Below are 72,089 nucleotides of genomic sequence, written 5' to 3'. Positions count from 1 at the left end.
TTATTTTCATAAAGTTATTTTAAAGATAATTTTCTTCTGTTTTATCTTTGTTGAACTATTCGGGTCTTCCTGTTGTAGAACCACTAGTTTCTGGTAGTGTTGTATTGCTCTTTATGTTGTTGAGTCTATTCTTACACTGTTGTCAACCCATCTCTTCCTCCAATCCGTGCAGCTGGGGCCTGTGGCTGTGGTAATCGCTCCTCTAGGTGCAGGTAGGCCATGACTCTGGTGTGGGATGGACTCTGCTTTTCTAAGTCACTTTGATTGAGTCTCCTTTTCTTGCAGAAGTGTGAGTTTGTCCTCTTGAGAGTCTATTGTTGTTCTGAGAGCTCCTTTTTTTCCAAGATGCCGTATTATTATTACGTAAGTAATGGTGGTGAGCCCCCCATCAATGGCTTTCATGGTATCATATGACTGTGAGGGATACCTGTAGGATTGTGATGAAATCCTCCTGGACCTCAGACTCTGGTTTCTGTGAACATTCTGTGGAAGGTAAGCTGAACCGTATCAGTAACTCTTCCACTGCTATTTTTGTCACTAGTTCAAAGAGACGTCTGAGGTTGTGCAGAAAGCTATGTGGTTGGACATCATCAAGAAAAAGCTGAGGGAGAGAGGTTACTCCCACGTGGAAGAGTTTGTGCAAGACATGAGGCTCATCTTCCACAATCACAGGACCACGTTCAAGGTCAGCATCCTTCTCTGGCTGCATTGCATCTTCTTTTCACTGGGTTACTCTTTCCCTCAATTTCTGCTACCTGGAATGTCTGGTTTCCCACAACTTCCTGTAAAAATGTAGTATAAGCAGTAAGTCTGAGAGTGCCAGACACAGTGGGGCATGCCCTGATTACAGCCTTCAAAGACTGAATTAAGAGGATTGTCTTGTACTGAAAGCCTGCCTTGTCTACACTATCTGACCTATCTTAAACAAACAAACAAACAAACAAACAAACAAACCCAAAAAAGCAAAAATCTGGAAGTGAGTAGTATTTTTGTTTTGTTTTTCAGTGTAAGATCTTGCAGGTGTCTAGACATCATAAAGGTGTCCAGCATCAGAGAGTTCAAAGCCTGTCTACAGAGGAAAGTTAGGCTATCCTTCTATATACACATACATGAGAATCTATTTCTATTAAATAGTTTAAAAAATATGTCTGTGTGTTTAATCTGGGCATGATAGTACAGTATTTAAATCCTAGCATATGGAAGGCAGAGACGGGCAGATTCCTGAGCCTGAGGCTATCCTCAGAGCAGGTTCCAGGACAACCAGTGCTACACAGAAAAATCCTATCTAGAAGAAAATGTCTCTGTGTGCGTGTGCACGCGTGCGTGCGTGCGCGCACACGCGCGTGAAGGCACAGTGTATGTACTTGTGACTTTAGGTGCCTATGGACTAGGGGCATTAGATGCCCCAAACTGATATCACTGTTCCATGCCATAAGTGCTGGGAATTGAACTTGGGTCTTCTGCAAAATCAGTATTTATTCTTAACTACTGAGCCATTTCTTCAGTTCCTAGCTTAAATCTTTGTGTGTGCATATAGATATGTGTGTTGTATATTTGTGCATGAGTCTGTTTATGTTCATGTGGAATTGCAGCTGCTTGTGTCATAGTACACATGAGGACCAAGTTAGAGGGAAACCGTGGGTTTTCTTCACATTTCACCTTGTTTGATACATGGCAACTTATCAATCACCTCTGTGGAGGCTGGGATTACGGATGTGTGCTACCACATACAGGTTTCTGTGGGTTTGGGGATCTGAACTTAGGTCCTCACACTTGTGTGGCAAATATTAACCCACTGAGTCATCTCCCCAGTCAGAGGATTTTCTGCTTCTAATGTTCTCCTAGGTCCAGTTCTTAGAAATATCAAAGTCTAAGTTTCCTAACATGTGGCTGGACCACGAAGTTCACAGATTTCGCCAGAGGGTAGAAACGCCAAGAAGGAGATGTCTCACTACTAACAAGCACCATCATTCTTGCCTGTGTTGTTTTCTAGGACCTCAACTTTGGCGAAATGGGACTTAGACTGGAGTCTGAGTTTGAGAAGAATTTCAAGGAAGTATTTGCTATTCAGGACACAAATGAAAACAGTTGACTGATGTCACAGATGCTGCTGGTGTCCTGGCCCCATGTCCTTTTCTACCAGGTCTTCCCACCACAGCAGTGAACGTTCTTTACTGATGCCATCATCTCCAGGGGATTCTCTGGGTCACATGCAGACAGCTGTAACTGGGAGTCACACCTCCAGGTCTTGTGGTCCATCCCCCTGCCTCCAAATGGAATAAAGGGTGCGCTAGATTGCTGCTCTCTGCTCATTAAATCCAACTGGCTTAGCTCTCCCCCTGTGCATAAGTTGCTTACCTTGTCCCTACTCCTGAGAGTACTTTACAATAAACTACAAGCTTCCAAGACTTCAACTTATGTGGTGACACATTCCTGTAGCCCTAGCCCTTGGAATGCTGAGGCAGGAGGATAGCTGTAAGTGTGATGCCAGCCTGGGCTACATAGTGAGTTTCAACTACTCTGGGTTATAAAGATCCTTATTCAAGAGCAAACAACTCACCAAATAAGACAAAAAAAAAAAAAAAAAAAGGCCTCAACTCTGAATCTTTTTCTAGAAGTCTCATCCTAAGATGATTGGTCTTAGAAGCATAGCCTCAGGGTGGGATTCTAGAGTTGGGTCACTGTCCAACTAAAAGGTGATTGTAACATGTCAATAGGCCCTTGTGTGTTAAGTCAGCTCAGGAAACAAATATTAGCTGGTAGAAAGGCACTAATGACTGTGAGTTATAGACAAAGCGGTATATTTGCTAGTGCATGGAGAAAAAGTAACTCTAAGGATGATGGGATTAGGCAGCTGTTAGTACTTTTTACTAATAGATTGACAGGAACCACGCATTGGTGATGCATGCTTTTAATCTCAGCTCTCAGAAGGTAGGGGTAGGCAGATCTTTATGAGTTTGTGTTGTTCCAGGATAGCCACGGTGGTTACACAGGGAAACTGTGTCTTGAGAAACAAACAAAGAAAGAATAAGAATGAGAATGAGAAGGAGAAGGAGAAGGAGAAGAAGAAGAAAAGAAGAAGAAGGAGGAGGAGGAGGAGGAGGGAGGAGGAGGAGGAAGAAGAAGGGGAGGAGGAGGAGGAGGAGGAGGAGGAAGAAGAAGAAGAAGAAGAAGAAGAAGAAGAAGAAGAAGAAGAAGAAGAAGAAGAAGAAGAAGAAGAAGAAGAAGGAAAAGAAAAAAAGAAAATTGACACACTTAGACACAGAATCCCAAGTATTAAGGAAGAGACACCCAGTCCTGCAGCCGTATTTTCAGATAGCAGCAAAGGTATGTCCCAGGCCCTTACATTCAGAAAGACAGAACTCCAAGCAAAGACTGGATTCTAAGTTCATAAAGTCCCTTGTGCCAAAGTCAGGATGAGGTCGTGAAATCGTTATTCGGGAGAACTGTGAACTTGTTTCCTCTGAACCTACTTGTCAATGAAAGAATTGCTCTACTCTTTCTCTGAAGAAAGAGCTACCTCTGTCCCCTGTCTCGCTTGAATTAAGACTACGTGTAGCCTTCAAGGATAACCCAAGTAGACAAGCCCTTCCTTGATGGGGCTTCAAGGTGTGAGAGAGGAGCCACACACAAAAGAAATAGCAAGATTCGCAGACAGGAGGGGCAAGGAGGTTGTGTTTGTGGGTGGACACTGGATAAAAAAAGCTGAAATACTAAACTGGCTAACAGTATTAGCAATATTGATGTGTTCTTTTTTTTTAATCTTTTAAATTTTTTATTCATTATACACACTAACCCCAGTTCCCCCTCTATCCCCTCCTTCTGCTCTCCCTACCTCCCCTCAACCCATCCCCCATCCACTCAACCTGGCACATTAAGTTGAAGCAGGACTGTTTGGATGGAAGCTCACCCCAGCCCCTGGCATCCATATAGCTAAAGAGTCTGGCTTGTTTGGATGAGAGATACAGTTATTCAAAGAGTATGGAATGTTCAGATGGGGGCTTCAGCCCAAGCACCCTCCCCTGGAGCTACCTCAGTCCAGATTCTGCCTTCCCCCCACCCAAGAAAACCTGCCAAATGGTGACTCCTCCCTAGAGATACTCAAGACATGGTCACAGGGTATTTAAACTGTCTCCCAGAGAACAAATACAGGGTTTTCCAGTCTTCCTTTCCCGTCTCCTCTCTGGGGGGTTGAAAAGCCATCAGGAGCATTTGTACCTATTACACCTAGGCTTTGTCTAATTTGGTTTGATTTGGTCTTAATTGTTGCATCGGTGGAGAGTCTTATGGGGGTGCAGAAACTTTTCAAGGACCAAGCCCCCCGCCCCTGCATCTATTCACATTGCTTCCCACCAGTGAAAGGAACATATGGCTATTTCAGGGGCTTTTGTACACAACATCTGATCTAATGCTGATATTTGGAAACCCAAGTCTCCATCACTGTCTCCTGAGAGAGGTAATGTCCCTGCTACAGTGAGTCCACTGGATCTCCAGAAACACCCAGCAACCATTTCCCCAGTTTCTAGAAAGTGCCAGAGCCATTTGTGCGGCCAGCACTAACCAGGAAGCCGGTTCTTAAAGAAACTGCATCTCTGCTCAATACCAGCAAACAAAGCCTATCTGAAAAATACAGCTACCAAGAACCTCCAATTGACTCCTGTTTTTGTGGTCCTAGAAGCTTCCCCTTTTTTGCTTTCTTTGTCTTTATGTAGAAGTACATTGCTGATGTTGGGTGCCATTATGTAACTGGAGATTGTGCATTCATTTCCCGGCCACTCAGACCCGAATAATCATACAAAAACTATATTAATTAAAGCACTAATGTCTCAGGCGTATCCATAGCTATCTCTTATGCATTTAACTAACCCATTTCTATTAATCTATGTATCATCATGAGATTGTGGCTTGCTGGTAAGGTTCTGGCATCTTTCTCCTTCAGCAGCTACATGGTGTCTGTCTGACTCCACCTTCTTTCTCCCTGCATTCAGTTTGGTTTTCCTGTCTACCTATATTTGGCCCTGCCATAGGCCAAAGCAGCTTCTTTATTAATCAATGGTAATAAAAATATTCATAGCATACAGAGGGAAATTCCACACCAAAAATGGCTATGGTTGACAATCTGATGAAAACCATTCAAAGTTGCGTGAATCTTGAGTGAGAGTGGGAGTAGAAAGTATGCTATCTTGCTGTGGAATAATCCTTCTTTACACTGTGAGTGTGTATTATTCTCATGGGTTAATAAAGAACTAACTGACTTAGAGTTGGGCTGGAAGAGATTGGGTGGGAGAGCCAGACTAGGAGGATGCTAGGAAGCAGAAGAGGAGAGTGAGGAATCGCCAGCCAGAATCAGAGGAAGTAGGACATGTACAAAATAGGTAGCAAGTCATGAAACACATGGCAGCAAGTAAAGGAAAGGAAATGGGTTAATTTAAATGTAAGAGTTAGCTAGTGAGCCTGAGCTATTGACTTGAGCATTAACAACTAATATTAAGTTTCTGAATGGTTATTCAAGAACAGTTGCCAGCACAGGAAAACTCAGTCTACAAATGTCATTCCAATATGGGGCTGGAATTTCCTCATAAAACCTGACAAAGTCACTTGCTCAACTATATTCATAGCAGCATTATTTGTAACAGCCAGGAACACAGAAACGACCTAGAAGCCCCTTAACCGAAGAATGGATAAAGAAAATGTGGTACATTTACACAATGGAGTATTACTCCGAGGTAAAAAAGTAACATTCTGAAATTTGTAGGCAAATGGATGGAACAAGTAAAAGTCATCCTGAGTGAGGTAACCCAGACCCGGAAAGACAAACACGGAATGTACTCACTCATAGGTGATTATTAGATACATAGCAAAGGATAAGCAGGCTATAATCCACAACTCCAGAGAGGGCCTCAGGAAGGGGAAATATTTAAGATCTCTTGGGTAAACAGGGAGAGGGTAGAAGGAGTGGATGCAGGGAGATGGGGGAAGCAGTAAAAGAGAGGGAGGGGAAACTGAGGCTGGTCTGTAAAGTGAAAAAAATTAAATAAAAAAGACCTGACGAAAATTATAAAAGGATTCTTAACACACAAAAATGGAGTCAAGCATAGCTTCTTGGTAACCAACTTTTTCGTGTAGACTGTTTGGTGGTAGGAAGCAGAAGCATGGTTCCTTTAAGACATGGCTTCCTTGCTTGTGCTGATGGTATGGACACAGCTCTTTTTGGAGGTGCTGCTACCAAACATTTAAGGAGTTTATGAGCAGTGGTTAGCATGCGACTTGGTGGTAGAGTGGACCCAACAACTTGCCAGATTTTGAATGGTAAATATGTCTCTTCTTAGTACTTCAACCCTGAAGCTCAGCTCTCAGGGAACCAAGTGTGACAGAGCCAGCCACCACAGCAGAGGTGGATATCCTAGTCCACTACTTAACAGTTTAAAAGCTCATGTGGTCAGAAAAAGATTACAAATATGCAATATAGACAGATTCAAATGGAAAAAAACCTCTAAATAGGGTATGGTGTGTTTGGAATGTACATAGGCTTCGGAGAGAAAATAGAAGGTACAGACAGTCATGAAAAAATACATAGTTTTAAAATAAAGTCCTTAAAAAGAGACTAAAGAATATACAGAGAGTCTGGAAACTGTATGTTATTGTGTTGTCTTTAGATTTTCTGATTTCTAATGAAGAAACAACAGCTACTAAGACACATTTGATTATGAAAGCTGCTAGGATAAGCCAACATATATTTTGAAAATGTCTTAACTTCAAAGTTTAAGTCAAAAGGTATGCTACTTTGTGGAAGAGGCTATGCTTTTATTTCCACAGGATATGAGAAACTATGAATTTATTTCAGGTTAAAGAAAATCAAGTTTTATTGATTATACTTCATGAAACCCTGGCTGTGGACCTTAAAAAAATAACGTAGAAGAACTACAAGACACATAAGGTATATTTTACCTGCTAAAATATAAAACAAAAATCATCTTTAACTGACTTGTGCTCATCACATATTCCATACTTGTAATGTATGTTATCTTTAAAAGTTTATGTATTTTCAGAACAAGGGGATTAGACATCAACAAAACAAAACAAAACAAACAAACAAAAAACCCCAAACAGATGGCCTAGGTGATGCAGCATCTAGAACAGCTTCAAGGCTACTAAGAGGATCCAATTTCACAAAATATTCCAGCCAAAACCTTACAATTATTCCCATTTTTTAAAGGTTCCCCCAAAGATTATCAGTGCCCCCATACAATAGGAAGTAGTCTAGAAAATGATGTTCACATTTCCAAAAGTCAGGTTATTGATATTTATTAGCATTTAAGGGGGATTGGTTATAAGTTGTTATCAGTTATAGTCAGAAAAAAGCTAAACAAAAGAGTTAAATTTAAAGATCTTTCTCGGGGCTGGAGAGATGGCTCAGTGGTTAAGAGCACTGTCTGCTTTTCCAGAGGTCCTGAGTTCAATTCCCAGCAACCACATGGTGGCTCCAAACCATCTATAAGGAGATCTGGCGCCCTCCTCTGGCGTGTGGGTATAAATGGAGGCAGAAAGTTGTATACATAATAAATAAATCTTTAAAGAAAAATAAATAAAGATCTTTCTCTAAAGGAAAAAAGGGGATATGATATAGAAATTATAGGATAAAAGGGTAGATTATTGAATCTACTTTTTGTATTTTGATTTTTTTGTTATTTACTTATTTATTTATTTATTTTTGAATCTATTTTTAAACTAAAAAACAACTACAAGTCTTAAAGATTTTACATTGGTATGGATTTTTATATATTGATACAAATTTAAGGTTATTTTTGTTAGAACATACTCTACATGTGTTTCTACTCTTGTTTAAGGTATTGTATCTATGCAGCTCATTTAACATTTAAATATAATGTACATTTCTAGTCCTCGGAAGTTATCTTTGCAAGTTATTTAGCATAATTAAGAAATATAGGTTAATAGTCACTTATAATTATCATGTTAGTTATGTTTTCAAGATCAAACAGATATATTTAGATAGATAGACAGATGGTCTTTAGACACTTTAAAGACCTACAGAATATAGAATTTAATATGTTTAATAACTTAAAGTTTTTCATGGCAGTGAGACTTGCCTGCTCCTGGCAGCACTAATCTATTTCAGAGAAGATGATGGGCACTGAAGAAACTCTTCAGGGAGTTTGTTTTCTTTTTGGCAAAAACTAGCCATTTGGATAAAGAAATTGTTTTTGATGCAATTACTGACAGTATATTGTCAAAACTGGGCCAGCAGGATACAAAAGAAAGTGACTGCAAGATTTTGCCAAGAGAAGGTAGGACAGTCCTTCACAATTCCCTGCTTCACAGAAAAGTATGTCAAATGTTCTAGGCCTATAGGCCAAAGGTGGATACCACAACATTGCAGAGGAACCTAGTGTGACTGTCCAGGCAGTCAGGTGTCCCTATAATTAGGTAATATTTCACTCTTCTGGGGTCTTTGACAAAGTTGAAGACTAGTAAAGTTTTCCCTAGTTATGATAAAAGCTAAATTATGTATAAAAGTTTAGAGTCATAAAGATAAATAATATTTTCTCTGAGTTTGTCAAATACAAATGGACTGAATATTGTAACTGCAATTCTTACTTAACAGCTGTTTTGCTATATATGGTTTTACTATGTTAAGGTTAAAACTTTCCTTTTTAATTAATAAGAAAGGAGAAAGTGCTATGGAATAATCCTTCTATACACTGTGAATTTGTATTACTATCATGCATTAATAAATAACTCACTTGCCTATAGCTGGGTGGGAAGAGATTGGGCAGGAGAACCAGACTAGAAGGAGTCTGGGAAGAAGAAGGGCAGAGTGAGGAGTCTCCAGTCAGACACAGAAGAAGCAGAGTATGTACAAAATGAGGTAACAAGTCATGAGTCATGTGCCAGCAAGTAAAGGAATGAAAGTGCGTTCATTTAAATATAAGAGTTAGTTAGTAATAATCCTGAGTATTGGTCTAGCATTTATAATTAATATTAAGCCTCTGTGTGTTTATTTGGGAGCTGCTGGAGAGACAAAAACTCTGCCGACACTATTTTAATAAAATGTGCTAATCAATGTTTTTGACCTAATAATTGACATAGGCTATTATCACCAGTAAACAGAGCAACATTTGCATGTCAGGGCTTTTGCCTTTTATCATCTTTTTTTCATTGGCACTTTTTATTTTTGTTTGTGTGAGCAAGAGTTGCTTATGTTGACAGGCAAAGCCAAGTAAAGACTCTGAAGTCAGCTCATGTAGATAGAAATGCAGGTTCTCCTGGACTGGCTGTGTGTCTTTGGGTAAGTTGCTTGTTCTTGCCCTTGTCTTATCTGTAACATGAAGATGTTAGACATATATGTAGCTCATGGGATTGCTGGCTTCATATTAATCATGATTTATAAAGTTCTTGGCATTGTATGTATTTCACAAAAATAATAAACACAAACTTGCAAAATTGACACAAGTATCCTTGAACAAGTCAAGATTCATCACGACCCAGAGAGACTTTGTTTATACATATTAGAGAAAAGGGGAAACCACTGACGAAATTCATAGTAGTGCAGAAAGGGGAAGGAAGCCTGGGATGCTGAGCTGGCAAACAGTCCAGGAACCAGCAGTGTTTGGACATTGATAGCAGAAACACCTGAAAATTCTTGTTAAAGGGTCTGATGATCAGCTACAAGCTGTTAAAAGACAAAACAAACCTCCTTCTAACTCCTCACTCTAGTAGCCAGCAACTCCCCCGAACACATATGAAACAGTAGAAATAGCTGGGATTGCTCAAATGTGTCAGCCAATGACCCCTCTACACATATACCAAAGGATAGGTGGTTCACACAAAGGTACTAATAGGAAATAGGGACTTGGGAAGCTGGATAATTGAGGAAAACATGGTCAAGGGATGGAACCAATATGAGTAACATCTAGGGTGGGCCACTGTTGCCCAGTGGAGTGATGGGGTAACTTCAAGCCAGTGTGAACGGTGAAGAGCCAGCAGCTAAGCTCTTTGAGTCTACTGGAACAGAATCACTGTTTCCATTGCCCAGTGCTGTGCAGGCAAAGCAGAGTTGGACATTGTTCTAGAAGGGAAGATGTCTACTCCACCCTACTGGACAGTCAACAGCAATGATGGAGACTAAAGTTGTCTGTCATCCTTCCTAACTTCAGGGCTGCAGGTGTTTACTGCAAGGTTGTCAAATACCAACTTTGACATAACTCATACGTTCCAAGGTAGGTGCTTGAGGATTAGAATTATTAAGAAAAAGGAACAGAGATATCAGAAAAACAAGAGACAGAAACACAGATTAGCATTGGGAGGGATGTTCAGTGAATACTGAATCTGCTTCATTTATTTTTCACATGTTTATATGTGAATGAAACAGACTTCATTAACATGATATAGGGAATATACTTGAATTCTCTGATCTTTGCTCCATGTGGAGCAGATCCACCTCTATATCCAAAATACTAATTAACCACACCCTAGGTCAGAATCTTTTGTTTGTAGCCACACCTGTTAACAACTTTGAGAGAGCAACAATAAGCTCAAACTTTCTGCCTTCCAGTCAAGATGGAATAGGCTCACACCTGTGTGTCCCCACATATTCCTCCCTTTTTATTTTATTTTATTTTATTTTATAAAGCCCGTGCTTCCACTACAAGACAGATGATTGTGTCTGTCTTGGGAGTCATTTTCCCATGTTCTAAAACTTACCTGTCATCAGTACATACATTCCATCATGTATGTCTTGTTTTGGATTGCCTTGGTGGGTGCAGGGAAGATCTTACCCATATCTCTCTATCAGCCTCTGTGAATAAAGGGTTAAGGGAGAAAGCATCTCTAGGTGCTGTTCACCTTTAAGCCAATTTTCTGTTGAGAGAGTAAAACATATGCAAGCAGATGCTGCTTTGTGATATATATATATCCCTATGGCTACACTATTTCCTAGTAATGGGATGGAGAGTGACTAGAGGCGAGAGGTGAGATTGCCTTCTAAGGGCTTATCATGCCAATTTTTTTTCTCAGACAAGCTCTAATCTTTTTCTAATAATGAACTACTTTTTCTTCATAATGAACTACAAACATTAACAGGTTGATACAATAATTCTAGCATAAACACTCAATTTATCAAATCACAATTCTTTTAAATCCAATCTAATCAAAAGACAAGAAAAGGTTTCTGTGATGGTGAACTTTGAGTCTTTTTTCTCTCCTACAGTCCATCTTCATTGCTGCTTCTAAGTTTCAAAGACAAGTCTAAACCATCCCAGTCTCTGAGCAGCAGTAAAAGCCTTTATGCCCCCCCCCCCCGCCCCCATCTCTCACAAGGGGATCAGTCACTCTTTGCCTCCATAATAGTGATCCATTCCTCTTTCCCTCAGGGGAAAAATTTCTCAGGTCCTTTATTTCAACAGAAGGTTGACATAAAACATACTGACAAAAATAAGTTCTGTATCCCAAGATATAGTGTGGATAAACCGTTAAGCATTCAGTCAGTATTCTTGGACTGACTCCAAAATAAACAGAACACACTGAGCTATAGAAATTTATGCAGTAAGTCCACCAAGAATCTAGGAGTCACCACAATCTTCCTTTTCTTCTCATACTGCAGCATGATGTTGTAAGAAAGTCAGGAACACAGATTCAGGAACCTCACTCTGACTCCAGTGTCCCCACAGAAGAGTCAGACTTCTGCTGTACACATCAGATCAGACTTTCTGGAAGCCATTGTACTTCAACGTCTTTCTGTGAACAAATACAGATATTTCCTCAAGCCCATATTAGTACAGGCTTGGGTCCTTTTCATAATCCAGTGCAAGGGTCTTTCCACCTTACTTTGCCAAAGGTCACCTTGGTGCCATCATGCCAAAATCTGTCTACAGCAGATTGCTCATGGGCATCCACATTCAAGAAATTTAGAGTAAAAAAAAAAAAGGCATTATTTGAGGCATTATGTGGTGACTGAGAGTACAATTCCCCTATTTTTATCTTTTGAGGTTGTGATTTCAAGGAGCCATGGGCATGCTCCACAGTTCCTTGTCCTTGAGGATTACATGAAATGCCAGTTTTGTGTTTGATATTCCATTGGGAACAAAACTGCTGAAATGTTTTACTAATATATCTGGAGCCATTGTCTGTCGTTATAATTTTAGGGATTCCCATATAGGAAGAACACTTTAAGCAATGAGTTATCACAAGCTTAGTGGCTTCTCCAGTCTGTGCAGAGGCTATTAAGAAACATGTATATGTATCAGTTGTCACATATACATGATATGAATAGCATCCATGTGTCATAATTAATTAGAAGGCAGGCCTCCATGATTTATTCCCAGAATATGTACAGGTAAGTATTGTGGATATATATCACACTGCTTGACAATCTGATGAGTGTCGCACCCACCTCGGCCAGCAAGGAAGAAGCAACACCGGAGCTCTTCTTGCAAGCAGTTTATTCAGGACCTTATTTACAGCTTCTCTCTCTTTCCCTTTCTTTCTCTGTCTCTCTTTCTCCTCGGGCAAACCTCTCCCAGCCCTTAAATAGGCACGGGCCACCAACCCCGGATTGCCACGTGAGCACTGTCCATAGGTCCACACATATGCAAGCAGCTGACGATCATTGCGTGATAATAGCATAAGTCAGGCCTTAGCCATAAGGAGTTGATTATTATAGAGAGCACTCGCTTTCGGGATCGCGGAGGGCGGAAGCCAGCACCATCAGGTGCGGCTCCACGCAGCTCTCTACACATCGCCATCAGGTGCGGCTCCACACAGCTCTCTACAGATGAGCAATATCTTTGTTAATCCAAATTGTTTCCTTAAACTCTTACTATTTTGATGATGTAAAGCAGGTGATCATTGATCAAGCTCAACTTGAGATAAAGCAATCAACTTTGTAAACTTGTATTAGAGTGTTACCTTCAGCCAATGGACTAGGAAGATTTGAATGTGCTCTGATATGACCCACAAAGCATGGCAATTTCCTTCGATAAATGGCATCTTGAATTTGCTGGAACAACATTTTAACTTGCTTATTGCCAGTGCCAATGCATGGAACAGTTTCCAATATCTGAAGGGTTTTAAAAATGTAATGGCAGCCAGTAGATAAATTAAATGCATTATTTGCAAAAAATCTGGAATACTACACAACAGCTCAACTGTTTCAACTGAGGCCAGTTCGGTTCACACTAAATGTCCTTTACCACCAACAACACAGGCTGCTCTTCCACTGGGAGAATCATCTGTAAAAATTGACAAAGCAACTTTTGGGGGAAATAAAAGAATATAGTTGTATGAATTGTAGCATCCAATCATCTGGTAAAAGATTATTAATCTGGTCTTGAAATTGAGCAAGCACAATTGCCCAACAATCACTATTTTGAAATAATTAATCAATCTGTTGCTTACTATAAGGAGCGTGGATCACATTAGGTTCCCTGCCAAAATATCGCCTAGATTCCATACTGCTCTTCTGCACTAAAAAAGCTAATGCTTCAAAAATAAGGGTTTAATACCTTGACTGGTAAAACAGGAAGTTGTATCCACATAAGTGGACTGTTTTGTCATAAAACCACTGTGGGAGTAAGTTTTGTAGGTAATATACATGCTTGCCAAGGTTTATCATAATTAATATAATGTACCTGCTGTTTCTGTATTGCATACTCTACATGTCCCAGTACATGTTGGGCAGCTTCTGTAAGCTGTCAGATGGAATTCAGGTCCTTGCTTCCTTTAAGCATCCAAGCTGTAAGTCCCCCAATCTGACAGGTTTCCAATGACACCTGGCTGGAGGTGCATTTGCATTTCAATAGACACTTGACTGCTTGTGGGCTATTTCTCAGCAGCTCAGCTGTCTGGCTGGGAACCAGGATCTAGGCTCTCAGCTGAAGCCGGGAGCCAGGAGGGGTGCAAATCATACTCCTGGACGCTGCTTGGCCCTGTGCTGCCTCTGGGTACTTGGAACCCAGAGGCGTCAGTCCGTCCATGCTTGCTGTGCCTGGGCTGTGTGTTTAGTGGTCCCAACATAGACTGGGACCAGCTGGCAAATTTAGCTCAGGTTTCCAGGTGCCTGCCATTGCAGCTGCTCTGAAACCACTCCCTCCCCCACCCACCAGTGAGGCAGGCTGATCTTCCTTCTGCTTCCAGTCTGAGCTTCTTTCTTTCCAGCTCTCTCCCAAAGAAGCAGCTTCTGTCTTGTTCCCTTCTTCCCACTTCTCCCCTCCTCCCTCTGTTTCTCTTTCTCTCTGCCTCTCTGCTTTCCCCCCTTCTCCCCTTTCCCTTTCCTTCCATAACTCACTAAATAAATACCAACTCTCACTCTGCCTACCCATCTTGGTCTCTCACCCACCAGGCAGCTCCCTGCCTAGGCTCCATACCTAGGATCCTCTGGTCTGGGCTTGCTGCCCTTGTGGTCCACCGTTGTCTTGTGCCTGCTGCCCACTGCCACCCCTCGGGGACCTGCAGTGTTTCTGCCACTGCACCCCTCGGGGATCCACAGCATTTTACTTTTATCATAACACAAGCTCTGTAGTCTCTTTGATAAACTGCCGCTTCTTACGTAGTTATATAGGGATAGATAGTAGGAGGCAGAAGGAAGGCAGTGGTCTGAATTCCCTGGAAAGATAAGACTACTTGGTGTCTTAAATAAAGACCAGCTCTGATACTCTCACCCACTCTCTTTCAGAAGAGAGAGAGAGAGAGAGAGAGAGAGAGAGAGAGAGAGAGAGAGAGAGAGAGAGAGAGATTTTCAGGCTTCACAGAACATCTACCCCAATTCTTTCAGAATTGCCTGTACTAACTTCAGTTGAAAGTCTAGAACCATCCTTGCCTTTTCCACAGGTGTGTTACTTACTTTACTGAAACTGGCTCGTCCTGTGAGCATGTAAACACAAGGGTGTGTGGGTCTGAGTGTGTCTCTCCTCTTAAAGGCATGCTTCATGTCTGCTGCTGCTGGGCAGGGCACACCTGTTGACTGTTGACTTAGTGGGTAAGGAAGTTTAGAGGGCTTTTTCTGGGTCCTCTCGTGACTCCAGAACCAGGCTGGATGTGGGGATAACCAGAGTTCCTATGCTGCTATTCGGTAAGGAATAAGGAAGCATGGTTTATTCCTCCTGAAAAAACATTTGAGACTGGTCTGTTACTTGGGGAGTGATTTTGGACGCTACGTGAAAACCCAAACAGCCTGAGGCCTCTGCAGACGGAAGAACTCAGACTGAATTTAGAAGAGAATTATGAACTTGTGAGGCATTTGGCCCAGAATCAACTCCCTGTTTCCAATTGCCTGACCTTGAGAGCAGCCACAGCCCTATTCAGGGCAGACTAAACTTTGGTAGGAGGTTTTCTGGTAGGTAGAGTAATGAAAACACAAAAAGCATAAAACAAACAAAACCCTAACAACCAGAATTTCTGGACAGTGAAGAGGAAATTTCAGAAAAGAGAACCTGGCTGATAACGAGGTAAACAGAACTCTTTCTGAACTGAGAATTAAGCCTTGTCCTTCATGCTGTTTGCCATCTGAGCCAGTATAATCACATACACCCTCTGCTGTTACAAAAGCCTTCTACTTCTGGCTTAAGCAGGAACAGGTAGGTACCTGCCAGCCCAATTGGTCTTGACCTAGAATGGGCCCCCAGGCCCCCAGAACCCATATATCCACCAGAAATTGGATGCTCAGAACACCCAACAGAAAATGCCTATGGAAGCCAGGCCATCAGCAACAGTTCCCAGTTAGTTGTGTTTCCTCTCCATGGCTAAGCTCCCAGGGCTGAATGTCTGGCTTCTCCTTTCCGTTTTACATCACAAGATAAACAGTTTCAATATAAATGTTAGAAATGGTTTGCCTTCTAGCTGTTTCCAAGGACAGTGTGTTCATTCCTGGCCTGTTTTACTGGTTTATCTGCCCAGTCACTGGGTTAGAGGGGCCAGGTCATTCTTAGAAAAGATACTTTGGAGGATATTTGGAGACAAACCTGTGTGGGTTTACAATGAGGGAAGGGTACATTCTGCTTTCAGAGTCACCTTCTCAGTGGGCTTCCTCAGCACCTGACAGCTCAACATTGTGATATACATTGCAAAGTTTTATTTAGGAAGATAATTGAACAGGAAGGATAATACAGAAAGTCAGGAGTAGAAGGTTGGCAGGGCATTTACACAGAAGGGCAGAGGGGAGGGTGGGATCTCTGAGCTCTGAGCAGTTGATGGCTGGAGGGATGGGTGGTGGACAGAATACAAAGAATTATGAGGACAAAACTGTGTACTTGTACTGTTGAGATTGTTGGTTTGTATCATTGTTGAAAAATTTCTTTTCAAAGTCTTCGCAGATTGGATTCCTACTGTGACTCCAAGATTGCTGAGCTTGCTGTTCTGAAAGGGAAGTAGAAAATCAGTGATGCTGTCACTTGGTAAGCTTGGCTAGTCCAGTGGGGAGGTTTAACACAGCTAAGAGAAGCTTTGGGTGGGTGGGGGACTTAAAGATTGCTTAGTAGGTAAAGGCACCTGCTGCTAATCAAACTGAGTTCAGTCCCTGGGATCCACGTGGTGGAAAGAGCATTGACTCCAGCAAGCTGTCCTCTGACCCCCGCACGCACCGCACCCTACATACACTGATGCACTGTCTCCCCACAAAGTCAATGAATAGAAGTGTAACCATTTTCTTTTTTTTTTTAAAGAAAGAAGTTATATTCCTTGAGGGTTTGGTTATATCTCTTTCTTGGGAAGACGTAAATAAAACTAGTATTGCAGGCTTAATTTCCCTTGCTCCAGATGCCTGAGATCAGCGGTGGTTTGGGTTTTAGATACTGGGATATTTGCCTATACATGATGAGATACCACAGGAGTGGGATCAAAGTCAAAATCCAAAACTCATCTTGTTTATATAAATATTTCACATATAGTCCAGAAGCAATTTTATACAATATTTTTCAAATGTTTTGCAAGAAACAAAGTTTTCACGGTATAGATTTTCCACTCTACCATGTTGGTCTAGGTGAGATACAACAGCAGAAATGAGCAGGGTCTTCCTTTCCCTACACTTTTAATCCCTTGGAAATTTATTAAGATAGATAAGGAGTTATGGAATTTGAAGAAGAGGCAGAATCTTAATACAACTGAAATGCTAGCGGGGCAGTGGTGGCACACCCTTCTGTCTCATCCTAGGGAAGTGGAGGCGGGTGGAGCTCTGTGAGTTCAAGACTGCTCGGGTCTACGTAGCAAAACCCTTCTAAATGCATCCTTTCAGCAAGCCACTTGTCACACTTAGTTAAAAATAAGCTAAAAGACGGTATTAGGGTCTCAAACTAGCCACAAAAGGTAACCTGGCAGAATGTTACTTCTTCATTTTAGGCCCAACACTTCAGTTAGCTATATCTTATCTCACATACCCACCCTGAATTTGGGACACAAAGAGCTGTCTTTGACTGATATTGAACTAAGATAGAAGGTAATGGAGTGACATTAACGGCTCTTTCTAGGTTGATCAGAGACAGCAGAACATAGTTCCTACACCCCAAACTCATGTCACTCTGGACAAGATGAAGTTTTCACACCCACTTCATGCCTCATGGACAAAGACTCAATGTGACAACTTCGTTGAACCTCCTTCCCCACCTCTCAGTTGTCTACTTTGACCTCTGTCTGGTGTTCTAGACTCTGGCTGTACTTTCTTTTCACTAAAACTGGCTTAGATTTCCTTCTGGTCTCCCCTCAGATCTTTGAGAAAGTGTTTTAAAGACATGCCCCCAACCTTAGGTCACCCCATTCAATGACAAGTGGGATTTTCTAATTCTGTGGCAATTTTTTTTAAAGATTTATTGCTATTCATTACAATTATTATTAAAGTATTATTAATATTGGTATCTGTCAGAAGGAAAGGCAGAGCATCACTCAGCACTGCTCAGAGAAGCTGCTTCTTGCAGTAGATGGGAATTAACAGACCCACAACTGGACAAGGTCCAGAGACTGACTATGGACTATTCAGTTCTAAATGGAATGTCTTTTTTGGAGGGGGGTTGAGACAGGAGTTCTCCATAGCTTTGGACCCTGTCCTAGAATTAGTTCTTGTAGACCAGGCTGGAATTGAACTCACAGAGATCCGCCTGCCTCTGTCTCTCGGGGACTGGGATTAAAGGCAGGCCAACAACAGCCTGCTAAATGGAATGTCTTTATCAAAGCCCTCTCCTCAAGGCTCGGGGATTTAAGCCTGACCTTGAAGTGGTGATGAGTCCAAGAAACAGCATCTTCCAGACACTGGAGAGCTCATGCACCACAAGCCTCCTGGTTTATTGGCAAGGTTTTAGCCTGTCTGTCACCTGCAGTGGCTACATGGTATCTCCGTGATCCAGCCTATTCTCTCCTCTATCTGCTTGGAGTTCCTGCCTTGCCCTATTCTGTGCTGCAATAGGCCCAAAGCAGCTTCTTTATTAACTAATGACACTCACAGCATATAGAGGGAAATCCCACATCACATACACATAGAGACTCTGATGGGATGCTGAAGGAAGACCTGCAGAGGTTCAAACCAGACAAAATCTCATCCCTGAGAAGTAAACACCAAGTCATACCTCTAATCAGAAAGCTATTCACAATACCTGCTGGGACCGTGAAAGTTAGTTTTCTCCAACAGAGTGTCACTGGGTATATCAGCCTTTCAGGACAGGCGCCATGCCCAGGAGTAGCTGATCCACATAAAACAGACTCTGGGTTTTTGTTCTTTGTTCATGTGTGTGTCTGTGGGGGTGGGGGGTACACACACTTTTTGTGTTATTTTGCTATCTTTTGTCTGGTTTATCTGTTTCTTTTAGTTTGTTTTGTTTACCATTTTTTTTTTTTTGAGAGGGAGAAAATCTGCAGTTGAGTGAATAGGGAGGTGAGGAGGACCTGGGAAGACTTGGGGGAAGGGAAAGAATATTACGAAAATGTGTGACAAAATTTTAAAGTAGAAAATTAATTAATTGAAACATATTTATTATTGTTGCTGTTATTAATGTTTTCTTGTTTAAGACGGTCTCATTGTGTAGCCCTGACAGGCCAGAATTTGCTCTGTAGACCAGGCTGGCCTTGAGTTCACAGAGATCTGCCTGCCTCTACCTTTGTCATTTTTATTACTTTTAAGTTTATATGTGTTTATGATGTGTATATGTGACTGTGGGTGCCTGAGGAGCTAAGAAGAGGGTGTTGCATTCCCTGGAGTTGGAGTGCATGTGAGCCCCTGATGTGGCTTCTGGTAACCATATTCTGTTCTTTCCAAGAGAATTATCTTTTCTTAACAGCTGAGCCATCTCTCCAGCTCTGTGACAAGAACTTTTTGCTACAGCATTAGGACATTTAGATACTAAGAAATTTGAGGTTTGGCAATGCAAGAAGACCAATTTTCTCTCCTTATAGATGAGAAATGCTGTCTATCTGTAAAATACTCTTGTTCCCTGCAACAGTGAGCATCTCTGTAACCTGTTGCTCTCCATGGGTGAAAATCGACTATCCCAAAGTGAGCTTCCAGAGGTCCAATGTGAATCACTGCTACTTTCCCCACTTGCATCATGAGACTTTTTGAATCCTTTCTCAAATTTGACTTGTGTGGGCTTGCCCCATGATGAGGGAAATTATAGCATCTACCTGACATTAGGAAAAGTGACTCACCTCAAAGAGAAAAGAAAGCAAAGCAGAGATTCTTACTTTATGAGAATGCTGTGGTTCTGAAACATGAGGTGAATGTTCTCCACAAAGCATTGTACCGAATGGTATGCCTTCTAGTTCAGCCTGTTCTTGATTTTGTTTATCCGCATGTGCTCCAGGAGGTCTGGAAAGTCCTCTTTCCTCTGTTGTGTGAAGAACTGAAGGGGTGCTGCCAGCGTAGCCCTGAGTTGGTCTTTCATGTACTCTGTTGTCATTTCCACACATCCCGGGTCTCCTGGCCTTCAGCATTGAGGCAAAATGCTTATTCAGCCTAGGAGCTAGCATTTCTGGGGCCCCACAGCTGTGCATGTGCCCTCAGCATTCAGTCATGCCAGGGCCTTATGACCTATTTCATCCGTGTGCATGTGCAGCATGGCCATGTAATCTATATGTATGCATGACATGCACTGAACTACCTTAAAAATGTGAACATGCCCACCCCATGTTCTTTTTTGCCACATTTCTTTGAGACAGGCCTGTGCACCAACCTCTTTCCTTTCTCTTTATGAATAAAATCTCTTAAAGTGGGTTTCATTCTCCATTCTCATGCATGGTAATATTATTGGTGCCAAGGCACAACAGTTCTGGGTACAACACTGCCCAGGACTGGGTTCACCTACAACTGCCCATATTCTATCTGCCAGGCTGCTGGGTCACTGTGCACAACACTGGCTGCTTCAATGGAGAGTTTGTTCCCTTCTGGTTGGTGTATATACTTCCCTGAATTCATGGGAGTAACTGTTGGGTGTCCAACATCCTTCTGGTGTTCTAGAAAACAGGGGTATACTTACCCACTGCCTTCAAGGCTATGGATGGCCCCTTTTGCTGACAGTCACCTCTGGCAATTTCCCATGGCTGAGGACTGCATGTACGCACACACACACACACACACACACACACACACACGATTCTATCTAATGACCTACTTCCTGAGGAGCACAGGCAAGTTTGGGAACAGGCCAGAATATGTGCAGACAATATAATGGTCTGTCCTGTCCCTTTAAGAGACAAGCCCTGCCCACTCCCCCACCTTGTCCACTGAGGAAAGCAGATCTTCTTTCTGCTTCCAGCCTGAGTTCCTTCCTTTCCTTCTCTCTCCTGAAGAGGCAGTTTTTGCCTTGCTCCCTTCTCCCCACTTCTCCCCTTTCCCCCTGTCTCTCTCTCTCTCTCTGCCTCTCTGTTCTTCTCTCTTCTCCCCTTCCTCCTTTCTTTTTCCCCTCCATAACCCACTAAATAAATATCCAAGGTCACTCTGCATGGTGTGATAATAGCCTCAGACATCATGGAAGGAGATCTTGGAATAATTACCTTTTCCTTTGTCCTTAGTGGGTTTGGTAGAGATCCTTCCTGAAAGACAGAGATGTTAATGATGGGGTAAGTCTTTGCTTTTATTTTGTATTTCTAACTGCTTTCATTTTTTTTTTTGACAGGGTTTCTCTGTGGTTTTGGAGCCTGTCCTGGAACTAGCTCTTGTAGACCAGGCTGGTCTCTAACTCACAGAGATCCGCCTGCCTCTGCCTCCCGAGTGCTGGGATTCTAACTGCTTTCTAGTTATTCTGTTTGGATGTACCATTGTTAAATACAAGTTGTCATAGAAATTACTCCCCATGTACCCTCACACTGAATCAAGGAGACATTTAAACCCCTTATTTTGGCCTGGTGGTTTTCACAGTGAGCTCAGACAAGAGATGCTGCTTGATCTCCCACACCCACAGTTTCCAGACACATCAAGGGTCTTCTTTCCCCATGCAGAAAACTCCACCCCTACACTTTGTCAGAACCGCCCTCTGTGACCCAGCTCAGGGAAGACTGTTCCATAACAAGGCTTTTAGTCCTAAACCCAGAAATAACCATCCCACCCCTTAGCTGCGGCATCATTTCCTACAGACTCCTCTCCTCCACAGTAGTCACTGCAGGTAGGGTATGGAGGTGCAGCCTTGCCCTGGCCAGGGGCTCACACCTGTACCCCCCATGGCTTCAGATGCAGCTTAGTTGATACACGATGAACAAAGTTCTTTGCTTTTTTGTGAGAACAACACAGGCAAAGGCCATCTGAGACAATGACAGAATATGTGACAGCGACAAAGAAATAATAGGGTCAGTTGCCAAGGAAACCTCCCGAATTTCCCAATTCAGAGGGTGGACAGAAACGAAGAGCAAAGAACTTATTTAAAAATTATTTTTCATTTATTTGCTTTTATTTGTGGGTAGATGGAGTTGACGCTGGTCTTACTCTGTAACCTGTGCTGTCCTGGAACAACAGAGTTTAGGCCAGCCTTGAGCTCTGAGTCTCCCAAGCAATGGGATTACAGGTTTGGCTCACCACAATCAGGTGTTCAAGAACAAGTGTGAGACAATGACCTGGGAGAAGAACTGCTGGAACATTCTGTAACTCCACATGTGGGCATTATCTTCAGACGTGTAATTGTATTGTTTTCATCTCCGATATTCCACATTTAAATTATATCCACGGTATCAAGGTTTATGCAACTAGTTCATGGTAAAGGTCACAGTCTTTTCATCCAAAGGATGCAAATTAATGCATTTAAGAGGATTAAAGTGTAATACAAGCCAGCCCAGGTAACACCTAAGTGCATACTGGCAACAATCCATGCTATGGAACCTAGCTAAGAAGAATCATAATGGTATTGTGGACACTGACACTTTGCTAACATCTGGTGGCAGTGAATTATGACAATAAAATCCTTGGTTGAAGTTATCAGTCACATGGAGAGAGCTTCTAATCTCTTGTTTTACCCCAGAATAATTGAAACTGCCTGTCATAGAGAAGCTTTTAATTCACTATCTTACCCAGGAAACATGGAAGCTATCTGCCCCCAGAATACCTCTATCAAGTATCCCAGGGTCCGTCCATAGCACTGTATGCTTTTCTTCCAGTTCTTGGATTTTTCATGGTCTCCCCTGATTTCAAACTCCCTGAGAGTAAGCCACTCTCCAGTTTCACTCCATATACTCTTCTCACGGGTGCCTGTAAGACCAAGACAAACTGAGCAGCCAGCTATGAAAACACCTGCTCTTGCTCATAATATCCAGGGCTGGTTTAACATACGCAAATCTATCAATGTAATCCATCATATAAATAAACTGAAAGAAAAAAACCATATGATCGTTTCATTAGATGCTGAAAAAGCATTTGACAAAATTCAACATCCCTTTATGATAAAAGTCTTAGAGAGATTAGGGATACAAGGGTCATACCTAAATATAATTAAAGCTATATACAGCAAGCCGACAGCTAATATCAAATTAAATGGAGAGAAACTTAAAGCCATTCCACTAAAATCAGGAACACGCCAAGGCTGTCCACTCTCTCCATACCTCTTCAATATAGTTCTCGAAGTTTTAGCAATAGCAATAAGACAACATAAGGGGATAAAGGGGATTCAAATTGGAAAGGAAGAAGTTAAACTTGCATTATTTGCAGATGATATGATAGTGTACATGAGCGACCCCAAAAACTCATCCAAAGAACTCCTACAGCTGATAAACGCCTTTAGTAATGTGGCAGGATACAAGATCAACTCCAAAAAATCAGTCGCCCTCTTATACACAAAGGATCTGGAAGCAGAGAGAGAAATAAGAGAATCATCACCTTTCACGATAGCCACAAACAGCATAAAATATCTTGGGGTAACTCTAACCAAGGAAGTGAAAGATCTATTTGACAAAAACTTTAAGGCATTGAAGAAAGAAATTGAAGAGGATACCAGAAAATGGAAGGATCTCCCTTGCTCTTGGATTGGGAGAATCAACATAGTAAAAATGGCAATTCTACCAAGGGCAATTTATAGATTCAATGCAATCCCCATTAAAATCCCATCAAAATTCTTCACAGATCTTGAAAGGACAATAATCAACTTTATATGGAGAAACAAAAAACCCAGGATAGCCAAAACAATCTTATACAATAAAGGAACTTCTGGAGGCATTACCATCCCTGACTTCAAACTCTATTACAGAGCTACAGTAATGAAAACAGCGTGGTACTGGCATAAAAACAGAGAAGTCGACCAATGGAATCGTATAGAAGACCCGGATTTTAACCCACAAACCTATGAACAACTGATTTTCGATAAAGGAGCTAAAAGTATACAATGGAAGAAAGAAAGCATCTTCAACAAATGGTGCTGGCACAATTGGATGTCAACCTGTAGAAGAATGAAAATAGACCCATATCTATCACCATGCACAAAACTCAAGTCCAAATGGATCAAAGACCTCAATATCAATCTGAACACACTGAACCTGATAGAAGAGAAAATGGGAAGTACCCTACAACATATGGGCACTGGAGATCGCTTCCTATGTATAACCCCAGCAGCACAGACATTAAGGGCAACATTGTATAAATGGGACCTCCTGAAACTGAGAAGCTTCTGTAAAGCAAAGGACACTGTCATTAAGACAAAAAGGCAGCCTACTGACTGGGAGAAGATCTTCACCAACCCCGCAACAGACAAAGGTCTGATCTCCAAAATATATAAAGAACTCAAGAAACTAGACTTTAAAAGGATAATTAACCCAATTAAAAAATGGGGCACTGAACTGAACAGAGAATTCTCAACAGAAGAAGTTAAAATGGCCAAAAGATACTTAAGGTCATGCTCAACCTCCTTAGCGATCAGAGAAATGCAAATCAAAACAACTTTGAGATATCATCTTACACCTGTCAGAATGGCTAAAATCAAAAACACCAAGGATAGCCTTTGCTGGAGAGGTTGTGGAGAAAGGGGTACCCTCATCCATTGCTGGTGGGACTGCAAACTTGTGCAACCACTTTGGAAATCAGTGTGGCGGTTTCTCAGAAAAATTGGGATCAACCTACCCCTGGACCCAGCAATACCACTCTTGGGAATATACCCAAGAGATGCCCTATCATATGACAAAAGCATTTGTCCAACTATGTTCATAGCAGCATTATTTGTAATAGCCAGAACCTGGAAGCAACCTAGATGCCCTTCAATGGAAGAATGGATGAAGAAAGTGTGGAATATATACACATTAGAGTACTACTCTGCGGTAAAAAACAATGACTTCTCGAATTTTGCATGCAAATGGATGGAAATAGAAAATACGATCCTTAGTGAGGTAACCCAGACCCAAAAAGAAGAACATGGGATGTACTCACTCATAATTGGTTTCTAGCCATGGATAGGGGCCACTGAGTCTATAATTTGTGATCCTAAAGAAGCTAAACAAGAGGGTAAACCCAAGGAAAAACATATAGATATCCTCCCAGCTATGGGAAATAGACATGACTGATGGGCAAAAAATTGGAATCTTGGGGGTGGGGTGGGATGGGGATGAGGGGTGATGGGGAGAGAAAAGTGTGAAGGAGAGGATGAGGGGAACTGGGGGAATTGGGGTGATTGGGGATAAAGGAAGGTTGGATAGGGGAGCAGGGAAACTCATACCTTAGGTAAGGGAGCCACCTAAGGGGTGGCAAGAGACTTGAACTTGGAATGGCTACCAGATGCCCAGGGCAATGTCCCCAGTTAGTTCATTGGGGCACCTGAGGATAGGGAACCTGAAATATCCTGGATCTGGAGCTGAGGTTTAGTCTCAGGAGAATGTGCATTTCCTTCTCAGTCATCAGGGGCCCCACACCCATCCTGATAGGCAAGGACAGAGAATGACTACCACTGACGTTATCCTTTATGCTTTTCCTAAAAAGAATCCATCTATTTTATGTGTATTGGTGTTTTGTCTGTAAGGGTGTCTGGGTACATCATCTGTTCTTATTGTCCACAGAAGCCAGAAAAATGGCACTGAATCTCCTGGAACTGTAGTAATAGGTGGTTGTGAGCCAAGTGTGGTTACTGAAAATTGAACCTGGGTCCTCTGGAAGAACAGTCAGTGTGCTTAACCACAAAGTGCTCTCTCCAGCCTTTGAGATTACCTTTAAAAGCATTCTGCTGTAATGTTAAAAGATTGTCCAAAGGAATGACTCTAAAACGTGATCAGGATTCTTACTCTTTCTTTTACTGTGACCCAGCGTAGAACCAACTTGCATTTCAGAAAGGTGAGTGGGGCAGAAAATTCCCTGCTGGACTCTTGTAGATCCAGCCATGAGGAAGCTGTCACCACAGCTACTTCTATAACATTACACTTCCAGGTCATGACAGTTGGTTATTCCTCTTATTTTAGATTCATGACTAGTTGATGTTAAAAGTGATTTAGGAAATGTTGTCTACATGGAACAGCTAAATTGCATGTAGGAGTAGAATCACAGGGAAAACACCTACTTGTTGCTAACAAAAGAACTACTTTGGCGCTAGAGAAACGGTTCAGTGGTGAAGGGCACTGCTGCTCTTGCAGAAGACCCAAGTTCAGTCCTCAGAACCCACGTGTGGCTCACATCCATTACTCCAGAACTGATGTCCTCTTCTGGTCTCCACGGTCCCCAGGCACACTCAGTGCACAGACACATATGCAGCCCAACACTCGTAGGCAGAAAATAAAAGTAAATCTTAAGGAAAGAACCATGATGTGGAAAGGAAGATCAACCATGATAGAGGACCAGTGGCACTGTATCCTAACAACTGCAATTTCCACACTATTTTCTGTCTATTATCTTTTTTATAACAGCAATGTGGTGAGAGAAGTTTTATTCTCATTTTTTAAGAGAGGAGGTTTAGTATTAGGGAGCCGGATGCAGATGACAGAGAAACTGACTTGTGGTTGAGCTGTGGTTTGAAAGTTCCGCCCAGGGGTCATATATTGAAATCCTGGTCCTTGAGAAGGTGATATGTGAGGTGGCACTAGATCATGGAGGGTGGTGCCTGTGGGAGGGATTAACATAGTTCTCATGGGACCCCAGTCACTGTCTGGCTTTCTGTCTTATGGTGTGATCTCTTCCTCCTCCATGTCATACCCTTGCCATAATGCCACCTACCATCAGTCTCTCTCCAAAAGCCAACATATGAGGCTGCCTGATCTTGGCCTTTTAGCCTCTAAATCTGTAAATTAAATAGAGCAGCCTGACTGAATATTTCAGTAGCGTAAAGAACACTGGATTAATAAACGAAGAGAGCTGAGGTTTGAGCGTATCCAAATTCCAATCCAAATCCTCTGTTTTTTCTTACTTAGCTTAAAGTCTGACAGAGGTTACAACTAATGGACCCACTAAGGTTGATGCTTTCTCAGACACATATACTTCCCATCCTGGTGGGTTAGGGCTTAGTCTAGTATGAGATGCTAAATAGGCATCTTATGGCCTCTTTTCACAGGGGGAGGAAAGCTGACCTGATAGGCCAGGGACGTATGATATTTAAACTCACAAACTACAGCTTAGGGTGCAGCTCAGTGAGAGAGCATTTGCCTCAAAGGCACAGGCCCTGGGTTTAATCCCAATAGTACAAGAAAGAGAAAAGGAAAAAAATTTAAAAATGTTGTCATTGCTACTCCTCTCTTGTGTTTGGTGCAGAAAAGAATGAAGACAGCAGGCCTGAGACTCCGAAGAAACGCCGCCTGGCACAGTCAGACTTTGGTTGTAGTCTGCAAATGTGACTTTGGAGAGAGCTTGTCATTGCCAGAAACACAGAGTAACTCTCCATGCTGAGACTGTTTACACACAGCTCACTTCCCACAGGAGACCCTCTTTCCTTGTGAGAATTTGGATTTGGTGTGTGCTATACAGATAGGTACCTGCATAACTCTATGCTGTTAGAAGCCCTGGCCCTGGGCTCGGGCAGCCCCTTGGAAGAAAGCCTTTCACACTTTTCATTGCTGGGATGGTTGATTGCACCCTGTGTGTCCCCATTAGGAGAGCAATGTCAAGATCTTCTGGATCCTCTGAACTTGGCCTCTCATGCCCTCTTCTCATTGGTAACTTGGCCTCAAAACCTCACTTCAGTAATGGGTGTGACATTGCCGATATCCTGAGTCCCGTAAACTGACTCTAGGATGAGACACCCCCAACACAGATGCCCACCCCCCACATGGTGCTATTGTCCAGGTTAAGAGCACAGAAGATCTGAAACTCACCTTGCTCAAATTTCTTTTTATACAGAGTCCCCTTAGCACTACCACAGGTCACCGGAAGCTCAGGATAGTTAAAATCCACATTGTTTTGACTGGGATCTCTCGGACCTGCAGGGATATAATTTGCTTTATTCTAGAACTGTGCACGCTCTTCCCTCTACCCACTTTGGTATCTTGTTTCTGCAACTAATTCCCAGGAATTAGTTACACTTGAAGGTATTTCTTTTATGAATGATTAGGTTCTTACAGACAACAACCTGCTCTGCTCTGAACCTCTGAACTGCATAGTGGCTGAAGCCTTGTGTGTCAGAATCCCAGCTCTCAAACTTGTTGGTCACAGCAGCCACTGTACAGTGACTTATCTACGAATATTTTGAATAGATCATTCTCATTATGCAATGGCTTTGGAGTTCTGCAGATGGGAATAATAACTCTCAAATTTTGTTCTGCTGTTGGAGGCATCTCCGGTAGAGGGGGCAGGAAGGGAGCACCCAATGAGGTGATGTCATCACTCTCCTTTCATCTGATTTGCTGTCTTTCTTCTTTCCTGAGCTTGCCTGAGGCCTCAGGCAGTTTCTCTAGAAGATTTTGCAATTCTAGAGGAGCCCTGCATACCACTTGACGGGTGTTTGTTTAGACACAGAAAGCTATGAGGGTGTTTAAATTTAAACAACATGGTGTTGATATGGCTACCTGATATGTCAGCTCAAACATGGCTGACACTGTACATGGTGGGAAGGGGGGGATGACAATGAGTTAGCACATTGAGTTAGCTGACACCAAGTATCTGGAGACCCCAAAGTAAATAGTGATGTCATGTTTTAGATAATCAGTTCTAGAGTGCCGCTTTTGCGTGGTTCTGTATAAATATGGCCTTGAGGCCACCTTTACCAGCTTGCCTGCCTGTACGTGTATCTGCAAGCTTGTATGCCTACCTCCACTCAGCCTGCCTGTCTATGTCCCAGCACATGCCTGGTGCCTGCTGGTGATGCCTGTGTCTGGCAGTCTGTGTGTATGTCTCATTTGTGTGCGATCCAATTTCAATGAACCAGATATTGAAGTTCTTAAAATAAACTTCCATATTAGTGGCTCCAGTCTTTCCAGCCAGTTTAAAGGTTCCATCAAAGACACTGTGGAGCTGGGATGGGGTGGGAGGAGCATCCCACAGCTGCTTCAGAGCAGTCTCACTAAACAACATAGGCCCTGGTAGGGCAATCAGCTTAACTCACCTAAAATGGGAAGCCACATTTTTTTTTAAATGTGCATTGGTATTTTACCTATATCTGTGTCTGTGTGAGGGTGTCAGATACCCTGGAGGGAGAGTTACGGGTAGCTGAAGGCTGCCATTTGGGTGCTGAGAATTGAACCTGGGTCCTCTGGAAGAGCAGAGAATTCATAACGGCTGAGCCACCTGTTAGCTCAGCTGTTCTAGTCTTAATACTCACCTAATAATATTGAAACTGTACATGGAGTATTTAAAATAATAATGTAGCTACAACTACCACACATTATTTCAAACAATTTCATTAATAATGCTATCATCTGAAGAGAGAGAGGTTGTCAGCGTGTGAGTCTTGGGCTTTCTCAGAGAATCATCAGGTGTCGGGATGACTGTGAACAGTGTACCAGGACCCCAAATCCTGGGTCAGGACTCTTGTCCAAGCATGCTGCACAGCGCACAGAAGGGGACAGGGAGTGTGATCCTGCCTGTGTCAACCTTCCCTACTCCAGGCCTCCTGAGAGAGGCTACTTTTCTTTTTCTGTCTTCTTTTTATTGTTGCTGTTTATTTATTTATAGAGATTGGGTCTTACTCTATAGCTTGCTGGCTTGGGGCTCAGTATGTAGTCCAGGAGAGAAGGTACATTTTTCTGAAAGTAGTTGTCAGATATTTCCTTTAAGTCGTAGATCTGGTCTGTAGATAAGTCAGGGAAGGTGAGATTATCACATTCATTAATGGGTTGTGTAAAGATGAAGTTTATGGCTAGAGGCAGTCAGGGGTGGATACTGGCTGAGTGGGAATCAGCAAGAGAATTTATGAAGAAGCGTGATTCGTGTAGCCTAGAAGGAACTCTGGAGATGGGAACTTGATGGGTGCATTTGGAAGATACACTGCTCAAGGTGACAGCACTAGGCTGTTGATCTTCTAGAAGGACCATGTATGTCTTAATTACAAAGCAAGTCAGTCACTATCAACCTTGGGTACTGCTTCTACTGAACTAAGTGGAAAATTTATGGTCATACGCATACATGCATATGCACATAGAGACACATATAATGAGATAGCAGGTTAGGTAGAGAAAGAGGGGGAAAGGAGATTGAAGGAGAGGCAGAAAGGAGGGAGAGAAGGAGGTACTAGCTGCTCTCCCTACCTTCTAGTTGTTAACATTGTAGATGCTCCATAGGCTGGAGAGGTGGCTATCCATGGTGCTTACCAAGTTGCTTGGAGAGTTATAGACTGTGAAGTCATCCAAAGAGCTGGAGTGACCTTGACAACAGCCAATCTAACATGCTACTTAACCTACAGATGAGTTCAACTGAGGCATAAGGGAAGAAGTACCGATTCAGGTCTGTATAGTAACCTCATGGGGTTGATCCCGAGGAGGGGCAGTGGTACCATCTGTCACTTACAAGTGTTCCTCCTGTTTTGCTTTATGACTTACTCTGTCATCAGAAGTTTATCAGAGGCTGTAGTGACCTTGTCTAATCACAGACATATCAAGTCACTTGTTAGTGGGGGTGTCATCTTTTGTCCCTTTCCCCAAAATACTTTGGGAACTGACTAAAATGGGTATATTTCTCAACAGTTACCATGGTTACAATGATTTGTTATTGAAAGTATGTAATAAGAAGAATGAAAATTTAGTACTGAAAGTGTACCATGGTTTGTTTTTAACCTTTTTTCCAGCTTGTTTCCATTGGAATTTTGATGTTCTGAATTAAGTATTCTTCAAGTCTATTTCTCTTTTTCCCTGAGAAAATAGGAAACTGTTGGGACCATTTGGAGTCCTGGCCTCTAGCTGCTCTTCCCTGCTAGTGACCTTTACTTGGCCTTCTGATATGAGTTACTGAAAGCTTTGTCAAAGTTGTTGTTTACCAGCTCTGCTTCCTGAGCATGTGTTGCCTTGCCTTGAGGATCAGGGGATGAGGGTTTTACCTCTTGGCCCACCTGACTATGGGTATATAAGCCTCCATGGTGCTATTCAATAAAGGGGCTTCTTTACCAGTGACTAGAGGTGTGTTTCTCTATCTGTGCTGTCTCTGTGTGTCTCTGTGTGTCTTTATGTGTTTCAATCTCCAGTCTGTTGCCCGAGGCTCATGAATTGTATGGTAGCTCATAGAGCACAGTTGGGTGTCATGCGTTACAATTGGAGGTTCCACTGAGATTGGGAACTAGGGAACACTGAGAGGTTGCCCTCGGAAGGTGAGGGTGGATTGGGGTATGTGTTAATCCTGATGTGCTTTGCTGGGTTCCAGGCGGTGCAGGCGTGGCAAATGGAAGTCCAACCAAGAAAGAGGGGTAAGTGGACAGGGTCGTCCCTGGCTGGTGGGGACATATTGGGGAATTAAGATGGAGAATACACAGAGAGTCTGTATTATGCATATTATTGTGTTTTCTTTAAATTTTTTGACTGTGAAGGAGCTAAGTGCAGAGAGACATTTCATTATATGGGCTGCTGAGCTAAACCAGCATATATGTTCTAAAGGTATCATGACTTCCAAATTTGGGTCTAAGGATATGGTGCTTTGGAAAAGAGGTTCTTCTTTTGTTTTTACAGAAGGTCACCATAAACACCCTCAGAAAATTATTTCACTCAACTGCTGACTGAAATGAACCTAGCACATAGAATATACCATGAAAGACCTGATTAACAGTGCCCCCATACAGCAGGAAGCAGTTTGGGGAGAAAAAACTGCACCCATATTCCCAAATATTGTTTATAAATGTCTTTTTTCATTTGAAGGGGAATATGATATAGATATGAATAATTTATATTGGTGTAAATCTTGATTTATTGAAGTAAATTTAACATCAATCTTGCTATGTGTGTTTCTGATCTTGATTAAGGTATTGTGATTGTGTAGCTCATTTGAAAATGTAACGTATGATTGGAAAATATAGGCTGTTAATGGATGTCATCGATAATGGTCAAGCTTGTAGTCATGCTGGTTGGATTTTCTAGATATATAGAGATAGAGATTAAGGAAGTTTTACAAGAAATCCAGGAAGAGGAGACCCACCACTCTCTGTGTTCTATAGAGGATCAGGAAGGAAAAAAAGGGGGCATATGGTGGTGGTAGTGGAAAAAATGTTGGAAGAGGATTAATAGAAAAAATCTGCTCTGCCTGGTTCAGAGGGCAGTCAGTCACTAGGCAGGATCTGATGATTCCAAGTTTGTAGAGGATAGTGAGAAATCATCGGAAGATGAAGAGGAAATAATATGTAGGGAGATAAGAGATCTCTGTATAAAACTGAGAAAATGTAAAGCAAAATAAGAAGATTTACCCCCAACTCCCTCGGCCCCACCGGCTTATAATGATGAAGGGTGGTGGTCGCAGTTAAATAGGGGCTCTGACACTGAACGAAACAAAGGAGTTTCCTTCCGTCCTACACACATGGTTGCACCAGTAATGGAGGTGCCAGACCCCAACAACCCAGGGCAAATAATTCACCAACATTTTATATTACAATTTAAAGAAATGAAACAATTGAAGAAGCTGTTGCTACATATGGAACCCAAGCACTGTTCACAGTGGCCATGGTAGAGTCTTTCTCCGCTCTGAATTTAACATCAAGTGATTGGCAGCAATTATGTTACATTATTTTATATGATATATATAATAAGGTCCTGTGTGAGTGCATATCCATATGTACAGGTGCATTATGCAGGGGATATACATGCGATTGCATGTTGAGGCCAGGGGACAACCATGGTGTCATTTTGCAGTCACACTCCTTTTGAAACAGAATCTTTTCATTGTCTTGGACTTACCATGTAGGCAAACTGTCTGGGACCTAGAACCCCAGGGATTCTCCTGTTTCCACCTCCTCTGAGCAGGGATTACAAGATTATAGCACACTTTTTATTTAACAAACAAGGTTTGGGGGATCAAATTCAGGACCCTGCAGGCATTTTATCAGCTGAACTTTGTCCCTGGTTTTGTGTGTCTGTGAATGTGTCTGAGTGTGTATGTATGTAGGTATGTGTCTGGCTCAGTTGGTAAAGTGTGTCTCACTAAGCATAAGGACCTGAGTTCAGATCCCCAGTACTGTGTAAAAACCTGGGTGCAGCAATGAGTATCTATGATCCCAGAGCTGAGGAGATATAGACAGGAAGGCCCCTGAAGCCCACTCAACAGCCACCCTCACTGTATCAGTGAGTTCCAGGTTCAAAGTGATACCTTTGTCTCAAAATGAGGCAGAGAGATAGAAGAAGATACTTAGCATCAACTCCTGGTATCTACACTTATCAGAGGAAGACACACATGCAAACAGCAGCCTGTATGAGTGTGTAGGAAGGCTCAATCCTGCCAAATTGAAGGGTAACTGGGGGAGGGATAGTCCTGCCAGTCTGTGATGGAGAGGACAGGTAGGGTTGGGTAATCCTGAAGCCTGTGTGAGAAGGGTAGGAGAGACCTGCAGTTTATTTGGGAGGCATAGAAACAATGCTGTCAGCAGGTCAACCTTGGCTTTAAAATCTGAGCTGTTGGTCAAATTTGCTCCAGAAACTGTCCCCAACGCTGGAGCTGGGGCTGGGGCCAACTTTGCCCTGGTGGCCATTCTCTTCTGTCATCGTTTCTTAGACCTCATGCCCTTTCTGAGGTTATTTGTGCACCATCTGCTTCCCTTTCTGTTTGCTATGGAGTCTTGGGCATGTTGGGTGACAAAGCCAGTCTTTAAGGTCTCCGGGCCCTAGAAATGTGGAATGAAGTGACCTCTCCACCCAGGATCAACTTCATCCTCTTTACTTGGGTGAAAAGCTTGTACTGTTGACTGTTTTTGAGACCTGTGTGCCATAGCCAACGGGCCCAACTCACTTGAACCAAAAGCATCACGTGTGTGATCTACCATCCAGGCTAACTCTCTTTTGCTTAAAAGGGTGTCTAGGTTTTAGTTACAGAGAGAAGTATTTGCTACATCTAGAATTTTAAATTGTTCTTACTTGTCCTTCTTTGTCTTTTCCTGGTGCTTGAGCTGTCAGTATCAGACATATCTGGAAAGAAAAGGGAAAAGAAAACCAGCAATGTAGAACCAAAATGCCCACAGGAATTCCATGACGACTTAAGTAGTCAGTATTGAGTATATCTGCTTAATTGGACAGTATTTGGACTACAAAGATGCTCTCGTGATCTTTCCTGTTTCTTTCCTTCCAAAAAGGACCCACAGCCATTCAATCCTCACTGCAAATCATCCCACAAATTCAATACTTGGGGGCTGAGGGGTCTGGCCATCGGTAAGAAGAAGAGCACTGTCACTCAACTCCAGTGATCTCATTAAACCCCAGTTCATAATGACTTTGAATGAAATAAGTGAGGACATGGCTGCTCCTAGGTATGGCTGAGGAGGAGGTTTATTGTAAATGTGAGGAAGATGTTCTGAAATAATGTTTTCTGTACACTGTGAAGATGTATCTTTGCCAAGGCACCTTCTGATGGGTTTAATAAAGGAGTTGACTGGTTGGTAGTTAGCCAGGAGGTATAGGCCGGACAGCCAGACAGAGCATGGTGGGAGGAAGAAGGGTGGAGTCTCAAGTCAGGCAGACAGAGAGGGAAGCAAGATGAATGTGCTTTGCGTAAAGAAGGTACAACCACGTGGCAAAGGGTGAATAAGAATAACAGGCTAATTTAAAATGAAAGAATTAGCTGGTAACCAGGTTGACTATCACCTGAGCATTTATAAATAATAGTAAGTTTTTGAATGTTTATTTGCTGAGACACAGAGAAACTCTGCCTACAGGAAGAGAACAGTCACAAGCATCTGGAAGGGTCCAGAGTGAACCAGGTCTGGAGTTGGGGGTGAGGGGAGGGGAGATCCAGGAGTGGAGACAATCAGTGGCCAAGAGAGCTAGAGACCAGGCTACCAAAATGGCTGAGCTTATACAGGATCAGAAGCTGGGGGAAGGGAAGCAAGGCCCAGTTCCTGGGAGGGAGAAGTTTAGGGTAGGGGGTGAGGTGATAAGTGTTGGGAGGAGCCACAGGTACTGAGTGAGACTTGTCTTGGGTTTCGTTGACACATTACAGATTTCTTTTTATTTTTAAAAAAAGGTCCAGATGAGAGAATGGTCTCCCAGGTAGCCTGTTGTGCAGTGCTGTGTGGTCAGAAGCAACCACGGCAGAGAGCTTGAGACTCTGATGTCCTGGGTGCAGACGAGCTGGTCTTATGCTTTTCACCCAGCTCACTGCTTAGTACTCAGCGCCAGGCTTCTGATAGAATCATTTTCTTTCCTTCTTTTTTGTTTTGATTTTGTTTGTTTATTTCTGAGACAGGGTTCCTCTGTGTTGTCAGGAGCCATCCCTCCCCCCCCCCCCAAAATTATTATAGGGATCATCACCCTGAGGAGTTTGCAGAGGGCTCCACTTCCCAATTGTATTGAGAATTGTTTTATTGACAAAGCCTATCCCACACCCAAATTATCTGTCAATAGAGAGCTAGCTGTTAGTGGAACCCGCCTCACACTTAAATTATCCAGAGAACTAGGTGTGTCAAACTGTGAACTGAGGAATCGTGACCTGACCGATCGTAACCTCTTGGCCTACATGACCAGTGTGGACCACGAGGCAAGATCCCATCTCCCTGCCCCCATCCCAAGCCAAACTCCTCATCCAGAGGGTATATAAGCTGTACAATGACTCTAATAAACAGAGGCTTTGACAAGAACCTTGCTTGGTCTTCTTCCTCTCTCTTGCCCATGTCTTCTCAGGTAGTGCCTCTCCGGGACCCTGGAATTACTGGACCTGCCAGGCGGGTTACACCTCTAGACTAAGTAACCCGCCAAGGTGGTCGACACTGTGTAGCCCTGTCTGTCCTGGAACTCACTCTGTAGACCAGGTTGGTCTCGAACTCACAAAGATCCACCTGCCGCTGCCTCCAGTGCTGGCATTAAAGGTTTGTGCCACCAGCACCTGGTTACTTTATGGATTCAGAAGAGTTGTGATCACAGAGCTGAAGAGATGACTCAGTGGCTTTGACTCAGAATTCCCATTTAAAAAGAAAAGCTGGCTATGGTGACATGCACTTGTAACTGCAGTGCTGGGGAGATGGAGACAGACAGGTCCTTGGGCTCACTGACTCAGCCTGCTTGGTGAGCTCCAGGTCAGTGAGAGACTCTGTCTCATAAATAACCAGGGGTCACTCCTGAGAAATGATATCTGAAGAATATTACCTGAGGTTTATCTCTCAGCTACATACACAGAGAGACACACAAACACACAGATACACACACATACACACACACACACACAAGGAGAGAGAGAGAGACAGAGAGAGAGACAGAGAGAGAGACAGACAGACAGACAGACAGACAGACAGACAGAAGGACAGATAGACAGAGAAAGACAGAGGCAGAAAGAGTGTGTTATGCTCGGCTCCTCACTGTAGAAATGTGGCTAGCTGACAATATCAATTGGGGAACCAAGAAAGAAGAAAAGTCTAGAAAGAGGAAACTAGGTAAAATTTGCAAAGCTCTGAAATTCCAGTGCAAGGATGTTCCTACCCTTGGAGCTCATGATCCTACCTCAGGTTTACTATTTTATCTTATGAGCTAACCCTGAAGGTGAGGGAATTCTCATACCACACTTTTCTTTTACTTGTTCCTTTTGGGGTCTCCTGTGAAGTTTGTATCTTTTCAACATGTTTTGACAGCATTGCTTTTCTCTTGGGGTAATTATGAGAGTGTTAAATAAAGATGGTGGGTCTTCTATTTCTCTGATGACCACTGGGAACAGGGCCAGGCAACTCTTCCACCTAAAAATCTGTATTAAAAATTGAACCTCTAGCCATTCTGACAGGTGTAAGATGGTATCTTAAAGTTGTCTTGATTTGCATTTCCCTGATCGCTAAGGAAGTTGAGCATGACTTTAAGTGTCTTTTGGCCATTTGAACTTCTGTTGAGAATTCTCTGTTCAGCTCAGTGCCCCATTTTATAATTGGGTTGATTAGTGTTTTACAGTCTAGTTTCTTGAGTTCTTTATATATTTTGGAGAACAGACCTTTGTCAGTTGCAGGGTTGGTGAAGATCTTCTCCCAGTCAGTGGGTTGCCTTTTTGTCTTAGTGACAGTGTCCTCTGCTTTACAGAAGCTTCTCAGTTTCAGGAGGTCCCGTTTATTCAATGTTGCCCTTAATGTCTGTGCTGCTGGGGTTATACGTAGGAAGTGGTCTCCTGTGCCCATGTGTTGTAGAGTATTTCCCACTTTCTCTTCTATCAGGTTCAGTGTGTTTGGGACTGGGTCTGAAAAAAGCATGGGATAAAACTGGACTCGCTGAACATAAAGGACAATGAGGACTGCTGAGAAGTCAAGAACAATGGAGAGAGAGCACGAGCAAGGAACTCAGGACCGCAAGGGGTGCACCCACACACTGAGACAATGGGGATGTTCTATCGGGAACTCACCAAGGACAGCTGGCCTGGGTCTGAAAAAGCATGGGATAAAACCAGACTCGCTGAACATAGTGGACAATGAGAACTACTGCGAACTCAAGAACAATGGCAATGGGTTTTTGATCCTACTGCATGTACTGGCTTTGTGGGAGCCTAGGCAGTTTGGAAGCTCACCTTACTAGACCTGGATGGAAGTGGGTGGTCCTTGGACTTCCCACATGGCAGGGAACCCTGACTGCTCTTCCAGCTAATGAGGGAGGGGGACTTGATTGGGGGAGGGGGAGGGAAATGGGAGGCAGTGGCAGGGAGGAGGCAGAAATCTTTAATAAATAAATAAATAAATAAATAAAAAGAAAAAATTGAACTTCTACTAAATATTAGAAAGACTTTTAATATATGAATGAAATCACTAACTTTTTTGGATTCACCCAAAGAATTTAACAAAAACAGAAGTTAGCCTGCCTGATCAATTAGAAGTTAAAGCAGGAATTACCTAAAATCAAAACCAAACTTGTATTGTACTTTGAAGAATAGGGCCAAGAAGAGTTAATCTCTTGTTGAACACACAGTTCCCCTATCTTAAAGAGTTCTTATTTTCTCTTACCTCTTCTCCTATGTATGTTTATGGATGTAGGAGGATTTATGGAATTTTCAGGCTCTGTAAGATAGAAAGGAGAAAAACTATTATGTTATGGAAAATTATTTTAAGTTGTGTAACAATTGTTTATGCTGTGGAGCATTTGTTTAATGATGCAAAGATGTGTTGCATTCTTTTATGTTGCATTTGTTAACTCTGCGAAGCTGTGTTACTCTGCCTGTCTAAAACACTTGAGAGCGAGGAAGGAGAAAGGATAGGTGGGGCTGGCAGGCAGGGAGAATAACAGAAGGAGAAATCTAGGAAGAGTAAGGAGAAAGAGCAAGGAAAGGGGGAGAGGAAGATGCTAGCGGACAGTTACCCAGCCCCCCAGTCCCCAGTCCCCCAGCGCCCCAGCCCCCCAGCGCCCCAGCCCCCCACCCCCCCAGCGCCCCAGCCCCCCAGCCAACCATGTAGTAAGTGTGAAAGTAAGATTACAGAAGTAAGAAAAAGACAAACATCCACAGGCCACAGGTAGACAGGTTAATCTAAGAAAAGCTGGCAAGAAACAAACCAAGCTAAGGCCGGGCATTTATAATTAATAATAAGCCTCTGTGTGTGTGATTTATTTTGGAGCTGGGTGGCGGTTCCCCCAAAGGACCCAAGAATAAAGTGTAAAAAAAACAAAAAAAATCCAAAAGAGTATAAAGAGCAATAAACAAAACAACCAACAACAACACCGTTATTTGTACTCAAAGTTAATTTTGTGGCTCTGCATCAAAGGAGCCTGTGTCCCACGACAGTCTGAAGGAATGTTTCTCTTCTATTGAACCTGGTTCCAGAGGCCCTAGTCTGAGACTGAACCCATCCTGGATTGCGCTTAATTCTCTGTGGTTGTCTGTCCACAGCTCTCGAGCACCAGTAGCTCCAGTTTTCTCAAGTATAAATGAACAACAACCTAGTTACCAGGGCTCCCTGCTAAGGTTCTGTGATGACCAGATGACTACTTTCTTCGTTAAAATTCTACAAAAACTTAACATATGCCAACATATTAACCACAATTTAGACAGGGATATCTGTAGTTGCTTTTAAAAAAAGATTTAAGGATTCTGAGGAGACAAGCGCGGCCTCCTAGTGTGCACCCGCTGTCCGCAACCCCCCCAGCGGAAGCAGAGGACCGCCCAGCACAGCAGCTGGCTTCTGAGAAGGAGCCCAAATTGCCAGACCCCAGGGAGAAGAGGGAGGAAGAGGGGAGGGAAGGAGGAGGAGAAAAGAGGAGGGGAGAAGGAGGAGGCAGAGGAGGAGGAGGAGGAGGAGGAGGAGGAGGAGGAGGAGGAGGAGGAGGAGGAGGAGGAGGAGGAGGAGGAGGAGGAGGAGAAAGAAGAGTCTCATTGTGGAAGGCAAGAGAGAAAAGAAGAAAGTAGAAAGAAGATTGACAATGCAAGTGTCTTCCTTACACAGAGAGCCATTTACAATTGCACAAGGGAAGGGTCAGAAACTTTGTGAAATTGAAAGGATACATTTCTTTCTGAGTAAGAAAAAAACAGATGAACTTAGAAATCTACACAAACTGCCTTACAACAGAGCAGGCACAGTGTCCTCATTAAAGAAGAATATGGGTCAGTTCAGTGACTTTCCATTTGAAAAAGGCAGTACCCAGTATAAAAAGAAAGAAGAAGTGCTGAAAAAGTTTAGAAATGCCATGTTAAAGAGCATCTGTGAGGTTCTTGATTTAGAGAGATCAGGCGTGAAGAGCAAACTAGTGAAGAGGATCTTGAATTTCTTAATGCATCCAAAGCCTTCTGGCAAACCATTGCCAAAATCCAAAAAATCTTCAAGCAAAGGTAGTAAAAAGGAATGGAACAACCAGGAAGTCAAAGCAAACCAAATGTCCTGAAATGAGAAGAAAAATAAGGAAGAGTCTTCAGAAGATGAAGAGAAAGAAAGTGAAGAGGAGCAACCACCAAAAAAGACAGCTATAAAAGAAAAAGCAAAACCAAAAGCTGCTGCTGAAAGTAACAAGTCTGTAAAAAGTGCTGATGTTAAGAAGGCAGACAGCAGAATCAAAACAGTTCCAAAAAAGAATCTGAACCTGAAGATAGTTCTGTTGATGAATCATTAATTAAAAAATTGAAATAAACCACCTACAGATGAAGAGTTAAAGGAAACAATGAAGAAATTACTGGCTGATGCTAACTTGGAAAAAGTCACAATGAAGCAGATTTGCAAAGAGGTACATGAAACTATCCCACTTACGATTTAACTGAGAGGAAAGATTTCATTAAAACAGCCGTAGAAGAGCTAATCTCTTTAACTAGAGGACAGACGGCTGCTCTCGGATTGGAAGGTATGATTTATACCAGCAAAGAGAATGTATTTTCTAAGTCTATTGTTGGCAGAACTCGCTGCTGACCCTTGGAGTGTTAAATATACTTGAGCTTGCTGTTGTAAATTGCATTTCCTTGCAGTTTTCAGTTTAAGTCTTGCATGGCAGTAATTGTTTCTTGCTTTTATAGTTGTACATTTTGGATTTCTTTATTTTGAGGTCATAGATTTCTGAACTGTTGTGGATTTTAGTGCACTTAATGTTAGCTTAAGACACTTTTAATCAAAGCAAAAACTATTATAGCCAGCATTTATTTGTACAGAGACTATTGCAGTATTTAGTATATGAAATATTTTGAATACACCCTCTGTCCGTGTGAACGTAGTGGCAGTTTATTCATCATATTAGAGCACAGCCTTTCAGATGACCGAGTTGGAACTTTTTCTGCATGTATATATATGTCAAGTTCTCAGCATGACAGAAGTGACAGATGTTAGTTTTGTATTTTTAAAAACCAATTTGTTGTATATAATTTTTTTTTTACAGTTACAATATTTATGAGTCCAAAGTTTCATATCTAATTTATCTTTTATCATAACTAAGGAAAACTATAGCTATCTGTTTTCAATGCCATCAAAGATCCCAAATGGGAACAATATTACGTAAGTAAACAGAAAGTACATTGTAAGCAACTTCTAAAGTTCTAGAATTGACAGAGAGAAATTTTTTTGTGCAGATAAATTTTTAAACTCATGTAGATAGGTGTCTTTACACTTGTAACTAAAGAATGTCAGTGTTCAGCAGGCAGCATGACAGAGCAGTCAGTTCAGTGGCTGCAGCACTGGAGGGGACTGTCCAGTTCTGCTTTGCTCTCAAAGTGTCATCAATTTGTGGTATATTAAGTGTCATAGAAGTTTTATATTGAGGATAAACCAAAATCAACACATCAGGGTTTCAAAAAACTGGGAAAGGCTGAGCGCACTTGGCTTATATATAAGTGAATTGATAGTAACTAGTAACTAAACTTCTTTGACCATTGTAATAATTATGATTAAAGTATCAGATGGAATGCCAGAAGATGGTATATGAGCAGTGTATCGTAACTTCTATTAAAAGCATCAGATTGTAATGCTGGCAATGTAGGTATCTTTGAAAGCATTTCTCAAAATCCATACATTAAATTTCTTTGAAGTATTATAAGTAATGAAGGGTGTTTGATTTTTAAATTTTGGTCAATCAAGTAAATACGGTCTGCCCCTGAATTTAAATCTTTTCTATTGACTGTTCTAATAACTTATTTCTGAATTATAAAAATAAGCTGTTTTGGCAAGCGTGACAATTGATGTACCAACTGAGTGTTTAATTTCTGCATCATCAATCAGCTATATTAATGCTGAGCATTAACAGGTATCTTCACATATTTGACTTTAGTATGTATAGAGTGAAATGGAACAAGTAACTAAATAGGGACTAAAAATTGGCCTTTACTTTTAAATAATTTGCGATAAATCTTGGCAATCAAGAATAAATTGATGTTTAAAAAAAGATTTAAACATTTTATTTTGCACATGATTGTTTGCTTGTCTGTGCATCACATGCAGGCTTGGCACCCTTGGAGACCAAAAGAGGATGCCAGCCCTGCAGAGAGAGTTTCAGTGCTGGAAACCAAACCTGAATTCTCTGCAGAAGCAGTAAGTGCTTTTAACTGCTGAGCCATCTCTGCAGCCCTTATGCTATGGGACAATGGTCTGTACCCTGTCACTTGTATTATCGTTAATAAAATGCTGGTTGACCAGTAGCCAGGCAGGAAGTAGAGGCGGGACAATGAAAACATGAGAACTCTGGAAAGAGGGAAGTTTAAGTCCATTCCAGCCTCAGAGGAAGCAAGATGTGACTGCCTCGCCAAAAATGGTACCAAGCCACGTGGTTAACTCAGACAAGAATTATGGGCTAATATAAGTTATAAGAATTAGTTAATAAGAAGAGCCAATCAGTTTATAATTGATGTAGATCTCTGTGTGATTCTTTGGGACTGAATGACTGTAGCATGGGGCAGGACAGAGAAACCTCAGACTTATCATATCTGTTAGATATGTAAATAGCACAAATTATTGTTTGTAGACTTTCTAAGCTAATGACAAATGACAGTGTTATCAATAAACAGAAGAATTCTATTCTTATTATAATCTATAAACTATAGAGCCACTGCAGAAACTAACTGCGCTATTTCAACTCTTTAGTATTAATAGGTACAATCTCATGGAGTAAAGAGAGTATCCTTTTACTAGTTCATTTATTTATTTATTTTTGCTATATTTCATTTTATTCTCAGCTGGGCTTGTCCAGATAAATCATTCTCTGATGAGTTTGGATTTTCTCATAAGACCAGAGAAGAAGAATGGAAAAAGTGGTACCCAAGAGTTGCAACATCAAGGCTTATGGAGAATGCTTGGATTACAATTCAAGCCATTATGCTTCAATTTGGACATACCATAGTCCAGAAGTTGCAATTCTAGCTAACTTCTGGTACAATCTAGTGTCTTGAGCATGTGACTTCACAGGCCCCTTTCCCTCATTTGATTCTAAGTAATGAATATTGATCACAGTAGGCTAGTGAAACCCCATTTTGATGACTAAGGCAGATGGAATGCACTATCAAGGGGCCATCTGAAATCACTTGGCATTTTTTTCCTAAGACTTGACTTCCTACTCACCCCCACCACACTCCCGTTCATCTTTTTGAATTCCCATTATTTTTGTGTTTCTTGTAGGAAAACTTGGAAAGTCTTATGTTGAAGAGCCTGAAGAGGTAGTTCAGTTAATAAGATTCTTGACACACAAGCATGAAGACATGAATTGGATCTCTAGAATCCATGGTGACTCACACATGCAATCCCAGAGCTAGAGAGACTCATTTGCTAGACAGAGTAGCTAAATTTGTGAGTTCTAATGTGCCCCCCCCCCATGAGAGACCCTCTCTCAAAAAACAAGGTGAATGTCTCTTTAAGAGTAGCACCTGATATTGACCTCTGGCCTCTACAAGTACACACATGTGAATGCACACACACACACACACACACACACAAAGAGACCTTGAAAATCTTATGTTGAACAATTGCCATTGATCTGATACTTCCCACATTTCTATGAAAAATAATATTTTGCTTTTGAACCAAAGACAGAGAGTGTATTTGTAGTATAAAACCTAAAACACATTTCTACTTTTAAAAGATACATGAAAGCCAGCCGGTGGTAACACACGCCTTTTAACCCAATACTTGGGGAGGTAGAGGCAGGCAGATCTCTATGAGTTCGAAGCCAGCCCGGTGTACAAGGCTAGTTCCAGGACAGGCTCCAAACCTACAGAGAAACCATGTCTCAAAAAACCAAAAACCGAAAGAAAAACATAAAAAAAAACCAACAAACAAAACCAAAACCAAACAAACAAAAGACACATGAGCAACTAAAATGAAGGCACCTTTTCAAAGTGTGTGTTTTTCTGTTTTTGTGTGAGAGAGAGTCCTGTGCACCCAAGAATGACCTTGAGCCCCTGATCCTCCTGGTTCACCCCCAGAGTGCTGGCTTACAGGTTCATGACATCACACCCAGAAACCTTCCTATCCCACAGTTTAGGAAAGAAACACTCAGTACCCAGGATGACAGTCTAATACTCCATTAGACTTTGGAGAATACATAGACACATATCATCTGTGACTGGTTTGTTTCACCTAGGAGAAAAGGACGTTTATGTTCTTTAAGGATGTTATAAAGAAAGAAGTGCCCGTTATTTGTAAAGTCTTTTGAAAAATCGCTCCAAAAGCCATGACTTTGATGAAGAATTTTGTTAGGAACAGTACTTTGTGTTTCAGAAGGTTCTGTCTTGAGCCTCTATTTCTGTCTACTTAACCACATAACGGGATGACTTGCTTTTGGACTCTTGTCTAAGTTTCTGCTTAGAGGAAGTATGATCTTCCAATAAAGGAGCAGGAAGCCTTTTGCTCTCTATAGAAATCATTCGATGAGTCTTACCCTTAGTAAACATCATAATTCGTTTATGAAACAAACTCACTGAGGCCAGAGGGTTGGCTCAGTGGTTAAAGTGCTTGTTGTACAAGCATGAGGACCTGAACCCAAGATGTGCAATCAGACACTGTAGAATGGACTGTAATCCCAGGGTCCATACAGCAGCTCAGGTAGCCAAGACAGAATCCGTGGAAGACTGTGGTCCAGCTAGCTTGGCATACATGTCAATGAACAAGAGGTTAGGTCTCAAACAAAGTAGAAGGTGAGGAGGAGCACCCGGGATTGTCTTCTGACCTCCATGAACATGCACACCAGTACTTGAACACATGAACATTATGCCCAAGTGTACAAGACATGCCTGTTTCTATTTTGTTAAAAATGCATGACTCTATCTACTAATAGGGTAAGATTAATCCCCTGAAGGGTATGCAATGATTCCCCTGCATTTTCCAAAAGAATGAAGTGAAATTCAATGGACAGAACAGGTTTCAGGGATCCATCATACAGAACAGACTCAGAACAAAACCCATCATAAAACAGTACCTTGAGAGCAGATGCCCACAGCCTGTCTTGCTCTCTGGGTTTCCTTACTTGACTGGCAGGTGACTGAGGTGGATTCCTCTGAGAAGATGTTTTCATCATCAGAATTATCTCTGGTAAGGTCTGCACGAAGGAAAGAAAGAAAAGTGCCTTAAGCATCTTAGTGAGGTTGAACTTTTTTGGACTGCCAGTTCCCTAAATAATAATACAGAGACTTCCTATTAATTATGAAAGCTTGTCCTTAGCTTAAGCTTGTTCCCAACTAGCTCTTAAAACTTTAACCTGTTTAATCTACATTTTGCCACATGGCTCATTGCCTTTCCCCAGTACAGTACTTTCAACTTCCTCTGTATCTGGCTGGCAAATCCCCACCTCTGAGATTCTTCCCTGAGTTTCTGTCTCAGCCCAGAAGTGCTGCCTGTTGTCTCCTGCCTAGCTATTGGCCATTCTGCTCTTTATAAATCAATCCAAAGGTGGCTTAGGCAGGTGAGGTAAAACAGTGACACATCTTCACCCAGTGTGATCAAACATTCTGCAACACCTTAGGGGTGACAGCAGGCACACACGGTAGGGAAAACCTGAGTGTGAACGTTAAGAAGACCTGAATAGTTAACTCCAGGCTGTACACCGTTCCTTTAAGGCTGTGAATCAACAACTGACCAAACTGTCATAGAGGTGGTCCCTCCTTGCAACTACAAGCATCTTGTCTGTACCGTCATTCTGGTTCTCAATTCCCACACCCTTGCCTGGGAACCTGTAGCAATTCTGTCAGGTCTCCTTACCTATTACCTCAGAGGCCTGATTGTGGCTGGTCCTTGTGTGGGTCTGTTGTTCACCACTCAAGAAATCTGAAGAATTTTCTTGCTTTATATTTACCGTATTGACCGAACAAGGGTAAATTTTGATTCCATGGCTGGGTAGCTCTGCTCCTGGTTCAAATTACAATGCATAAGTTATTTTCAGGGACTGAGGTGTCAGTTCAGGCTGCAAAGTGTTTGCTGTGCAAGCGTAAGTTCAATTCCCAGGATCCACGTAAAAATGACTCCTAACGTGGCATCCATTTGCAATCCCAGCACTCTGGAGATAGAGACAGGTGGGTCCCGGGGAATCACTGGCCGGACAGGCAGTCTAGACTAGTCAGCCAGGTCCAGCTACAAAGCATAATACAACCAGAGGTTGACCTCTGGCCTCAGCACACATATGCACACAAACACATGCAGACCAGTACACGTGTATGCACACAAACACACACACATACTCTCAAAGAATTTTCATTTAACTCCCTAAAAGATCATTCTGAATGCATGATTAACCCTCTCCCCGCAATCTCCCTCTCACTCTGTTCTTCCCTTCCCCTCCATCCACTGAATCCTTGGATAGATAGTTTGTTTTGATATTTTAAAGATTAAAAAGTAACCAGGCAAGGCCATACACACCTGCAAACCCGGCACTTTGAATGCTAAGACGGGAGGAATGTTAAATTCAAGGGCAACCTGGGCTACATACCAAGACCCCCTTTCAAAAAAATAAATGAAGACAAAATTAAAGTTTTAACTGCAGATTAACAGTTATATATAAAAGTGGTATTTAAATGATTGCAAAGAGAACCTATCACTTGGATCAGAAAAGCAGGTGACCGACACCCCAGAGGCCTCTAGGTGACACATTCCTCTGTCCCTACAGTAAATCTCAAAGTTAAGTATCATCTCCAGTTTCAAAGCCTAAATTAATTTTGCTGCCTATATAATGAATATAAAAGAAATTATGACCATATAACTTATCTCTGTTCTCAAAGAAGTCAAAAACTCCCAGATTGATATATGTACATGTATGTATATATATATATGTATATATATATGTTACATATGTGTATTAATATGTTTGTGAGATTCTTCTGTATTATTATTTTTGTTATTATAGAAATATGCTGACTTAGGCTGGTAGTGGTGGTTCATGCCTTTGATTCCAGTGCTTTGGAGGCAGAGGCAGGTGGAGCTTTGAGTTTGAGTTCAGCCTAGTTTACAAAGTAAGTTCCAGGACAGCCAGTCAGGGATACACAGAGAAACCCTATCTTGAAAAAAGAAACAAAAAACAAACAAATGAAACAAATATGCTGACTTCCTATGCTTTAATTATTTGTTTTAAGATAAACACTGCTGGGAAAATTCTTTCTTATTTGTGTTTTCAGTCATTTGTTTGGAGACAGGGTTGCATTGTAGCCAAGGCTTGCCTCAAACTACTTAGCCAAGGATGACCTAGAACTCCTGATCTGCTATTCCTCTTCCTCCTCCTGAGTGCATGTATTACACCCAGCCTTTCCTGTGTCTTCTGATTAACACACATTTCTCCTCTCCTCTGCTGGAGAATGTCATTGTTAAACTCTGGGAAATGCGTTTTCAAACTTCAGAGATTACATCCAACTGGTTCCCCAAATCACACAGTTTCCAGAACAAACAGAAGCCACAGAGACAGGGCATAGCAAACGCAGGAGCCTACAGAGAGTAGGTGTGGTGGGATGTGGTGGTAGGTTAAGAGACAAGTGATGGGGACAGGAGCGTGGATGCCAACCTCCATTGTCACTCTGACGGTGCAGAGTGCTGAGAGCTGCAGAAGGCCCTGGGCTCTAAAAGCCACATGAACTAGTTTGCACCTATTTTATTTTTGCTTTATGTAGGGGAGTGCTTTCTCTGTGTGGTGGTTTGTGCATGCAGTTTCTGAGGAGGTCAGGAAAGGGTGTCAGATTTCCCGGAACTGGAGTTAGAGATGGTTGTGGTTGCTAGGAACTAACTCTGGGTCCTCTTCCAGAGCAGCCAGTCATCATAATCTGAGCCATGTCTCCATTCCAATCCATTCCTGGAATATTTTTCTTTGGCAGAAGACAAGAGATTTGGAGGGAACAACATGGGAGAGGCAAATTCAGACAAAAGCCTGTTCCTCTAGTTTAAGTGAGTACGATGGGGCCCAACATAGGGTGACTAGGCTTGGGCATGCACACAGGGGCAGGCTGGAGAAGGATGAAAATTGTCATTAAAACAGGGCCAAATGAGGTTAGAGAAGCTCTAAACCACTAGTGTGTGTGTGGGGGGGGTAGCTTGTTATATTATTGAACAGAAGATACCAAAATAGTCTCCACATAAGGATGTCTGTCGGGTCTTTGGAAGGTCTCTAGGCACTTGGGAAAATGAGCCAAAAGGGGAAGTCTGGGCCGGAGATGTGTGTTTAGGAAGTAGCAGATCTTTTATAGTGAAACTCAAGATAACGGAGGCTCTGGTGATCTGAGGGTATTACAGGGTCATTTCACCAAGGGGACGTCTTACCCTGATCAGCAGAAGTGACATGCTAGTTTCCCCATTTCTCACAGCCCCTTCTGACAATTCTCGTCTATCGGGCTCTCTGTGCCTTGCCTAGTTCACACTATTTCATACTTTTCTCCCTCTATATCTTTTCATTGATTGATTGATTGATTATGTATTTATTCACTTAGCACATGTGAACCATGGCACGTGTGGCAGTCAGAGAACATCTGTGGGAGTGGCTTCTCTGCTGTCACCAAGTGCGCCCTGGAGCTCGAACTGGGGTCAGCAGCATTGAAGGCGACCTCAGAGCCCCCTCTGTACTTGAAAAGTCACTTTACTTCAGGTCCAGGGCTAAGGGAGGTAGAGGTAGGTACTCTGAGCATATGAATAGGGAGGTGAAGAGGAGAGAGCCTCCTGACCTGGGGAAGTCTCCTTTCCACACCTAGTGTCTGCCCTGTTGTCCCCTCCTGGATGTCTCAGGTCATCCTTCCACGTGTTTCTCCCCAAGCATCACTGAAGGTCTCCCATCAGCACTGCCCAGTCTTTATCTGCAGGGCTCTCCCCTGGGCTTCCTTCCTTGAAAGCTGATAGGAAATGTCCTACAGGATCTCTGTTCCATTGAACTGCTAAGAAGAAAGGTACCAGTCATCCCATCCCTCAGCCAGCATGGGAAGGATGGGCTGCACGCTATTGTAAACCCTGCCTGCCTGTCCGGCATTGCTACTTATTGTTCTCTATTTGGTGCCTCCCTTTTGTCTCTCCTTGCTTTTTCTACCCTGGGGCACCCCTCTATGAAAGAGAACAACAGTCATCTCCCCCCTCACAGGTGTTAAAATCACCAAGAGACTGTGTCTGGGTGGGGGTGGACAATGTGAGCAAAAACATAAAAAAGCATATTTATTATTCTAGAAAAGCAAAGAATACATTTAAAAATGTATTTTTTATACAGGAAAGGGCTGATTTGAAAGCAATCCTGTAATTATCCCCCAACCCAGCCCTCCCCGACATCAGACTGAACATCTGTATGCATGAAAATACCTTCTTAATGCCTAAGGAACCACCTAGATGGTACAAGAAAATAAGAAAAGGTACATTGAGCTTGGCCACTTTAAATAATCTCTAACTTCAGCAGTACAGCACACACAGAGAGAAAGCTTCCAACTGAGGGAGGACAGAGAAGTCAAGAACCAGGTTTGACCTTTGATCTCAATGCTGGTGTTGCCCCAGAGAACTCATCACTAAGCAGGTCCCATGAGGCCAAAGCCACTAACTGTGATATGAGTCTCCAAGTCTGCTATCGACTGTAGACCTAGGATCTTGACCAATGACTCACCTCAAAAGCTAGGCCTGTTTCCTTTGTAAAGGAACAGGGAACGAAAACTTTGAAGATATAACAGAAAACTTTCCAAATATATGGGAGATATAAATGTCCAGGCAGAAGGCAGAAGGTCTCCAGTCTGACTTAAGACTGGAGGTTAAATTCAACTTTCAAGGAAGGAAGCCCAGGGGAGAGCCCTACAGATAAAGACTGGGCAGTGCTGATGGGAGACCTTCGATGATGCTTGGGGAGAAACACGTGGAAGGATGACCTGAGACATCCAGGAGGGGACAACAGGGCAGACACTAGGTGTGGAAAGGAGACTTCCCCAGGTCAGGAGGCTCTCTCCTCTTCACCTCAACTATTTTTGTTAAAAAGAACCAGGATCAGATAACTTCCTAATCTGAAAGTCAGAACTTATATGCAATTTTAACTCAAAGCCATTTGAAAAGAACTCATAGCAAACATCAGTACTCAAGGGTGAAAAGCTCTCTTTACCAAAGGATGCCCAACCTCAGTGCTTCTATTCAATAGGACTGTGGATGACCATAGAAACACAGGTACCCAGCACCATGGTTAGGGAACAAGAAATTCCAAAGAGATGTCACCTCACACCAGTTAGAATGGCCACCACCAAAAAGACAAGCGAGAAGAAGTGTTGGTGATGAGGAGAAATGGAGCCCTGTATGTGTGCGCGAGTGGGGCATAAGTGCCTACAACAGTTAGGAAAAAGCAGTACGGAGTTTCATCAAAAACAACTGAAAACAGACCCATCATGTGATTAGACAGTCCTCTCACCTGCACGCAGAACTCGGGGATTAAAATCAGTCTGTTAACGAGACACCTGCACCTGTTACAGCTGGACAAGCTCCATGTATGGAGTCAGGGTGAACAGCTGCCAGCATCTGGAGAGACTGTGGTGTTCACATGGGAGAGACTCCCAGACAGTCTTAAAATGAAGGAGACCGCATCAGCGGAGACAACATGGATGAGCAAGAACACAGCATGAAGCAAGCCAGGCCCAGAAGACCTAGAGCTACACGACTTCACGTTAGGTGGCACGGGAAGGGGTCTGACGCAGAGGGAGTAAAGTAAGACTGTGGAGGGGGCCGAGGCCATAGTGGACATAAAAGTTCAGTCAGGAAGAATAAGTTCAAGACGTCCCTTATACAACACAGTAAGACAACAATATATTGAGTTCTCAAGAAATTGCTGAGGTCATACATTTTAAATATTCTTCCCATGAAAATGTTTGTGAGGTAACAGACATACCTTGATGCAGCCACTTCACAGTGCATGTGTAAAACAGCATGCTGCCTCTGAGATGAAGTGCTTGTGTGTGGGTGCGTGCGTGTGTGTGTGTGTGTGTGTGTGTAGTGCTAGAATTGGACCAACGACCTCACACATGCTAGACAAGCATTCCACCACTGAGCTACACTCCCAACTCCAAAAATACATGACACTTTTTTCAATAGTCACGTTTGAAAATGATTAAGATTTTTTAAACAAACCAAACAAAGCTCTACCAAGCACCTACAGACCACCTGACAGACAAATCCAGGAAGGTAAACAATAGTTACTTTCGTTGCTGCAGGGCAGTGGGATGTGAGGCTCCAGGCCTGCATCTCTGTCACTCAGTTGGACTTTTAGTTCACAGGACTCTGAAGATGGAAAGGCCACAGGTGAGATCCCAAGAGCCTTGCTCTTTCCCAGTGTCCACCTTCATCCCTCACCCTGATCTCATCTCTCGTTCCTACTTCTGCCCCATCTGCACATGTGACCACCCCACCCTGGAAGGTGTTTGTGCTTTGTGACTCCCTAGCCAACCCCTCTGACTCTTGTTTCTTTTCTTTTCCCTGGTAAGACTTTTCCAACTCTTTCCCTCTAGGGTTTACTTTTCTAACAGTCCCCTCCAGGTCTCAACAGTGCATCAAGAGTTCTCTTTGCTTCTTTGTGCCTAAGCAGTTTTCTTCTTGTATCAGACATCAGCGCCTTCCTCTGCTCCCGCCCAGAGCTTAGCCCTTCATGCTCATATTCAGTCCATCTTACCCTCCGGCTCAGAACCTGGGCCTGGCGGTCTGGCTGCTTGGGGCCTTTGCAGTCCATCAATGTCATCGCCGGTGGTATCTTCTTTCACGTCTACTATTTCATAGAGGTCTTCTGAGAGTCCATTTTCAGGTAAATGCACAACTGAAACAGATTTTGTTTTGTAACTATTTTATTTGCACATTACATCAGGAACCAATAGGAAGAGAGAGATCTCTCTAAGCCTCGAAGACTGAGAGACACAGAGACAGAGAGGATTGAGAACAGGGGAGGGACTGAAGGAGCCTAGCAGGTAATGACAGGGTGATTAGGGTTGCAGCAGGGTTGGGCTGCAGGAGGGATGTGGAGCCATGGAGGGTGGTGCTGCTGCATCTGCTGCCAAACTGAGAACCAAGATAGGGATGGAGGAAGCCTGGGCTTTGCTGTCTCTATTCTCTAAATGCTTTTGCAAATGCCTCTCCTGTCAGAAATTCTGCAGGAAGCTGGCTAGAAAAGGAACTTGTCAAGAAAGAAAGCAGGGACCTGAGGCCAGAGGTAATGGTCTGGGTAGGGAAAGAGTCCCAGAGCAAACAAATTCAGGGCTGATGTCCTCTCTTCCCTTACAGAAAACCTCCCTTGCCCATGATGAATTCTGTCTGTCCTGCCCCACCAACCTCAATGGTATGATGTGAACAAATAATACAATATACAGTACAGTTTCATGGTTTTCATTTAATTCTTTCTCCACAAAGTTAAATTAGAGAAAATAATTGAAAAGTTAATTATAGAAGACTTAACATGCAATGTGGACCTGGGTGTACACTTTCTGTCACAATCCATAGTGGTTAGACCCCATGCTTTTTAGGGCCGTGGGTGTGAGTACAGTCCTAGCCCCATTTGTGTCATCACAGCCAGTGTCTCTGCTGGGTCAGACAATTGGACACATACATTGGTGTCTAATTGTTCACTCTGTGGTCCATCTGGGGGGGTGGGTTGATAATTCTGTATCTTCATCCATCCCTGTCACTGGTGTCATTAGGATGCCATTACCAGATAGGGTTGCTCCAGACCACATAGACTCACCAAGAATTCACCTGTTTCCCTTGCATCCCTCCTCCCCCTGCATCTGGTCCCTCTACTCATCCCTAACCACAATCCCACCCTCTCATTGCTTCTTATTCCCACACTGTGCACCTGCAGAAGAACAATAAATACAGACTCATATATTGCTATAGTCTCAAATGTTAAAAATTTCGAATGAAAGATTTTAAGATATATAACAATTATTTCAGAGGTAACCCTGAAAAGATTTTTTTTCGCTGAGTTTGTGTGTGTGTATGTGTGTGTGTGTGTATGAGGGGTGGGCAAGTTTGGTGGCTGAAGAGATGTCGTAGTGGTCAAGAGCACTTGCTGCTCATGTGAAGGACCTGGGTATGGTTATCAGAAACCACATGATGGCTTACAACTGTTTGTAAATTCAGTTTCAAGGAATCTGATACCCTCTGGCCGCCTCTGAGGGCACCAGGGACATACATGGCATATATATATATATATATATATATATATATATATATATATATGGAGGAAATGATGATCTGTCTATGTGTTACTCTCATTGGTTAATAAAGAAACTGCCTTGGCTTTTTGATAGGGCAGAATTTAGATAGGTGGAGTAGATAGAATAGGATGCTGGAGAAGGAAGTGAGGTGAGACGCGCGATGGAGCCAGCCCCCAGGTCAGACATGCTGAATCTTTCCCGGTAAGACACCACCTCGTGGTGCTACACAGATTATTAGAAGTGGGTTAATCAAGATGTGAGAGTTAACCAAGAAGAGGCTAGATATAATGTGCCAGGCAGTGTTTAAAAGAATACAATTTGTGTGTTGTTATTTCGGGGCATAAGCTAACCAGGTGGCTGGGAGCCGGGCAGCAGGAACGCAGCCTGCCACTTTATCTACAATATATATAAAACCAGAGAGGTGTTTGCAAAGATGAGTCATGGAAGAAAAAAATAAATACTATTGCGTACATACCATTGTGACTCTGAGGGATGGAGAATTGACGATTCTCAGTTTGTGTTCCCTGGGTGAGGGTGGCATTTCCTCCAGCACTACCTCTCCAGCCTGAGGAATAATGGATTTCATTGTGAGTATCCATGTTAGACATCCTGAGAGAAGAAATCCCATTTATGCAGTGTGAGAAGCTTAGATTCTGGAAGCAGGTACAGCTGACACTGATGACTGAATCAGTAGCAACAATAAGAAACAAGTGACATACAACAGAGATGAAGTACCAAACACGAGTTTGACACTCTTCATGACATCATGACGTCCATCTGGAGCCTGGACCACAGTTACATCCCTTTTATAGGAGATGACTCCAGGGCCCAGAGAGGATAGATAACCTGTCTGGGATCACAGAGGCAGAATTTGAACCCAGACATTCCTAATCTACCAGGCAGGACCTTAACGCATAATTGAATCTTAACACTTAGTTGGGTAAAAGATTAGATCCCATGAAATGAACTTTTTACCTTTTGAAAATGTAGTAATACATTATCATTTTAAAGTCTTACAGGAGATAATTGCAAGAATACCTGTATTAATATATTAGAAAAGGATATAACATTCTTACTCATATTCTTTATTATATTGAGAGTTGTTTATAATTGTAATTTAATTATAAGTTTTGTTTATAAACATGATATTATAATATTATAGTCAATGCCTTGAATTTAGAATCTTCTAAATAAGCAATAGTTTAAATATCTATTATATTAAGGAAGGACAATTGTTTAATTAAAATATCAAAGTGAACCAGGCTATGGTACTGCAGACCTTTAATCCCAACAATCAGGAGGTAGAGGCAGGTGGAATTCTGAGTTCTAAGCCAGCTTTGTCTACAGAACAAATTCCAGGACAGCCAAGGGCTACAGGGAGAAACCCTCTCTCAGAAAATCAAATCAAATCAAGTCAAATCAATCAATCAAACAATCATTACATCAATACATCAAAGCTTTCCCCCTCAGTGGTCTATCTTCCCTGGAGAGGGGCTCTCAAGCTGTTACCCTGGTAACAAGTGGAGGTATCATTTGGGAGGTCCAGTTGTGTCATGATCGTATGAGCTGAACACAGAGGGGAAAATTCACTGCCTCCCCGATGTTCATGTTCATCATCCTTCTCTAAGCCCCACTGGACAGAGGATCAGAGCATGTAGGCCATGTCTAGTCAGTCAAGCAAGCCACAGACAGACAGGTGTGAATTGAAGAACGTGGGTGACATATTCAGGAGACAAAACTTTCCTAGTCAAACCTGAGGACCAAGACACTGATATTTAAACCCTGAACTTGGAAAAGCTACAGATGCAGAAAATGTTGTGGACATCAGAAACACGAGGAAAGAACACCCCGTGTGAGGTGTGTGGGCTGGTTTTGTTTTGTCAGTGAAACAAGATAGGATCATGTAGGAAGAGGAACTCAAAATTGAGACAAATTTCCCCATTGGATTGGCCTGTAGACAAATCTGCAGGGACATTTTCTTGACTGATTATTGACATTACACCACTGGAAAGTGTCACCCCTGTATGGGTGGTCCTCAGATATAAGAACGCAAGCCGAGCAAGCCATGGGAGCAAGCCAGTAAGCAGCGTTCCTCCATGACCTCTGCTTCAGTCCCTGCCTCAAGTTCCTATCCTGATGTCCTTTCATGGTGGACTATAAACTGTAAGATGAAGTAAACCTTTTCCTCCCCACATTGCTTTAGGTCATGGGGTTTCATCACAGCAACAGAAAGCAAACAAGTTCACATGGGAGGAGACAGCAATGTTAACAGAGTAAACGAGAACAGACCATCAGATGAGGAGGGACCTGAGGGTGACCAGGTCAGGCTTTCTTGAGAACAGCTGACATCAGGTCCTAAGGAACAAAAATCAAATGTTTGTTTCAGTAGTTGAAGCAGGTTACTCTTTTTGTGATACAAAGGCTGAAGGAGCCCTTGAAGCATCAATCCAGAGCCCATCTGGAGCTGAAAAGCTCTCCATGATTCTTGAGGTCAGACTCAGGTCATGAGAATAGGTTGTAAGGGTCACCTCTGACTGAGAAAGCACTGCCTGGGTCACCCTAACACCTGATGGTGACATGTCTTCATATCCATGTTTATAGCATGCCTGCACGTGTCCCCGGAGCTTCCCTGCCCAGAGACCTTGCCTGAGTTTCTAGTAGTCTCTGGACCACCTCTCTTCATAAAACGGTCTCCCCATATATATCTGATGGCTCGCCCCTGCTGGTCTTCTCACGAGGACTCAGGAACAGCCTGTCTCCATTCCCTCCCAATCCTGCTATTCCTCCCTGTATTTTCTCTCTGTATTTCCCCTACTTCTGTTTCATGTTTTCCATGAGATTAGCAGTACACAGTCAAGAACACAGACTCTGCCTCCTGAGTGCCTGGATTCTTGCTTTTCATATGCCCCTGTGAACACTCCACACACAGTCTCTCTCAAGACTAGCTTCCTCATCTATAAACTGGGCATCTGAATGATACCAATACTTTATACCAGCTGGGGTAGAGGGCAACATGTGTTTGATGCTAACCAAAGCAAGAAACTAGCAACTTGGATCCTTCTCCCATTGTCTGTTATTCTTTCCGCTCTCATTCATCTCCTTCCCTCTTCCTTTCTCTCTCTCAAAGAATCTGAGTGCCCTTCCCACACCTCTACCACTCTCTTGCTGTGTGTATTCCTCTATCTTTTTTTTTCAGCAATGTTGTTGATCTCAAACAACATTTCTCCTGTTTGAATCCATCTCTTCTAATATGAAGTGTGAGACTGTGACATAGTAAGAAATGGTAGTTTTGGTCTTCATCTCCTGTTCCTGTTCAAATCCTAGATGAGTTCCCAAGTGATTAAGTTGGAAAGAGAGTCAGTCTACCCTCGAACATAGCCAGCCTTCCTCAGTAACACCGCAGTGCACATTACAGAGGTAAAGTTTGGAAAGTCCTTAGGAATGGAGTGCTGGCTGCCAGGGGAACAAACATGATGATAGCATGGGAACCCTGACCTCCAAGGGGAGAAGACATAGAATTTGACTTGATCACATGGCTACTGATTTTATTCACCATGCCTGTATGATGGAACTTTTGTCAAAGATCCTAAGAGACTCTGTTCAGAGAGATTTTGGGTTGGCAACCTCCATAGTGCAGAAAGGGTGGTGTGCCCAGGGATGACAAGAGAGTGTTGTGTTCATTCTCTCCCTGTTATTCCTTGGGGTGTCCCTCTCCCATGTGGTTATTGTTTGTGTGTGTATGTGTGCAGAGAACAGAGGATGACCTTGGGTGTCATTTTTCAGGTGGCATCAACCTCCTTTTATAGAGATGGAGTCTCTCACTGGACTAAACCTTATCAGTTTTTCTGGGCATTGATTTCAAGGGAGCTGCCTGTCTCTGCCTCCCTGGTACTAGGATTACAGCTCCTGCCCCTGTGTCTTGAGTTGTTCTTTTACACGAGTTTAGGGGATCAAACTCAAGCCCTGTGCTTGTATGCACTTTGACAGCTGAGTCATCTCCCCAACTCCCCTCACCCTAGCTGACTATTTTTGAGGTATGACTTTTCTAATGAATTGTAAGTTAACATTTCCCCGAGGTTCATGAGCTATGCTAACAGTTCTGTAGCCTGAGGGGCCATGGCAACCTCTGATCTATGTTCACTTGAGCAGAAGCACAGATCACATCCCAGCATTTGTAACCAGCCTCTGAAGTGAGGAGGCACTGAACGCTTTATCTGAATTTAATTAAATGTTGGTGTCTGGAGAGTTGGTTGGTGTGGGAAACCCCACTCATCACACTTCTGGTGTTGGAGACCAGTGCGTGTAAGGGCAAGACAAATCAGGAACATCTCTCTTAAAGAGTATTTCCTCTTTGATGCCACCGTGGACCATACTGCTTCACCTTTCACAGTTCCATACTGGTCACCTCCTTCAGAGGCTTCTCTAAGTCACAATTATTGGTGAGTAGTCATATTCTCAATCTGGCTGCGACACTGGGCTCAGCTCATGGGTATCAGGCTGCCCGTCTGCTGCCATGGTTGCTCTGCCAGTACCTTACATCCCACTAGAGGCTGGTCAGCTTGGATCTCAAGTGCATCCTCCTTCCACGACTCATATTCTAGAGGTTTGCCCCTCAGAATGGCACTACTGGGTGTTGCTTTTACCTTTAATAGGCAGAGCTGAGCTGAAGAAACTTAGATCACTGAGGTGTATCCTTGAAGGACACAGGAACATCCACTCCTTATTGCTTCCAGATCACCATGAAGCAAACAGCCTTGCTTCTCCCAATCCCTTCCTTGGTGTCATGCCCACCATAACAAATGAGGTCAAACCATCTGGGCTGAAGTTCCTAACATCATGAACTGAAATTAATTGACTTCTCGGGTATCTATTTTGTTTTTGAGGGAGTTTTACTATGTATAATTGGCTGTTCTCAAACTCACAATCCTTCTGCCTCAGAATTTGAGTGCCCAGCTTCTCCTGGGTAATTTGTCCCAGTGCAGAAATACTAACACCAGGCTCCTAGCCACTCCCCTCACTGCTTTCTGCTTTTCCCCAAGTCACATTCTGCTAAGGATCACCTTTACTTACTGGTCTCTGTGGCAATAATAACCTCTCTCCAGGTATAGTTACCTTGTTCAACACTGAGCTGTGAGTTCGGATACCTTCTATCGATTTCTTCGGACCACAATTGGTTCTGTGGTAAGACTGAAATGGGAGGGAGAGGGAAGAAGAGGAGGAGCCATTAGAGATCTCTAGCAGGGACAAGGGGCAGCATTTCTGCATTACACATTTAGGAGTTTCCAGTCTTGCCATCACTCCAACTTCAGTGTGTCCAACATGACAAAGTTCACCCAGCATGTCCTGGGACAGAGAAGACTCCCACAGGGGAGACTTTATGCTTCCCATATAGAAAGGAGGCACTCAGGGTCAAGACTAAAAAGGTATAAGACACATTTGTGCTGTATTCCAGTAATCACAGGACAGGCAAGGTAGACATCAAAATAGAAAAAAAAAAATAGAAACTCAACATGGTTTCCAGGCTGTAACAATTATAAGAAGAAAGAGGGGCTTTCCTGGATAGAAGGTCTAGGATCTGGAAGCTTGATGATGGGCAGGCTTTAAAGATGAACAAGATGGGGTTGAAAAACTCACTCACACTTTGTTGATTTCTATGAGCATGGGGTGCTAAGCTAAGTTGGATCCTGCAACCCACAGCTGAGCTGTCACTAAAGATGGGTGGTAGTGAACCTGATGGACTCCTATGTATAATATTATAAGGGCTCCACTGAAGAGACACAGCAGGGCTACCCTACAGGGACTCAGTTCTTTCTGTCCTCTTCTACATAGCCTGATGCTCATGGGGACTTTCATTGTCTTAGCCTGAATACCCAGCCTACCAGACCTCGGGAGGGTGTCAACATTAGCCATTAGATGTTAGTTTTGTGATGGTACATAACGTGTTAATTTTTAAACTGCTATAGCTCAGATTGTGCTACACTGTATAAGACACATGGTAGATGTTTAATATATGGTTATTGAGGGGAAATAAGGACTGTGATCTCCAAGGGTGATACTAAGCCCAATTACCATTTTTAAATCTTTCAAAAATGCATTCCAAATCAGGGTATGCCTCCATATTTTGCTTACAGAACAATAACCTTAGAGCCTTCAGGTCATGTTTCTTTTCCAATTCTTCCAAGACTCTGTAGACCACTTTTCGTAAAGGGATCAGGTTTCTATGGGATTCTTGAAAATCCTTAAAAGATGTTTAATAGAGAAAATTTAAATGCAGACTTCCAGGTCACAGAAGAACCCTAGGAAACAATTATAGTTAGTGTACCTCAATCTGCAACAGACATATCTTCTATTGAAAAGTTTTATATTTGCATGGTTACTTCATGAAACAAGTGCATATTTTCTCTGTGAAAATACTAGCTAGTGACTTTGAGCTCCAACCATCATTTCTATGACATGTAAGAAGGGCCACTTTCTGTAACAAAGGAACACTAGGGCTAAGGGTTAACAATGGGGCTTGTGAGATGGTTCAGTGGGTTACAGACACTTGTCACCAATCCTGATGGTCTGAATTCAGTCAGTGAGGTTCAGATGGTGAAAGAGGAGAGCCAATTAGCCACAGGCCATCCTCTGACTTCTACACGTGCAGAGCAGCAGGTTCATACACACATGCACACAAAATAACAACATACACATACTTACAGGTAAATAAGTAATAAATTCATTTTTTTAGAATGGAGAGACTAAAGATATGGTTCATTTTGAGAGTACTTGCTGTTCTTGCAAAGAACCCTAGTTTGGTTCCCAGCATCCACACAACACCTCACAAATACCTGTAACTAAAAAGCAAGGGATTTAGTGCTCTTTTGTGGCACACAAATGGTATACACACATACACACAAGCAAAATACTTGTACACATAAAAATAAAAATAAGATAGATGCATTCTTAAAAAACAACAACAAAAACCAGTTAGCTAACATGGCAGGTGGCCAATGCTGTTTTGTTAATCTGACACCACCTTTCCTCCTGTAGGAAACTAGATGTCCATTTCCTCTGACCGTGAACTCTACTGGAGGGCCAAGTATTCATAAAGAAAAAAAAGTTAAAGGAGCTGGAGAGATGATTCAGTGGTTGAGTGTATCTGCTGCCCTGCAGAGGTCCTGGGTTCGATTCCCAGCACCCCTCAGGTGTTTAGAACCACCTGTAACTCCAGTGTCTGGGGATCTGGAGCTCTCTTCTGCCCTCCAGAGGCACCAGGAATACTGGTGGTACATAGCACGCATGCAGAGAAAACAGTTGTATATATAAAATAAAAATGAATAGGTCCAAACAATTGCTCTAAAAGAGACCCTGTAGGTATTTTGTTCTTAGAGCTAGGGATTAAAAATAGATATTAATTAAAATAAAATGTGCTCAGTGAAATATCACTAAGTCAGTTCAATAAAATTATTCAATAGTAAAGTAAAAACACTTTGAGTTTTAGTTTGTTAGTTTAGTTTCATTTTAATTGCGTAATTTACATGGTGTGAAATGCATAAGACATTGCCCATCATTGGAGAACCCCTATTCTACTCTGGCTTGTCTTCAACAATACTCACCCTGATTCCAGAAGGAATCATGGAACACCTTCCCCTCAGATAGAAGCAGGACCTTCTCCTGAGGCCTCCGCTTCTCCTCCCCTTGCTACAATGAGAGAACACTTCTAGAAATATTTACATGATACATGTTGCTCCCCAGAAAGGCAGATTTTAAAACTGAGTTCAGAATTCTGATTTATAATTCATGAATTTATTATTGAGCTAATATCTCTACAAAATGCTATGAAAACTTTGTCAATAATTCTTTGTCAAAAATTTGGTGCAGGCTGGAGAGCTGGCTCATGGTTAAGAGCACATGCTGCTCTTACAGAGGACCCAGGGTGATTCCCAGCACCCACATCAGGTGTCTCACAACTGCCTGTATCTCCTGTTCCAGGGAATCTGGAGATCTTGACTGAACTCTGTAGGCACCAGCACCTATGTGAACACACACACACACACACACACACACACACACAAACATGAGCAGAGAGGTGAAAACTTTGTTTAAAAATTAATTCCATCTTTTTTTATTTTATGTTTTTTTCTGGGTCAGAATGTATGAAACTTCACTTACGTCATACTGCCTATCGCTGATAACACTGTAGTCACGGAGGACCTCTAAGAAAGGAAATAAACCTTTTATTGCACCTGAAATGTCCAATTTAAGTATTCTGAAGAGCCGGAAAATAGATTCTGTGTTTTCGCGTGCTGTGGACATCCTGGAGGGAAATACCATGGGGAAATGGTTATCAGGACTTGGACTACATGCGTGTGGAAATGAAAGAAAGACTATAAAGAACTAACAGACATTAAATAGGTGGTCTTGAGTTAACCCCAATAAATAAAATGAGGTAACGCCAATAAATTTCCACATTCTGGGTTCAAGTGAGAGAGAACCTGCCTTGTTATATAAGATGGAGAGAGATGGACAAAGACTCCCAGCATCAAGGTCTGACTTCTACACACATGTGCACATTCATATATGTGCATCTGCACACATAAGCCCTCACACATGTGAATGTTTTTACATACATGCATGTATACTGCACATCCACACACATACAAAAATAAGGTGAAACATAATATTAATTATGATTCAAAAATTCCACTACTACATGTTCCTGTACATGTGAAAAGGAATATTCTAAGCAGCTTATATGCTAATATTTCTAGTAGCATTATTGAGAGCAAAAGTTAGGAACAGTTGAAATGTACTTTCAATGTGAAAAGGAATATTCTAAGCAGCTTATATGCAAATATTTCTAGTAGCATTATCTAAAGCAAAAGTTAGGAACAGTTAAAATATACTTTCATTGGAGGGTAGAAAATTAACCTGAACAAGCCATACAATGAAATACCATTCCCCAATAAAAGGAGCAAAATGCTAATATATTCTGTGAGTGAATGGATTTCAAAAATATATTTTCTTAATAAAGGAAGCCACACACAGAAGGCCACATAATGGATAATTCCATATCTATAAAATGCCCAGAAATTCTCTAGAGAGACAGATGTATGTGTGGTTGCGTGGACTAAGGGACCAAGATCGGACTGTCCACAACTGTGAGGGGTTCTTCTCGGGATGGGTAAGGCCTAAGATCCAAACCTGGACTGTGCTGCTGGTTGCATGGCTCTGTAAAAGTCATGGGAACGTACATTAAAATAGGAAATCATATTGCAAGTAAGTTATACTCAATAAACTGTGAGAGTGGATATCCAAAAAGATGAACAGATCGTTACAGGTGACAGGCTGCATTTTCTACCGTCTGGAGCATGGGAAAAGGCAGATATTGTGAAGAACAAACACACATTGTATCCTAGCTGATTTGGGTTTTAAAATTTTGTTTGTTTGTTTTGTTTTTTGTCAACTTGACACAAGCTAGTTATCTGAAAAGAGGAACCTCAGTTGGAAAAGAGGATGCCTCCTTCTGTATTGCCTGTAGGCAAGTGTGTGGGGCATGCTCTTGATTGGTGATTGATGTGGGAGGGCCCAGTTTCCTGTGGGCATTGTCACCCCTGGACAGCTGGTCCTCCGGTATATAAGAAAGCAAACTGATCCAGCCAGTAAGCAGTGATACTCCATAGTTTCTGCTCAGATTCCTGCCTCCATGTTCCTGCCCTGACTTCTTTTGGTGATGGACTGTGACGTGAATGTGTAGCCAAAAGAACCATTTCTTCCCCAGGTAGTTTTTAGTCATGGTGATTTATCACTGCAATAGAAACCCTAACACTGTATGATTGGATGTTCCCACAGTCTGAACAGGAATGTCAGGATGTGACAAACAACACTTAGGTTAAAAAGATATATTGTTGATGTCAGTATATCCATGAATTTAATTCTCAGCACAGAACAACCAAGCAGCAAATATCACTCCCCACACTCCAAAGAACTGGAGGAGGAGGAGGCTAAACCTTACACATGGGCTGCAAAACTCACATCAGAAGGACAAGTAAGCAGTTTCATTTTGACTGCATTGCCCCTTGCTCAGGCTGGAACAGGTTACCAAGGTGGTGACCCTGGATCTAAACTTTCTTTATAGTGGGGAAACAGAACCAAATGAGAGCATACAGCTCCCCAGAACTCTCAGGTGCCTTCAGGAGACTCCATCTGTTCTGCTCAGTGAAGAACACTGGATGACTCACCAGCAGACCAAGGAGAAACAAAGAATGGGGCAGGGATGGCAGACTGGGGATGGAGCTGTGCCCCCACTATCAGTGACATCCTATGGGAGAACCCAATCAACTGCTGTGATCTGCAAAACCAGGCTGTACCTCCATCTATTCTGGGACCACACTGACCAGGTCTTCCTAGCCAGCATTCCAGTCTGGATACAGAGACAGCTCACTCCCCAGGACAATATGCTGGCTCTGCCTCACAGCAAAGCATAACCTTGGCTCTGCCCATCCAAGCAGTCCAATAGCAAGGCACACATCTGGTTAGAGCCTAACCTATGGCCTCACCTAGGCCAACAATCAAACTGGCCATCTGCCTAACTTCAGAGCATAGCTTCTAACCTGGACAGACCAAGAATCCTAAACAGTGCTAGGTCCAGGCTCAGAAGAAGCCAGCCTGTGTCACAGACAAAATGGGTGACCAAACTGACACTTTCCTAACTTCAGAGGAAAGTTCTGGTACCTGTGAGTAAGGAACCTCTGAGCCTTCTTTATAAAACTCATGGATGGACTGAGGAGATCCATCCAGAAGAGTAGTGTGTGCCTGCCTGGCTGGCCCAACGCCCCTGAAACAGAATGCTCCCTCCAATTCCCTAAATGTTTCTGGCCATTCAGAGGGGAGTCGCCCCAGCTACTGGCTTTCTCTATTTTTCCCATTCCATCTTGCCCCCAAGCACCCTTTTTCATCTGCAGGCTCCTAGGATCCCCCAACTCAGCCTGCTTTGGGGCTGAGGGTTTGGGGAGCCAACGGTGAGTGCTCCTGCCTCAGGGGCTTCTTTGTTCTATATGACCCTGCCCCTGCCAAGCCTGCCCTTTTGTCTGCCAGGTCCCTGGCCCAGCAAGTGTTCCTGCTCCTGTACTGAGGAGATCCATCTGGAGGGGTAAGTGTGTGCCTGCCTGACGGCAGCGTGACATCTTAAAAATGGAGTACAGGCCCCCTCCAATTCCAAAAACGTTTCTGGCCATTCAGAGGGGAGTCTCCCTGGCTACTGGCTTTATTTATCCCTTTCCAACTTGCTCCCAAGCATTCCTTTCCATCTGTGGGGTCCTTAGATCCACGACCAAGAAGAAGTAGAAGAAATTGACTTTAAACATAACCTTAGGAAAATGATGGAGACCCTTAAACTGCAAGTGAAAAACTTCCTTAAAGAAATGGAAGAGAAGACAAACAAAAAGTTAGAAAAAAATAATAAATCCCTCAAAGATACCCAAGAAAAACAAGAAAAGGAAATCAAACAGGTAAAGGAAACAGTTCAAGACTTAAAGACCGAAATGGAGATAATAAAGAAGAAACAAACCAAGGGATCACTGGATGTGGAAAATCTGGGTGAATGAACAGGAACTACAGAGAAAAGTATAGCCAACAGCATACAAGAGATAGAAGAAGGAATCCCAGGCGCTGAAGATACTAGAGGACCCAGGTTCAGTTCCCAGGACCCAAATGATGACTCATAAGTGTCTATAACTCGTGGGGAATTTAACATCCTCTTATGGCTTTCTGGGTTACCAGGCATGGCATGTTGTATGGATATATACATGTAGGAAAAGCACCCATACACATAAAGTAATAAAATAATTTCAAAAACTATATTAAAAGTCAGGACTAGGAAGATGGTTTAGTGCTTGGCGCACTCGTGTAAAGACTTGAGTTCAAATCCCCTGAATTCACATAGAAGTCAGATACTACAGGCATATCTGCAGTTCCAGCATGTCTGCAGCTCAAAAGGAGACAGGAAAGGCCCTGCCAGCTTCACCATCCAACCAGCATAGTGGGCACAGAGAAAAAGGAGAGAACCTGCCTCACATGGGATGGGAGATGAAGACCAACACCCAACAGTGTCCTCTGTCTGATCTCTGCACATGCACCATGACACACACACACACACACACAATTTTTTAAAATTTAGAAATGACAAAAAACAAGCCTACTCAAAATTAAGTTTTTGTCATGGAGGAAGAGTTAGAGACAGCTCTTATGGGTGGGAAGTTAAAAATCAGAAAGAGGAAAACTTCAGGGGCAGTGAGAACTGGGGAGGCTAATGTGGAGATACAGAAAAAGAAACTTTCTCTGAATAAAGATAGACTAAGATCTATTACTTGAAGACCAGAGGTGGTCAAACCAACCAAGGAAAAACCTCATGCCAGGCCTGGTGAGGCAGGTCTATGGGTCTAGCTACTCAGAAAGCTGTAGCAGGAGAATCAAAGTTTCAAGATCAGCCTGGGCAATGGATTGAAACTATGTCTCAAAATTCAAAAGTAAAAAGGGGGCTTGGGTTATAGCTCATGGGTAGAGAACTTGCCTGATAAGGAAGAAACTCCAGGTTCAAATCCAGGTTCTGCAGGTGGAAACGCTAAACCACAAAGGTGCTTGATTTTGTCAGTGCCTTCCGTATGGTTTTATTTGCGGATGCTTTTATCTTACACCCAACAAAGTGCAATGTAGTCACACAGATGGGTCTTACCCACAGTTCCCAGCATATTTAGCAAATGCATAGAAGAAGGGATAACATCTGATTAAGGGCAATGAAAACTAAACCAGTCCTAGAGGAGGGAATTTCCCAGTCAGTGCACAGGGAAAGCAACCCATTTTCTACTTGTGGAGTTTGGAAAGAAAATGGCTCCCGAAGGGAGTGGCGCTATTAGGGGGTGTGGCCTTGGAGGAAGTGAGTCACTGTGGAGCCAGGCTTTGAGGTCTTTTTCTCAATCTTTACTCAGAGTGACAGTAAATCAACCTCCTGCTGCTTCTGAGTCATGCTATAGGACTCTCAGCTCCAGCGCCTCTTCTCCCTGCATGCTGCCCTGCTCCCCATCCTAATACTAATGCACCGAACCTCTGAACGTGTAATCAAGCCACCCCAATTAATGATTTTCTTTAGAAGAGTTGTCTGTGTCATGGTGACTCTTCACAAAATTAAAGTATTCTAATTAAGATAACACTTAATAGGGAGAATGCAAACGAACACACATCTCTGTCACCTCTGCAGTCTCGGGCTGAGAGAGGGGAGACTCCTCATCTCGTTTGCTATTGGCAGGAAGAGCAATGACTCCGCCTCCTCACAGGCCATGTGGAGGCGTCGACAAGCAAGTGGTCACTGCTGCCCTTTGACTCAGGAACTCCACTCTTGTTTGTTTTAGACACAAGACAAATGAAATTAAATGAAATGAATTATGTGACCGCTGTTCTTACAGCTTGTTGATGACAGTGAACTGTGATAGTGACCGAAATACCCATCCAAAGCAGGCTGGTTTAAGACTCCCAGTGAGAACTGAAATGACCCAGCAACCGAGGATCCGTTGGATCCCACAAACCACAAGGTAGAAGGAAAGAACCAACTCCTCCACAGTGTCCTCTGACTCCATGACACAAGCACACACATGCACACATAAGCATAATAAAATTATGAATCTCTCGGTTCATATAAAAGTACTCTGAAGAGTGGGTAGCTGGCAAAAAGGGATAAAGAAAACGTGCAAACATTCTGTGCAAACTTCGATAAGGTTTCTACTTTTTACATAATCTAAGACTCAAAACACAGAACAGTATTACAAAATGAAAATACACATTACATATTTATGAACATGTTAAGCACAGAAACGCATAGGAAAAGATAAAAAGACGTTAAGAGCACTGACTGCTCATCCAAGGGATGGAAGCTCAGTTCCCAGCACCCATGTCTGGCAGCTCAGACCCATCTGTAACTCCAACTACAGGGATCTGACACCCTCTTCTGGCCTCCAAAGGCACCTGACGTAATGGCAGTCTCTCTGTGTCTCTGTCACTATGACTGACTCTGTCTCTCCCATGTGCACAAACTCATGCGCACAGGCATGCATACACAAACACTCATGATAAATGTTTTAGAAGATAAGGAAGATCCAGGCATGACAAGCACACCTTTAATCCCAGTACCTGGGAGGCAGAAGCTGGTGGGTCTCTGTTGTGAGTCCCAGGCCAGCCTGGTCTACATAACAAGTTTTAAGACAGCCTACACTACACAACAAGAAGACCAAGAGACACTGTCTAATATACATATGTAAAGGCTGAATCCAAGACTAGGAGCTTTGGGGATTGTGCATGGGGGACAGTTAAAAGTGGTTTTATACTTTCTATAATTCCACAAGATATAAAGCTTTTGAACAGTGGCCTGTATCCCCACTCATTCAGAAGACTGAGGCACCAGGATCGTAAGTTCAAGGCCATTCCGCACTGTGGAATGAGTTCAGGCCAGCCTGAGTAACATAGCAAAACACGGATTCTAAAATCTTTAAAATAGATAGAGACACATAGCCAAGCATAGTGGAGGCCCTGGGTTCAATGGCAGTACTGGAAATGTTTCACTTCCTGTGCAGTAGCAAACACCCTGACTGACACTGTTTCTGAGGAGCACATCTGATCACCACTATGGAGCAGACAGAGGTCGACCATGTCCTTGTCAGAGGAGTCACCCTCCTAGGACAGGACGCTGAAGTGAAAATAAAAACATGCAGCTTGCCGTGGCCGCTGCTAGCCAGGGCCTTTCTTGCCTTTTTTTCTTCCTTGGATCAAAATCTGACAGGGAGAGCTCAGACCAGGAGTGAGCCTGGGACAGCTTCCTAGGTGACAAGTCCTGCCAGACAGGTAGGAGACCAGGACAGAGGGTACTGATGTTGACCCTGAGAATCTGCTATTTGAATTTCTTCCCTGAGGTGACTTAGTGAAAGCAGAGAGAGGCAGAGTTCATGAGATAACAACAGAACCCTGTCACAGAGGTCACAGAGGTCACCAGGAGTCCCTTACAGCTGTGACCAGAGTCTCCTTCTGACAGCTGACAGTGTTGCATACAAGAACGTTATGACTGTGGGTTATGGCAAGCTGGCCTTGCCAGCAGATATCTTACTCAGTTTCAAAAGCTCCGGGTGTTCTCTGTCTCTGTGTCTGCTTGTCTCTGTCTCGCTGTCTCTGTGTCTCTGTCACCCTCTGTCTGTCTGTCACACTCTGACTGTCTCTGTGTCTCTCTTTCTCTTCCTTTCCCTCCCATTCTCTTGTCTCTCCTCTCTAACTATAGTGCAAAGGTTCTTCATGTCCAGGGCTTTGGACTGACTGAAACTTTAGCACTTAATCAAGACATGAAATCACCCAAGCTGTCAGAGGGCAAAGCTACAGAGGAAGAAAGACTCACCTGTTGCTGAAGCTGCTACCTTCTGTCTCCCAACTCCTGCTCGAGGCTTGGGAGGGTGAGCTCTGATCCTTGGTCTCCTCACAGGCTTCCAGACAGACTGTGTGTTGTGACCCACAGCTGAGAGCAGGAAGTCAGCGTGAGTACTAACTCACCAGGGAGGGCTCCTCCCAGATGGAGAAAAGGAAAACGAAAGTATTTCTCTACCCTCACTTGGACTGCTCTGAGACACTGTTCCTTCTTTCTTTCCTGGAATGTGGTGGCAGGGGGAGGAGAAAAGGGGAGCTAGTGCATTGCAAAGGGGCACACCAGAAAAATGCAGGGCCAGGTCTTCGTAGTAGCCTTATTTATACAAGGGTGGAAAATAAAGCAGCAACCCAAAGGCAATAACAGCAACAACTCAACTCCATTCTAACCCAAACTGTTAGTCACCCCTGTGTCTACGGGAACAGATTTCCCCAGGGTTGGCTGTAATCTCTATTTTATCTTGTCCCTGGCTGAACTGGCTTGGGAAGGAGAGAACTTGGGTGGGAGAGAGATGGGGGAGGAGGGTCAAACACTTTCAGGTTTTCAGGCTAGTAGCAAAATCCAGAGCTGGATCCTGACCAAGAGAAGCTTTCCCTCAGACCTCAGGAGAAGTAGGGCTGTAGGGGGGAGATCCCCCAGCCTGATAGACACTCTGGGTCAGAGCACTGACTGAGGAGTTGTCATCCCAGCCTAGAGCTCAAGAGTGGAAGGAAGTCTGCCACAGTGGCCACCAGGGCATAAGGACAGAACTTGTCCACCCTTCTGAGATGTGAACCTAGAGAGAGATGGGCAGACACCTCCAGGGAGTCCTTCAGGAAGCCCCTGAGGGATCATCAGGACACACCAGGTTCCTCTCTGTTGCTCTCTCTGAGGAACCAGGGGACTGGGTGAGCCTGAGTCCTGTCAGGTCTCCAGCAGTCTTCTTGCCTGTGTGGACCAGGGCTCTGTTCTCATCCTTAGCTCAAATGCACAGGCCTGGCGTGGGTGTGACTGATGGCAGCAGCCTGAGGCCAGGCCTGAAGTCATATTTTCAGGGCTCCTTTCACTGTCTCACATTTTATCCAGGTCTCCAATTCTACTTATTTCATGAACAAACCATTTTGAAATGAATTTATTTTTTTTTAAAGTGTGTGCATGTTTCTGTGTGGAGGTGTATACACATGAGTTCATGTGGCTGACAAGGCAAGAAGACGGTGTGGCAGTCCTGGAGCTGGACTTAGAGCCAGTAGTGAGTCACCAGATACGGGTGTAGGGAATCAGACCCTGGTCCTCTGTATGAGTGGAATGTTCTCAAGGACTGAGCCAACTCTAGCCCCAGGCAGCATTTTGACCCCAATCCTGTCCTTTTATGTTGCTTATCTGTCAGATGGTTTAGAAGGAACGTTGGGGAAAATGGTAAGCTTGAGGCTATGAGGCCCTGAACTTGTTTTAGCCTAAGCCTGCCTCTTTCCTCAAGTTCCCTTCTACCTGTGAACCAGGAGAGTACAGAGGCCAGAAGCCCTGGCAATTTCATCACATGATACAATTATCCCCAGGGCCCAGTGGGCTTTGGCTACAACATTTGGGCTACAACATTTGAGCTCTTAGAGACTGCATTGAGACTGAACCAATGCCTAGTACCTGATGGAGTAAGGTAAGGGATGTCATGGGTTCAAACTTTCTGAGATGCTGGGGAGATAGAGAAGGAAGCATAGTATTTCTAGTGGGAAGTGTGAAGAGGAGAAATACCAAGGGCAGAGAAGGATAAAATCAAGGACAGGGGCACACCTGCCATCTTCTGAAGATCTGAGGACCATCTTTCAAAAACACCTTTGAAGAAGCCCAGGGTTTTGATAATGCTCAGGAGGAGGTAGGATGCGGGTCCAGGGCCTTATCTCTGGAGAGTCCCCACCATGAGTCTGCATCATCACCCATAGCCCTTCATTTTAGCTTCTGTGTCATTAAGTGGACAAGGACAGAGATTCCCTGTTTCCTGGGTATAGGTGAGAGACCAAGAGTCTGCAGCCCATTGACATCACACATGCCTTTCTTGTATAGACTCCTGTCACTGAGGCTGGAAGTGTGCACACCACACTGTTCTAATGACTTCCCCTTCTTTTTTGTCATCATCAAAATCATCATCATCATCATTATCATCTTCTTCTTCCTCCTCTTCTTTCCCCTCTTCTTTCTCTTCCTCCTCTTCCTCTTCTCCTTTTGTTTTGTATGCATTGGTGTTTGTGAGAACTTATTGTAGTGTTGTTTCAGTTGTGTTTTAATAAATAAAGACTGCCTAAAGAACTGAGAGTAGAACAGTCCCACTGTTTGGCCTTATAGACCAGGTTATGGTAACATACACCTTTAATTCCAATAGCCCCAATGGCACACACCTTTATACCCAGTAGCTACTCTAGTTGCCATAGAAATCGGGTGGTGCATGCCTTTAATCTCAGCTATAAAGATGAATATAAGATGGGAAGAGACAGCTCTCAGACACAGTCTCCTTCTGAGATTCTGGGAGGCAGGATCTGGCATTTCAGACTGAGGTTGAGGTAAGAGCCAGTGGCTAGCTGTTTTGCTTTTCTGTTCTTCAGGTTGAACCATAATTTCTGACCCTGCATTTTTATTAATCGTGTTTCAACTTATGTCTATATGAAAGTGTCAAATCCACTGGAAATGGAGTTACAGTCAGTTGTAAGCTGCCATGTGGGTACTGGGAATTAAACCCCAGTCCTTTGGAAGAGCAGGCAGTGTTCCTAATTACTGAGCCATCATCCCTATCCTAACTACTGAACCATCATCACTATCCTAACTACTGAGCCATCATCACTATCCTAACTACTGAACCATCATCACTATCCTAACTACTGAGCCATCATCACTATCCTAACTACTGAGCCATCATCACTATCCTAACTACTGAACCATCAACACTATCCTAACTACTGAGCCAACATCACTATCCTAACTACTGAGACATCATCACTATTCTAACTACTGAGCCATCATCACTCTCTTAACTGTGTAGATACTTTAGAAAGAATGTTTGAAGAAGTAAAGAAAATTTTGTCTTTCTGGGGATTACAAACTGCTCTTGAAAAAAATGCAAAGAGGAGTGTCTATTAATTATTTAGGTCATAAAATTGTTTAAAAACATTAGACCCCAAAAGGTACAAATTAAGAGAGATTGATTTCAGACCCTTAATATTTCCAAAGACTGTTAGGAGACATTTCCCAGCTATGACACACTATTGGGACAAAACCTAATGAACTGTTTCATTTAAAGAAAACCTTAGATGGTGACAAAAACTTAAATTATCCTGGGGAAATATCAGCTGAAGCTGAGACAGCATTGGCTTTGGTAGAAGAGAAATTGCAGAAGACACATGTGGATTATGGGGATCTGAATCTTAACTTCATTCTGGTCATATTACCCTCCAAACATTCACCTATATGAATTTTAATGCAGAGGGAAGATATTATCATAAAATATATTCTTTTCCACATAAACAGAGTAAAAAAAATAAAAACTTAAGTGTAAAAGCTCTCTGAGTTAGCCGGGCAATGGTGGCGCACGCCTTTAATCCCAGCACTCAGGAGGCAGAGGCAGGCAGATCTCTGTGAGTTCAAGACCAGCCTGGTCTACAGAGCTAGTTCCAGGACAGGCTCCAAAACCACAGAGAAACCCTGTCTCGAAAAACCAAAAAAAAAAAAAAAAAAAAAAAAAAAAAAAAAAAA

The 72,089-nt window shown here is 42.8% G+C and overlaps 1 protein-coding gene and 1 pseudogene across 1 annotated transcript; one reads left to right on the top strand and one right to left on the bottom strand.

Moving 5' to 3' along the window:
- Positions 1–20,596: 20,596 nt before the first annotated feature.
- LOC130869286 (nuclear autoantigen Sp-100-like) lies at positions 20,597–68,393 on the bottom strand. Its single transcript, XM_057761288.1, has 16 exons — positions 68,349–68,393; positions 61,091–61,235; positions 59,006–59,174; positions 58,049–58,123; positions 55,226–55,291; positions 51,403–51,513; positions 50,934–51,014; positions 45,522–45,668; positions 44,743–44,862; positions 37,881–37,934; positions 36,887–37,126; positions 33,841–33,891; positions 27,682–27,786; positions 22,521–22,663; positions 20,705–21,021; positions 20,597–20,603 (listed from the first exon to the last, which is right to left on the bottom strand). The coding sequence occupies exons 2-16, from the start codon at positions 61,232–61,234 to the stop codon at positions 20,597–20,599; spliced, it is 1,830 nt and encodes a 609-aa protein (XP_057617271.1). The 5' UTR covers position 61,235; positions 68,349–68,393.
- Positions 38,322–40,262, top strand: LOC130862707 (protein DEK-like; annotated as a pseudogene).
- Positions 68,394–72,089: the final 3,696 nt, after the last annotated feature.

The sequence above is a fragment of the Chionomys nivalis genome, chromosome 2 (assembly GCF_950005125.1).
Source record: "Chionomys nivalis chromosome 2, mChiNiv1.1, whole genome shotgun sequence".
NCBI lineage: Eukaryota > Metazoa > Chordata > Mammalia > Rodentia > Cricetidae > Chionomys > Chionomys nivalis.
This window is presented reverse-complemented; position numbering and strand designations above follow the sequence as displayed.

Excerpts from the sequence above, each read along its gene's own strand:
- LOC130869286 (XM_057761288.1), bottom strand. The coding sequence starts at position 61,234 with ATGTCCACAGCACGCGAAAACACAGAATCTATTTTCCGGCTCTTCAGA. Across the intron at positions 59,175-61,090 it reads TCAGCGATAGGCAGTATGAC|GATTTTCAAGAATCCCATAG; the intron begins GTAAGTGAAGTT and ends ACATCTTTTAAG. Across the intron at positions 44,863-45,521 it reads TCAGGCCTCTGAGGTAATAG|ACCTTACCAGAGATAATTCT; the intron begins GTAAGGAGACCT and ends TCCTTCGTGCAG.